Source organism: Abrus precatorius, unplaced genomic scaffold (assembly GCF_003935025.1).
Source record: "Abrus precatorius isolate BTA unplaced genomic scaffold, Abrus_2018 Scaffold7, whole genome shotgun sequence".
In the NCBI taxonomy this organism is placed as follows: domain Eukaryota; kingdom Viridiplantae; phylum Streptophyta; class Magnoliopsida; order Fabales; family Fabaceae; genus Abrus; species Abrus precatorius.
In genome coordinates this window covers 27,343,985-27,414,886 of record NW_020874417.1, presented here as the reverse complement: position 1 = coordinate 27,414,886, position 70,902 = coordinate 27,343,985, and the positions used below count along the sequence as shown (strand labels likewise).

The 70,902-nt window shown below is 27.6% G+C and overlaps 5 protein-coding genes across 11 annotated transcripts; 2 read left to right on the top strand and 3 right to left on the bottom strand.

The window, feature by feature from the left end:
* Positions 1 to 2,599: 2,599 nt before the first annotated feature.
* On the bottom strand, positions 2,600 to 4,224 carry LOC113871695 (cell number regulator 10-like). The gene is made up of 5 exons (XM_027508794.1): positions 4,116 to 4,224; positions 3,621 to 3,704; positions 3,094 to 3,165; positions 2,802 to 3,011; positions 2,600 to 2,655 (listed from the first exon to the last, which is right to left on the bottom strand). The coding sequence occupies exons 1-5, from the start codon at positions 4,222 to 4,224 to the stop codon at positions 2,600 to 2,602; spliced, it is 531 nt and encodes a 176-aa protein (XP_027364595.1).
* A 16,227-nt stretch (positions 4,225 to 20,451) lies between these two features.
* On the top strand, positions 20,452 to 30,978 carry LOC113872788 (phosphate transporter PHO1-like). The gene is made up of 15 exons (XM_027510611.1): positions 20,452 to 20,772; positions 21,853 to 21,933; positions 22,053 to 22,281; positions 23,262 to 23,601; positions 26,722 to 26,770; positions 27,514 to 27,585; positions 27,773 to 27,902; positions 28,245 to 28,365; positions 28,778 to 29,027; positions 29,138 to 29,242; positions 29,345 to 29,389; positions 29,503 to 29,655; positions 29,832 to 30,110; positions 30,192 to 30,328; positions 30,616 to 30,978. Exons 1-15 carry the CDS (start codon positions 20,533 to 20,535, stop codon positions 30,701 to 30,703), a joined length of 2,319 nt encoding a protein of 772 aa, XP_027366412.1. The 5' UTR covers positions 20,452 to 20,532; the 3' UTR covers positions 30,704 to 30,978.
* A 3,696-nt stretch (positions 30,979 to 34,674) lies between these two features.
* On the top strand, positions 34,675 to 43,646 carry LOC113873722 (phosphatidate cytidylyltransferase 1-like). Of its 7 annotated transcripts, none has more exons than XM_027511988.1 (13): positions 34,688 to 34,748; positions 34,903 to 34,921; positions 36,063 to 36,201; positions 38,957 to 39,210; positions 39,337 to 39,488; positions 39,680 to 39,821; positions 40,632 to 40,788; positions 41,052 to 41,099; positions 41,195 to 41,281; positions 42,020 to 42,148; positions 42,246 to 42,302; positions 43,045 to 43,128; positions 43,229 to 43,646. In XM_027511988.1, exons 3-13 carry the CDS (start codon positions 36,127 to 36,129, stop codon positions 43,316 to 43,318), a joined length of 1,275 nt encoding a protein of 424 aa, XP_027367789.1. In that variant the 5' UTR covers positions 34,688 to 34,748; positions 34,903 to 34,921; positions 36,063 to 36,126; the 3' UTR covers positions 43,319 to 43,646. The 7 variants fall into 7 exon arrangements, with proteins under 7 accessions (XP_027367795.1, XP_027367789.1, XP_027367793.1 ...); XM_027511989.1 differs by having other exon boundaries at positions 34,698 to 34,748; positions 34,903 to 34,916; XM_027511990.1 differs by having other exon boundaries at positions 34,737 to 34,764; positions 34,903 to 34,916.
* A 1,464-nt stretch (positions 43,647 to 45,110) lies between these two features.
* LOC113871694 (alkaline ceramidase-like) lies at positions 45,111 to 46,427 on the bottom strand. The gene is made up of 2 exons (XM_027508793.1): positions 46,174 to 46,427; positions 45,111 to 45,630 (listed from the first exon to the last, which is right to left on the bottom strand). Exons 1-2 carry the CDS (start codon positions 46,425 to 46,427, stop codon positions 45,111 to 45,113), a joined length of 774 nt encoding a protein of 257 aa, XP_027364594.1.
* A 4,820-nt stretch (positions 46,428 to 51,247) lies between these two features.
* LOC113873533 (long-chain-alcohol oxidase FAO1) lies at positions 51,248 to 58,966 on the bottom strand. Its single transcript, XM_027511687.1, has 3 exons — positions 58,742 to 58,966; positions 53,080 to 53,352; positions 51,248 to 52,981 (listed from the first exon to the last, which is right to left on the bottom strand). The coding sequence occupies exons 1-3, from the start codon at positions 58,964 to 58,966 to the stop codon at positions 51,248 to 51,250; spliced, it is 2,232 nt and encodes a 743-aa protein (XP_027367488.1).
* Positions 58,967 to 70,902: the final 11,936 nt, after the last annotated feature.

Genomic DNA, 70,902 nt, shown 5'->3' with positions numbered 1-70,902 from the left:
GAAGGAATGGAAGCAGAAATGGAAGAATGAAAGGAGGAGTGAAGGGAAAGAAGGGGCGGGGACGGTTACTGTACCGCCTGCCACGTGTCAGCCTCCCATTGATTTCGCCAACAAAACTGGCGAAACACGCTTTCGTATAGTGCGCAACAAGTAGGATATCGCCACCTGTCTTCGCCACTCTCTAGCCATTCATTTTAAATTTTTTTAAATTTTTATTTTATTTTATTTTGTAACTTTCACGTTTTTGGTGGTGAAATAAGTCGATCATATCCACGTATCATTTTTCCATTAGTTGCACAGCAATGGTGGCGAAACTCCTCATTAATTTCGCCATTTAAATGGCGAAACTATTAATTCGTTGACACGTGTTTTAATCTAATGTATTTCGCGTTATCAGTAACGAAAATTATTATTAAAAAAATTTAAAAAATAAATTTTTGTCATTTAGTATGGTGAAATTACTAGTTGATGTGACAAATTTACTCCCGACAAAGAATTAATTTGAAAAAAATGATAATTTAATAAATAGTTTTTTAATTTATAATATTTAAATAAAAAAAAGCCGCGGTTGAATGATATATTTCATTAAATCTAAAATATACTGATTAAGTTACAGGCGAAAGGATGAATTGGAGTGAAGTGTAATTTACTTTATGCTAACATATAAAATTTTAATCTTTCTCATTGATTTTAAAAACATGTTAGCAAGTTATACTTAACATGACAATATATTTTAACAAATTCAAGTGATAACTTGTCATTTGGACGCCCTTCATTAAAATAATTTCAAGTCCCCTGCTTCTGTCTCAACTTTACACCCAAACTTGCTCTCCTTCGTACTTATCAAAATATTATCGGTATATATAAAGATAAAGAGACAGTCAAATGTGAAATTTAAACATTTATTTTATTTAATAATTTTCTATATAATATAAAATTGTTCGTTTTACCTGTCCAATTTAAATATTTATGTTATGTAATAATTTTTATAAAATGTGAAATTGATAAATTTAATAATCATATTATTTTATGATATATATATATATATATTAAATTTCATATAATTTAAATATTGATAAGTATGTTGTCTAAAATTATATATTTATTCACATTTTAAAAATAAATTACTCATTAAAATAAAGTAATGAAATAAGTAGTTATTAATTTTATTTTTATAAAATTAATCTACTTGATAATAATTTTTCAATTAACAGTTATATTAGTTAATTTTGTATTTTATTAGTAACATGTTTTTTATTTTACTTTTAATTTATTAAAAATTATTAAAATATAAATTATGAGAAAAATATTAAATTAAAAATAAAAAAGAAAAAAATTATATAATTTTTAATAAATAATGAAAAATATATTAACGTTATGAACATGCGTGTAAAATGTCGCTAAATGCTAAATGGTGAATAACCAATCTTATTTTTAAGCTTAAGTCATCAAAGTTTTATTTTATTTTCCTCTTTCACAATCAAATCGTTGTTTGGAATTAACATATTGTCGAGTGTGGTATAGATTGAGAATGAAACTCAATACGATTGGATTTGATCTTAACAAACACAAACCAAACATGCTTTTATTTTTATTTTTATTTTATGGTATCTGACATTAAATATTATTGATAATTCTGGTTTATGCATGCACGCCTTATATGAATTAAATAATGACACATCAAGCTAATTGTATAAATTTGAGGGGCGGACATGTCAATTTTAAATAAATTAAACATTAATAATTATACAAAAATTAGTTTAGGATTATAGGTATTTTTATAAGAGACGATTTTATTTAAATTTAAAATATTTATAATATACTAAAATATATTAACTCTTTATATTGAAAAAGAAATTATATAAGAAACTCAAATATAAGATCTTATCTGAGAAAATCATACATGTATATCTTAAATTAACTTCTCATTGGTTATATAGATATGAAATTAATGACATTAGTTTATTTCTTTTAAATAGCTAATTGTACATTAAATTAAAGAAATGCAATAAGTATAAATTGCATTTAAAATCATATAAAATTTTATGTATTTAATCCAACTCATTAGCAATTTAATTTGTAATTAAATTAATACAAGTTAATGTGCAATAAACAATTTCTTACTGATATTAGTATTTCAGGCTTATTTTATTAATGCACTTTAGTTATTAGTTACCTGTATAGCATATCAGTTGAATCACACTTTTTAAATAAATCAAATATATAAAATAAGAGTAGTAATGTACAGGCCAAACAGCCAAAATTTTACAAATTATTAGATAAAAGTTTCACTTACTCGTCAAAGATTATTCAATACATTAATTGCCATAACATTCCAGCAAAAATTTTGATAAAGGTATTCAGGATACCTTACATTTTTCTTAATATAAATTTGTTTAACACTGCTAATTTAAGATCAATTGAAACAATTGGAAGAGCAAACGCTAGGAAATTTATGATAATATTCATCATCTCAATTCAAATATATCTCATAAAGTTCATGAGCAAGGACAACACTTTCAACAGAGTTGCAGGAAGAAAAACAGAGACCAGTATGATAACACGATTTTGTTGTTAATTCTGGGTCGAGGCAGATGGATCATCTAATCATAGAAGGAGGCATTGGAGGAGGAGCATTTGATGGCCCAATCCAACCTGCAAATATTTTTGTGCAATATGTTAGAATCTGGATTTTATTATTCTATTTTTGTACAAAAGATATAAACAAAATATGAAGGAGTCGTCATGCAACTTTTCTTGTGAAAAATGTGATAAAATATAAAGATGTAGGGTATATATACCTTTGGAAGGGTGAAAGCCTCTTGCTTTAAGCTCGGCATGTTCTTGGCATAAGCCACAAACATCGCAGCAGCAATGAACACAGCAATCACAACAAGGTTCTGCTGGTAACCCAAACTTTGCCCTCAGTTTCTCTCTGTAAAGGCACGAGTAGAGCCAGTGACACGCAACCAACATGAGTAACCCATAGGCACACCCTTGTCCAACGCAAGCTGTTCAAACCCATCAAAGATATTAGCTATCACATATCAAACTAAATTAGTATCAATATTTTCTTTTATTCATCGATCTTACAGCTACGCCCTTCATCCACAACTTCTGCGATTTGGCCAAAGGTGATGCACGGTAGACAGCAAGTTATCAAACCTGCATTATTAATTACCTTTAATTATTTCCATAAGTTTAGAGATATACAATTCAACCATCAATTAATGCCTTACACTATTCAAATCTTTTTTGTTAGCATGGGAAAGAATGTAAGATGCTTCTAAACTTACCATTACAACTACTCTTTCATCATTCAATAATTTATTTATATACATTATAACTAACATAATATATATTTATAGAATACATGAACATAATTAAATACTATTTAATTTTTTTTCATTATTATTGTTATCATTCAATTTTTTTATAAATCTTTTAACAATCCTCTTTTTACTTAAAAAAAGGGTTATATATACATATAAAATCTTAAAAACATGAGAAATATCAATAAATTTTATTTAGTAATTAGGATGGTTTATAGACATAAAACTTTATATAAACAGATCTTACAAGTTTTAGGGTCGTCTCCGCAGGCACAGAATGGAGCAGACCATTTGGGTGGGGAAGAACGACCACTGAACATGTTTCAGTTTCAGATATGAAGATAGTTGAAACGGGTGAAGCAGAACTCTCTTCTACATATGATCACGAAATCAGATAATGACACACAGAAATATTAGAAAATAAAATTTTAATGAATTAACAACTAATGTTTTAATATTATTAAACATTTATTCTTATTATAATTTTAATGAAAAATTATTATATATGTTTAAACATATATTATAAAAATTATTTATAAAAACGGTCAGTCCACAATCAACGATTTTGCATCGAAAACATCGACTACGAAATAATTTGAAGGGGATCAATGTCCACGCAATTGTCTATGGGCAAAAGATGCAATATTTTAATGAATAAAATTTAGATATAAATTTTTTAAAATTAAATTTTATTTTAATAATTTATAATAATGTTAAATATAAATTTATTGAAATAAAAAAATTTTAAATTACTAAATCGTACTAATTACATCTAAACAGCACTTTGTCCATAAGCAATGGCTTTCAAATGCATGCTGGACTCGTTCAAACATTGGGATGCCAACTGGATTTCATACCTTAGTCGTTGTCTTGAAGTTCCTGGCGGGCCCATAAATCAAATTTTTTTAACATTGTTTGTTGAAAATGGCAAGCCCAGGGGCCGGCTGGCTTTTTTTTTTTTTTATAATTAATTATGAGTTATTGTGAATATATTCTCTGTTTAAGGCATCAAAGACAAAGTATCTTGCACTGACGATATTATTATGAGATATATCGACGTTTAAGATTATTAAAATAATAATAAAATTTGCCTTTAAAAGTGCATTAATAGTATTTTAATATATATTATCAGTTGTCCCTGTAAATACCGTGTTACACAAAAGTTGTTTCTTTTTATGATTTTAATTAAGCTCTTTCTTTGTGCATAATTAAGCTCAAGTTTACCTAATACAATAAACTTTTCAATTGGGGTCATTTGCATCTGGGAGCCCAAAAGTCTATTTAGGAAATCTATTAAGCACTGGTCCATAGGTCCAAAACATTTCCATTTCAGGCCCATGGGCTATGGCTTCCTTTAATATATTATCGGCAAACCCAACCCAGGGACATGACCTGAGTGGAACCAGTATTTTAAAAATTAATTTGTTCTGGACAAAAAATTCCATGTGTTGAGTGACAGAAAGAGAGTCAATGTTGTTGACCCAAAACAAAAATTTTAATGTCAATACTAAATCACCAATGTAAAAAATATAATGCCTGTGAAAGAACAGACGTAAAAAGATAAAGGAAAATAAATTCAATTTACCGATAGTCGAAGAAACTTGATTTTAAATTATTGATGAATTTATTTATTTTTGTATCCATTTTTTAGATATAACAAACACTCCACCTTGACTTGGCAAAAGTTAGCTTTGTAGGGATGGATTCTTCTTGGGCAAAAAGAACAGAATTTTTTTTATATTATAAAAAATACAGATTTATTTTTAAAATGTATTAATTATTATATTTTTTTTTATAAATAGCTATAGGTATTTATTTAATATATAATTTATTAACTATTTAATGCTATAAATTTTTTTATTAATTTTGATTCATTAATCATTATTATTTTTCATAAATAAAATCAAGAAGTATCAGAGCTTGTTTGTTTTTCTCTTTTTAAGTAGAATTTTTTATTTTTAAAATAAAAAAATAAAAAAACTTGTTTGTTAATATAAATTTTAAAAAATATTTTAAAAAAATATTTTTTTAGTTTTTAAAACTAAAAGATAGGATTACTATTTAGATTTTTTTTTATTTTTCTATTTTTCTTTCTAAAACTAACAAAAGTTTAACTAAAAATAGTTTTAAAAACTAAATTATCAAACAAATTTTATTTTATTTTTTCTTAAAAACAGTTTTATAAAAAAATTTTAAAATATAATTTTTACAAATTAAAAATCAAAATTAAATCAAACTAGCTCAGTTTTTTTTCGAAAATAGAGTTTATTGTCTAACTAAAGAAAATTCTAAAAGGTGAATATTTATTTGTGCAAATATTTATTCTAGTCATTTATACTGACAGAATCGATTGTATAAATCCTACAATGATTATTATTTATAGGTCAGGAAAATATTGATTTTAAGTTTTTAAGGTTGAATTTTAAAAGTAAAAAATAGCAATATTTTATTTTAAGAAATATTTATGAATACATTTCATTTCAAAAAAAGCTTGCCAGTTTTATTTGTTTAAATTCAATTTTAAAGATCAAGATTAACAAAACCTTATAAATGATGCATCACGGTAACTTTTTAATAAACTAAATATTATACATCAATAAATTTATTCTGTTCATTTACATTATTATTTAATAAAAATGATTAATTGTTTTTTAATAAATTTGTCCTTAATAATTAACATATGTTTAGTTAAAAATTATGCTTATTTCAATGTCCATCTTGTTTCTACTAACCCATTTTTTTCATTTTAATTAGTATAATAGACGAGAGATATAATAGAAAAAAGTAATTTTTTAATAAAAAATTAAACATTAATTATTTTTAAAATTTTTATGTAAAATTTTAAGCTTCATAGAAACAAAGTAGAGGAAATATTTTCAAAGAGTTCATTGTCAAGACATCCTAGAATAAAATTTTCAGAAGGCTACTGCAATTAAATACTACAAATATATGAAAATGGGCGTTCAAGATTCTTATCAGTACTCAATTCCCTACGTCTATTTATAGAAGTGCTTTGTTGGGATCAGACATCTGATACTAAACTAAAGCAGAGTTTACAAGTAGCTAGCCTAAGTAAGATTATCAATGTGGCATGATGATATTCACGTATGATGAGACGTCAATATCCTGGTAATTGTTACTTTGGTGGCTCAGAATTATAAACGAATATACTGCATAATATTAACACTACTGTGTTACAATTACGTTCATTAGAGGAACTCCTAGTATATGATAATGTCCCGCTATGTGCATTTACCTGACCATTGCATACAGATTGAATATTTTATTTTTTTAATGTATCTTTAAGAACACATATTCACAAATAAAAAATAAATATGGATTATTATTAATATATTAAATTTTATATATTTTATTATTTTAATAAAAATTATTATTGTGTATCTTCTATTATGGTTAAAAATCCATTAATATTTATTCATTGATTGAAAAGTAACAATTGATGCCAATTTTAGTGCTCCCACGGTGAATTTCATAATGGGCCTTTCGTATTACAGACTTTTTCATGAGTATCGACCAACTTCACATTGAACTTTCCAAATAATGGAGCGATGATTTAGATAAAATAATGTTATATCAAGGAAATTATTTTTGTTTAGAGTTAATGCGTGGAGGGAGGATGTACTGGGAAATGGAGTTAGGTCAAGTATCTGATTTATGATAATGGCACAAAATAAGAATATGACAAAGAAATCTCATGTACATTTCACTTTCTTGCTTTCCTTTTAACTATTTTTTTTCTCCTGTCGATTGGCCTGTTTGGATTGGCTTAGCGGTAATGTCTTTGTCGCTATTTTATTTTATACATTCAAAAGATGAGTAGTCCTGGCTTTTGCTTATTGGTCTAAATTATTAAAACTGGATTGATTCCACCATGTGATGAAATCCAATGGTGAAACCTATGGTTCCAAAATATTGCTATAAAATGTTCATGCTACTGTTTTTTATCTTCTCCACAATTTTCACCAACTCACAATGATTTTGAGAAGATCATCGTCAAAACTTGATGGTGACTAATCCTATCTGTATAATTTAGTCAAACATGAAAGTATTAAAAACTTGATGCACCGATTGAATTGCTTCAAAGGTGATTAAAGACATTTACCAGTGACAATGGCTACAAATTTTAGGTGTTCATGCATTTGGCAGTGAGTTTGAAAAAGGAAATAGCAAGACAAAAGAAAATTGGTCGCAAAAGGTTAAAGATTTTCAGAGAAATACATTCAATTGACACGGATCCTGATTTCGTTCTTTTGTCCCCATAATGATTGGACAAGTTGACCAAAAGGTGAGACAAGTAAGTCCCTTAAGTACTAGCTTGCACACTTGAAATGCGGATGAGGAATGTAATGGTGGAATGTTGAACGTCTTTTTCATTTGTAAAGAAGAGATCCTTGTGTGATAATTGTAATAAGCACTCAATGGACAGATTTGGTAATGGCACCACTTTAAAGCTTCTATGCAGAGTCATGTTCAAATGGATTTGGATGTTTTTGAGTAACAATAATATAGTTATATTAAAGAGAAAAACAATACAATTTTTACTAACGCTAATTAGTGAAACCTACTATACTAATCAATATAGGTCCATATTGATAAAAAAAAAAAGGAATCTTTTTCTCTCTAATATGACCATATTATATTACTTATGGAAAACAAGAGATCCAAATTTTGTTCAAATTATAATGTGAAAGCACAAGTAGCCTCTTCACACATGCTTGGTCATTAATACTCATAACAAAAGTAACCATCCTCTATGTTTGATTCTTCTTTTCCTCCCTTTTTAATGCTCTTTGGTGGGGCAGTGATTAGGTGGGAGAATGCAGTTATTAGCTGCCTCTTAACTTTCTTACTACAAGATTAAAAGTTAAAAGATAATCACTAATTTATTTGATCCGAGGAGTTTGTCATCGTCATGTCACATGTAAATCAATGAGTCTTATTGCTTCTTGAGCATGTGGAGATAATGGATCCACTGATTAACAATGTAATGCTTTTGTTAAAGGTATTTGTGGAGCGCCTAACTTCTACTATATGGTTTGCCAGAGACGTGAATAAAAAAGCATTCAATCATATCTCTTAACCACTTCAATATTCTTGTTTTTTTTACCCACGTTTCATACTTTTATGGATTGAAAATTTATATATACGCGAATAACATCATGTCATTTTGTTAATTCTACTAAGAAAAGATAACTTCTCGTTGACACCACCCATTTTCTGCACTGAGCAAACCAAATCTGATTTGATTTGAATTCTCATTTTATTTTTACAAAATATCTTGCACTCTTTAATGCTAAGATCAAATTAACCACTAAAAACCTCATTCTTTTTCCCTTTCACCTGTAAATAACAGAATGAAACATAAATGAAGTGATAACAAAAAGTTTCTGGTGCTGATATAAAGTCTATATGTTGACATTAGATAATTGACACTATACCAAAATGTTTTTTTTTTTATTATCATAAGCATATTTGGTTTCACTATAATATTATACATATTAAAATGATAATGGTAGGGTCGGTCAACCCACAGGTTTCACTAATTAATTCTAGCTTGTTATTTCATTTGATTGATAATAATAAAAACTCAAAAGGAATACACATGCATACATGATATGTCATTACATGTTGATGTTTGTAGTAAAAAAAGTAGCACGTTGACAAAGGTGATAAAACTAATTTTATCACTACAACAGGATCATATTTGCATTTGATAAACGGTTGATATTGCCAATTGTTACTTGCCTAACGAGGAATGAAGTCAAACTCAGATTACACTTACATGAACACAATAATATGACGACAATCTGTCGTTTAAAACATGGACTAAGGTGGATCAGCCACACAATTTGACTCCTAACGAACAACCATTAAGCATAAACAAAAGATAGATTTGGTTCTCATGTCAAAACGGAGAGCGGTTATACAATGATACAAATGCAAATGATGCTGATCATATCTACATAAGTCTAAGCCTCATGAATCATGATACAATCAACACTAAAAATTTAATAGCGTGTGCTACTAATATAGGAATCTTATCTACACAAATTGCATTAATATTGCGTGCAGATTTAGTCTGTTGCTGAAGAGGACAAGTACTTGATTATTCATCTTTATCAAATCAAGATTCAGGAGAAAAAAGGAACATGGATTGTGCTACCTCATGTAGACCATTTCCTTGGCTAATTTAAGCACGGGTTCTGCTTCTTTCATATGAGATTGTGCCTGCCACTATATGCTTTATGACAGTTGCCAATCAATGCCCATGTAGATAATGGATTGCACACCTCTAAGTGACTCGTCCCTTCCTCAAGAATTACTTAGTTTAATACTAAAATATAGATGGTAAAGTAGTTGTTATGAAGCATAGTGAAAAACATGGGAGAAGAAAATGGGAGAAAGTAGAATAAGTGGCTTACTGTAGAATGCACTATATTGTTTTAATAACAATATAAAGTTCACTTGGTTGAAAACGTGACCTATAGAAATAACTTGTTATTGCTATACAGATCGACAATGATCTATGCTCCATCGTCGAAAGTGAGCACTTAGTAAACTGTAAGATAAGATATCATCAGTAACCATTCTTATATTAAAATTAAGTGAACTAAGAAAAAAACGACGTTGCCACATCGCATATTAAAGGGAGCATTAGTAACAATTTACATTCTCAAAGATATACTTCCCTCACATCTCATATTAAAGAAGTCTTGTCACTATAGCGAATATATTAAATGAGAGAATTTTTAATGTAAATGTGAAAAGATAAATTTAATTATTAAATCTAATAATTAATAATTATAATTGAAATAATAAGTCATATAATATTTTAAATTGACGAGGAGGTGACTATTAAAATCCTTTTTAGTTGGTATATAAACCATTTTTTAGTGAATAATCATAATTTAAATTCTTTTCTTAAAGACGATGATGAGTTATGAAGTATTAAGATATAATAACTCTTTTTTTCTATTACATTATTACTTATACTTTCTACCCTTTTTATTATTTTATAAACAGTAATTCTTTTAAATATAATTTAATATTTTTTAAAAAGTATATATTTTTTTAAAATTCTATAATTTTTAAGAAAATTATATTAAAAAAATAATTTTTTATTAATTTTATAAATATAGTTTTTATATTTATTTTTTGTTTTAATTATAATTTCTTACCTAAAAATTAATTTTAATAGTAAAAATTGAATAAAATTATTATAATTTAATATCAAATTTTTGTATTATATGTACATAAAACTATTTTTTAAGTTTTAATATATTTATATATTGAAAAGTAAAATATTTAAATAAAATATTTTAAAATATATATTAATTTTAATAAAAGAATAATTTTATTATTTAAATATAATTTATATTTTAATTTATTATTTTTTTGTTTATCTCAAACATTAAAAGAATGATACAATATTATTTATTTTACTATCCTGATATATAAAATAATAACTTATTATTTTTATTATTTTATCCTATATTTATCTATCGTTCTATTATATTATTTCTTATTTTATGATATTCACTAAACAAGCTCTAAAAGGTTTATCAAGGGGTAGGAAGGTGACGAGATGGATAGGAAAAATTGGTTGAAGAATGCAATGGCAAGTTGAGAGCCTAACAAGAGCAGAATAAGTCAAAGGATGACTGATTTGTGATAAAGGACTCATTAAGAGAAAGAAAAAAAAAATTGTAGGAGCCCAAATACTCAAACTTTGCCCACTTCAACTGAGGCATTCAATCTATGAAGAGTCGAGCACCAAGCAACGGAGAGAAGAGAAGTTTAAAATTTTCAATGAAAATTAGCTATGAGATAACTTTATTTTGTTATGTCTTGTTATGCCTTTTAATTTAAAAGGATGAAGCTTTAACTATTTTGGCATAGTTAGGTCTTTTTGTTTTTAATTTAATTTTAAGATTTATTGCATAATGGGTCTCGATAATGTTCTTGCCATTCTTTAAATCTGTTTTTATTATATGAGAGTTGATGATAATTGATTGTTAAATATTACAGATGATTTTTGTTAGGGTTATAGTTATATAATAAAATAGAGCCATATAAGAATTTACTGTTCTGGTTGTATTATAGTACTAGTATTTTATTGATAAATCTTTTATAAATATGCTTTATCGCTACATGTTCATGAAATAAATTACTAGTATTTGTCTGTAATAATCTACCACATTTGATACTAAAATTATTTGCGATTGTGAACCTTAGTTAATTTTCTGGTTGAAATCCAATTTTATTTACTTTTTTAATTTAATTTGTTAGTTGCTTCATTATTAATTGTGAGATTAGATTGAGAGGAATTTACTATTTTTTAAAATTTAACTGTTAAGTATTTTTGAGATTGAACTGGTACTTGTTCAAATATATATTTGGATTCCATTCATGCAATTATAAATATTTTTTAAACTTGAAAAGTAATTACAAGGATTATCTTTATTTTTATTTATGTTACATAATTTGATTTGACCTATATAGGATCAGTTAGGATTCAGACAGATTCTCATACACCAAAATACTATACTGGATGCACTTTTATCACCATAATAGTTCTTTTATTTCATTTCTACCTGGTGCATTGTAAGAATTTTTCTTTTTAAAAAAAAAACACTTAATAATTGATATAACCACACAAATAATTGATATACGATAATTTATATGTTAAATATGTCATCATTTAATAAATGTTAGAGACAAAAAGCATTTACTCTAAAAAAATTGAGGATTAAAATTATAAAAAATAATAAAAACTAAAACTAAAAACTTAAAAGACCTATTTGCTCTCATGTTGTAGACTTTAGTTCAGGCAAATAACAATTTTTTTAAAATTTAAATAAGTAGTCCTTGAAAATATCATAGTTTTTAATTTGAGTTTGGATAAAAAATTTATTTTAAAAGACCAAAATTAAAAAACATAATATTTTTTTATAAATTAATAACTTATTTAAATAATTATTTTTCACTTGATAATAACTTTGAGTAGCCCTGACCCTGTGTCCGTGTGAGAGTTTTTAGGGTCTGTCTTAAAAAGTTAAGAACTCCATAGTATACTGTCGTTAATCTAAAAGGGTCAGTTGCCAGCAGTAATCCACCCACTAAATTAAAGTGATCTTCAATCCCTCCCACAAGTAATGGGCAATTTTTATTCTTTAAATTTGGTATGCACCAAAAGTTACTCCTGCACAATCCCATTATAACTTAAAGAAATGTATATGGGGGATACTATCTAATGGGAGTAACATAATTTTGAATAGTTCCAACGTCATCCACACTCAATCAAAAGTGTTGGACTAATTGCTTCCACGATCACAAATAAAATCCCACTAAAACAAGTTCCTTTGTCCCTGGCACTGTGCAAAACAACTCTCCAATAGTGAAAGATCCTCTTCTAAGTTCTTACTAGAGGCCCCTAATTTGTAATTGCATTTGGCAAACTGGGGGTGCACTCTGGCAAGGAATCTTTACACGTGGTTTCTTATGATAGTCATTAGTTAATAGTATGTATGTTGCAGGAGTTAAATATTTACCCAAAATAAACCCTCTGGTTAATCACTTCTATTTGCATAGAAAGAAATTAGTTAAGGGCGTGTCCCTACCAATATGAAAAGAAATTGGTGTTACCTGCTGTCATAGAGATGATAAGCCAATAATGTGAAGCTGAAAGCGCAAATTAGCTTTGAAGAGAATGGCACCAAAACACTTAACCCATACTGTTTCGAAAGCTTTGCTTCAGCACACCGTGATTTGATATGAACAGCATCTGACAATGACAGTTGCATTTTCTTAAGACTTTGTGTGGTAATTTGAAAAAAATAAAAAGAGAGGAAAGGGGAAGGGAGTAAGAGAGGGAACTAAACCCGTTCCTTTTCTTGTTAAGATACCACCAATTACATCCTAAGAAGGGTTGCATATACTTTACGAAGGAAGAAAGGCAGTATGATAAATGGGATAAGAAATAAAGAGCAAAATAAAAAGTTTAAGGTACGCATAAAACTTAAGGTGAAAAATATTTTGGACTTGTAATTTGTATTGTTAAATAATAATCATCAAGATTTATATTATTAAATTAGCATGTACCAGTCTGATTGAAAGGGGTTAGATTCTTTAAATCTATGTTATTGAGTTCTATTTCGTCATTTATGTACGTGAAAAAAAAAATATTGGAGAGAATAAAAACAAAATTGAAGAGAATATCGCTTTATAGTGTTTGACTGTATTCAAGGAGAGATTAATCTTTACTGAATATGTGCGAGAATACTCTTTTTTAAGATACAATTAAATACTAAATATGAGTACTTCTCTCAACATGAATTCAAACTAATCAGCTATTCCCCCTCTACCTTACAAAACCCTCATTTATAACCCTTCAAAATTTGCCAACTAATATAAGTGTAAACATTACAAAAAAAAAAATCATGTTTAGATTCAATTTATATTGGTAGTTTTGTATTGGAATGAGAAAATTTTATTCCCTAAATTTTTAACTAAAAAAATGTATAACGTTCAAATTTCTGATAAAATAATTTAGATCGTAAATTAAATTATATATCAAAATATGAGAATAAAGATAAAATAAAGCAATTAACGCTTTATAATTTTTTAAAAGTGACAAAATACTTGAACAAAATGAAATTTCGAAGAATCTTCCTAACGGTTGTTAATTCTCAAGATATAGAGTAAATTATCAATATAATATAATAAATATTGAATACTTTCTATTTTTATTTCCTTAACGTGTTAAGCATTTTCTAATATATTAATTAGTCGTTATCATTGTTTACGAACTGATATTATGAAGAGTTTAACTGATCACTTAATTTTCACCTTTGAACTTTCTAATATATATCCCATGCCAAAATGAAATTTTAATCAAAGAATTGAAAAAATTAAAGGGAAGTTCATGACAGAGGAGAAAGTCGGTCATTTTGGGGAGGGTTGTGGCGTAACAATGAGAAACATTAATAAACAGTTTTATAAATAAAGAAAAACTAATTATCAATGAATAGATGAAACAAAACATCTGATTTTTGGCTGGCTTTATGGGTTAGTACGTTTTGGGCGAACTTGATGACACCCCTATCCTGATAACTATAAATAGTTGAAGTTTTCTTTGTCTGTTGAGCAAATGTTTTTCATGTTCTTTCAATTTTACGTTGCAGTGGTAGAATTAAAATTATCTCCTTTAATTTACATGGCATTAGAGAGGTAGGTAGGGATACTTCTATTTTTTTTTTCTTGGTCTCTTTCCTTGCTGTTATATTTACACATATATTAAATTATTAATTTAGAAAACTTCCATCTCCAACTCCCATTCATGCATGTTAAAATGATATGAAAATCCAAAACAAGCTAAGTATTTGAATAGTGTGCTGCAAGTTGTCACCATATTGTGATGTTCGTAAAAAATTGAAATAATATTATTATAATTTAGGAAGCTCTATCGATAGATCCCCATGCAAGTTGCAGACTCAAATGATTCATGGAACAGAATAAAACATACAAAAGCTTCAATCAGAACCAAATGTTAAAGCTTAGAAAAGAAAAGTTTTCTACTTGGAAACCCTCAATCCTTTTTCCTTTCATTATTAGCTAAATGGAGTTATACCTTTTGTTCTGAGAAGTAGAATCTACTGAGAATATTCCAGTTCAAGAAATTTATAATTAAGCAACTGAAGTGAGGTGGGGGAAAGCTCTTACAGCATCATCTTTATAAACTGACTCCAGGACCCGCAATTATTGCTTCTTCCTCATCTTCCAATACACAAAGGACTCCCAACATTTGTGGTCTCTTATTGATATTATTGAGGTTGGTTCTGTTTCTGTCGTCAAATTAAAATTAGAAAAACCCTAGTTCAATCTTTTATTTATTTTTTCTTTTGCTTTTGTTAGTTGTATTAATATGGGTTTGAAAAATAGCATAATTGAAGTGTAATGTAAGTACTTTAATTAGTCTACATGATTAAAATTAATCTTTTACTTCATTAATTTGTATAATAAAAATATTAAAATTTATTTAGCACATTAATTAATCTGGTGAATCGATGACTTATCTGTCATATTTTCAGTTTCACAGATAATTTTTCCTTTTAATTTGCGGCCAAAACAAATTTTTGACACTTACTAACTTTTCTCAATAATTAATGATCACAAGCCTTCACTTTGGTCTTGTAAGCCACAAGACGAAAGAGCATAAAGTACCCAGAGTATTGTTAAAGTAATAGCAGATTGAAGCTTGATCATGTGACAATCTTAAATTCGATTTATTCTATAAGTTTAGCAACTAATTATGGATAGTCACTGATTAATTAATGAATCTAAATCATATTAAGATGACCAATTCTTAGCATGTAATATATATAAGTGGGAAACCTTACATTAAATAATAAGATCCACAATCATCCTTGTTATATGTAAATTTATCTACATGTATTCAAAATGAGATACAAAATTAAATTATAATCTATGAAACATTGCATAAAAACAGAAGATGAGATAAAAATAATTCTTTTTTTTACTTTTACTTTTTCTATTTTAAGTTATGTATGATTTTAATCTCCTAATTTTTTTAATTAATTAAGTTCCTCTAATTTTAAAATTAAATAAACTCAATATTTTTCAACTTTATTATTTTAAAATTTTAAATTATTATTTTTAATCCAAATATTTGAGGGATTACGACGAATTTGAGTTATGATACAATTCTAAAAGTTTAGAATAAAAATAAAAGATAAGAGGGTTTGATGAAGGATATTTATTATATTGTTTTATTCTTTAATAATATCATTGTATTAAAATTTAAAGAATCTCATGCAATGATATTATTAAATTTTATACCTTTTTTTTTTAATAAAAGTCCACTATTTACTAATTTTTTATATAATTTTGTATAAGTCAAAAAATATTTCTTATTTAATATGTAAATTATTAATTTGATTGTTTAATACTATTCACATTACTAAAATACAATAATTTATGACACATGATTACTTTTTATAATTTTAATGAAATAATTTTTTAATATGTGTTTAAGGATGCATGTTAAAAAATTATTTTTTAGCAAATATTTAATATATACTTTTTATAATAATATAAATATTTAATAAAATGTATGTAATACTTTTTAATGTATCTTCTTAAATACACATTGAAAAATATTATAGAAAAGGTCTTATTAATTAATATCCTTGCAATATTAGTAAAAATAATAATAATAATTATTATTAAAATCATATTAAACTATATTTATTATATTTTTTGGAAAAAGCATTCCATTTTAACTCTTTTAATCAATATCTATGTAAGTATTTACGATAAAAAAGAATATTTTCAGTTCGTCAAATCCAATGCCAATCTGCAACCTTTGTTAATTCGGCCAAAATCTGTCAAGCATTCAAGAAAGAGTGTTTTTAGATTTTTGTTTTTGGTCCCAGAGTGTCTTGAGAGTTTCAACAGAGGTTAAGTTGCAAAATTTACTACCCAAGCTCAGAGATGGGCCTCAACAATGTCGGAAACCTTGAAAATACAAAGACTGAAATAACAGCCATTTATCGCCAATTTATTTATAAAAAATAATTCATTCATTCATTATAATTAATAAACAAATTATATATAATATCAAATAATTATATTAGACATACATAAATTAAATAAATAGATATACTCAATTATAAAGAAAACATGTAAATATTTGTTAATGTAAATCTAACAATAAATAATGTACATTAAAAGAATTTAATAATCAATACGATTAAAAATACTCTTTTTTTTAATATTTTGAATAAAAACGTATCAATACTTGTTTCTAATAAATAGTATCAGAGGAAGCAAAAAAATAAATATAAAATACATCACATTATTAATATAATTTATTAATTGATAGTTTAATTTTAAAAACAAAAATATTAACAAAGATATTTTTAAAATATATTGTATTTAATTCAAATAATAAATATATAAAATAAATTTTACATTAACGTATTTAATCGTTTTTAGTTATAATTCTTAATCATTACATGTTATATTTTTTCATCCTCCTCTTGTATTTAAAACATAAATTCATATTCATATATTAAATAATTTTACACATTTTAATATATAATAACAAAGATTTATTGTTATAATTAATATCAAAGTCGGATCTTTTTGCATTACAATTGAGCGTATATATTTTTAATTGAAATTAATCAATGAAATAAGTGAAATATTTAGTGATAGACTTTATTTGTATATAAACAAAAAAATATTAGTTATAAAACCGTTCTTAATAATCAAAGTTAAAGATTGTTTAAAGTTACATTTTAATAATTTATAATAAATTTTAACAGTTTTTTTTATGAAAAAACCGTCTCATTAATGCATATATGTGTGCAAAAAGTAACCAACGTAAGATGATGTGGGAGTACATGTCCCACTCGATTTTAAAACTTCAATATTAATATAATATTAAGTTGTCATTTACTAAATTTTACCGTGTTTAACTTTGTGCCAATTATTTGAATTTTTTTTTCTAATATGAAGTATAAGATAATATTTTGTCTCCATTGCTCCAAGTTTTCAATGTATTACATATTTAATTATATATACTATATTCATTGGAAATTAAATTTGAAAATACATATTAAGTCAAAAATAATATTTTATTCACTGATCTACATGTTCGGTAATTATATTTGCATAAATGTTATTTAAATGTTTAAAATATAAAATATGTATTTTTTTAAGTGATAAATACAATGCTATGAAGTTCAATTAAAATTAAAATTGTTTAAAATATTATTTATTATTAAATATATTTTAATAATTATTTAAAAAATTATGTCTCTTTATATCATTTTATAATAGAATTAAACACTATATCATTCATTTTACTTTCAATAATGATTTTATATGTATATGTTTAAAATATCTTAACCATTTTTTTTTAGCAATAAATATCACTATAATATTTTATGCATATAATTATTTTTTACTTTGTCTTTATTTATGTGGTCATTAATTATTTTAGTATTTTCAAGTTTTTAAGTATTACCTTTTTTTATATTATCTCTTTAAAATTCAACATTTATTATCATATATTATAATTGGTTATATAATAGTGTAAAATTTATAATTATAAATAAATTTTTTATGTCATTTTCTACGTCATTTTATAAGTAACAATCTTATTAATTTATTTATTATTATGTAAATAATAAATATAAATTAATAAAATTTATGGTCAATATTAAAAAAAAATACTCAGTTAGTTATTATTTAAATTTTATTTAATTATTTGTACATAGTTGTATATTTTATATTTATTTATTTATAATTTTATAGTCAAAAGTTATTCTCACAAAATACATCTCCTTATAAAAAAATATATAGTTTAAATGATCATATATTTGATTATTGTTAGAATAAAAATAATAATATATATTAATAAATTTTATTTAAATAATTAATATTAAAAAATTCTAATTAAATAAAAAATAAATATTTTATAAAATTTGTTTCTAAGAAACAACCATTAATATTATTTAATTTAAAATATAAAAATGTTAATTATTAACTTCTTATACTCTTATTTAATATAATATTTATGTTAACCACACATTTACTCATTATTTCTGAAATATAGTATATATATATATATGACATATTTTTTTTTTTTATGTTGATAAATTAATTATATACTTTTTTACTATAAATATATAAGATCAGAGGGAATAATAATTATTTTTTTAAAAATTGTGTTAAAATCCATTAGATAGTGTTTGGATACCGTCCCTAGATACTGGAGGCAATGACACTAAAATAATAAAGGACACAAACTTTAATATTTATGTCTGTGTATTGTGTTTGGAAGTAAGAATATAATTTGGTGTATTGCGTCCTATATTATGTTTGAATATAAAAATTATGAGGATAATCTATGCAATTTTTAAAAATTATATAATTTTAAAAAATTATGAGAGATATTTTTGTTTTTAAAAATTTATCTTCTGTGTCTTTAGAACTGGGACACTAGTGTCCCTTTTTCTAAGAGATATACTGATATTTTTTTTTATTGTGTCTCTGTTTCTTTAACAAACACTAACTAAACATTATACACATACCTTTGTGTCTTTGTTTCAGTGTATCTATCTTTGAATCAAACGCTATCTTAAAAAATATAAGGAAAAGTTCATTTTATATTTTTTAACAAAATATTTATTTTTTATTTATTAATAAGAGTTTTGGTTAATATTTTTCTAAAAAAAGGTGTACACAACTTTTTAAGTATTAGGTGATCATTAATCAATTTTTAATTTTGATAATTTATGTTTGATTGTATATTTCATATTTACTCTTCTTACCATCTTAAAATAGTATTTTCTCACTTTTTCACGGATGAGATCAATGTTTTAAGTCAAAACATTTAATTATTATGAAAATGAAACAATAAATATAGATCATTAAATTTTATTTAAATAATTATAATTAAAAAGTATACTTATCTTATTAAATAGTTGTATAAATTTTTAACTAATTTTTAGTTCTTAATCATTTATATATAGTTCTAGGATTGACATTTATTATTTTATCTTAAAATAAAAACCACTCCTACTATTTAAGTATATCCTCATATAATAAATAACTAAAATAAAAACACATACTTATTACTAGTGTAATAACAATAAATATAAAATATTATATCTTATTTAAGTTAAAATTATTTAAAAAAATATACTTAAATTTATTAAATAATTATGTAATCATTAAATAATTTTTAAACTTAACATTTTTTTAATAATTGTATAATCTACCTTAGTATTTTCATTATTTAAAGTATAAGGTCTGACTAATTAATACTGATAAGAATTATTAAATTTTTTTTTTATTAATAATATGCTTAATTACATTAAAAATTATGAAAAAATATATTTTATAATATTTTAATAAAAATATTATTTAAAATTTCTTAAACAGTGTTGTACCTTAGCATTTGTGTAAAATATAAACGATTCCCGCTGTATGAATGTCCCATAAATGTTCTCCACACGGCTCCCCACCCTCTATCTATATATAAGATCCTCTATCTGATTGTATCGTGACGCACCCACTTCAAATAACCAGCTTTCTCTACACAACCTCACTGTGAGGCTCTCTTCATCCACCAAAAGAGAGAAAAAAAATGGTGAAGTTCTCAAAGGAGCTTGAAGCTCAACTCATACCAGAATGGAAAGAGGCCTTCGTCAACTACTGGCAGCTCAAGAAGCAGATAAAGAGAATCAAACTCTCCAGACTTCCCAAGCCATCTCACCACGCCCAAGGAGGCTTTGGTCTTTCCATTTTCGATTCTCTTCCCTTTCTTCTCAAGAAAATCGCTCTCAAACTCTCTGCTTCCGATGATGATAACCTCAACATCATTAAGGTAATTCCCAAGGTTTTCGCCTTTATTTTTTGGTGTTTTCTTGTTGCCAGCAAAATGTCACGTACACGTTGCGATTTTTGCGTGTGGTCTCTATGGTTTTCTGTGTTTTGTCTTCTAGTCTTTCATCAATCCAATGCCTTAGTGCATAGCTTTACTGCATGAAAAGTACACTCAAATAAATGTGACATCCTTTTCTGTCAACGAATTGGTTTGAATTCACGAAAGTTAAAACATTGCCTTAATGCGTTCTTAGCCAACGGATTTTTTCAATCGTCGATGTGGTCGATATGAATCGCAAAATCAAAACAGAAAATAAATTATGCTAGTTGAAGAAAATAACACATTAAAAAATTTAATAAAATTTGTTTTATTAAAAATTATGATAAATTGTACTAATAACATTTTTTAATTAATTTTCAAAGAGTACTCTTTTGTTAGCATTTTTCTTGATTCAATCAGGAATCGTTAGATCGGTGAAGAAATATGTTTTTACTATAATAATCAATCCTTAAAGAATTTGATCTTTTAATGATGTGAATACATTATATGGCTGTAGCATAAACTTTCAACTCAACAATAGTATAAGCATAAAGTTAAGCTCCTTTAATTTTTTTTCCTTTGGGTTTTGCTATTTAAATGCCATCACTCAATTAGATAGAATGAAATTGATATTTCATTTTTTGAAAAGTGAGTGGTAATAATAAAGGAGTAAATACAATGAATGGTTACAAGAAAGGCAAAATAAAAATTTGGAAAAGTTAGGTTCGGGCGGAAAGAGATCTGAGACAGGAGTATTGTAGCCAGATGAGTATATAGTGTGGGGTTAAGTACTAAATAAAGTGAGTTTAGTGGCCTCTTTTTTTTTTTTTCCCTCTCTGAAACCCTTTTCTTCTATCTTTTCGGGAGTTTCTCAATCTCTCACGAAAGCAAGGAAAACGCTTCTGTGCTACTAGCTATATATTCCGATACCATCGTAGCAGCAAAAACTGTAAAAAATTAAAAAAAAATAATAATGTAAATGTAAAAAATATAAAAATTTAAAAACAGAAAAATATATATGGTATTTTTTTACGCATACAGGTGAGGAAGAAAACTGCAAAGGACGGAAGAGAAGAAATTTATGAGACAGAGCTTGCACAGTTGTTTTCGGAAGAGGATGAGGTAAGTTTCTTTGTTTTCTATGTATTAATTGATGTATAACTGTATCTGCTATATTCTTGGACTTACATTAATTATACATTGCTTTTGTTATATGAGTTGGTTTTCAATTATTTATTCAGGTACGTGTATTTTTTATGAGGCTGGATGAAGAGCTAACCAAAGTGAACCAATTTTATCGGAGGCAAGAGAGTGAGTTCTTAGAGAGAGGAGAAACCTTGAACAAGCAGCTTCAGATTTTGATTGATCTCAAGCAAATTATCAGTGAACGCCGCCGGAAAAATTCTCCTTCAAAGGCATGTAACACCGGAATTTTCCCTCATTCTCCAGCTCGGGATTCGGATTACTCTGGTCAGCTATCTTTTTCATCTCACGACTTCTTTAGATAACAATCAAAATCAATTTCTCATATTATATTATATATTTTTTGAATTAATTTAAACTTGTCTTTTAATCATATCTAATCATTTAAAAATAATGTAACCAAAAATTTAAAACGAACAGATATCTAATGCACGGAAAATTATTGTCTAGATTAATATGTAATATAATGATGATATTTATTCCATTATAACAATGGAGAGATTATATTCAGTTAGATCTTGGATCAATGATCAAGAAAATTCCTACTTCCATTTTGTGTTTTTAAGTGCTTGCTGACATCATACAACATATAGAAACTGTGTATCTAAGTGGACTAGTATCTGGAACATTGCCGACCCACCACATACTTCAATATGCAATAAATCTTAAAAAGCAATGGTATTTGTATATTATTTTTCTTACATTTATTTTCTAGATTATATTAAAAATAAAAAAAAATTCCATATATATTTTTATCTTCTATTAAATAAAGTGTAAGCACGGTGCAATTACTTTAATGTGTAAATAATACTTTCAAATTGTAAAGGGGGATATTTATGCATAAATACGAAATTCTCATTGCTCTTATTAACGAATCAACGGTGAGGGGATAACAAAAAAAGTGAGAAATAATAATAGTACTAAGGAGTGCATGGGATATGTGTGAGAGTAAATCATAATTACTATATCATTTCCCGTTTAATTATCAAAGAAGTAGGATATACAGGACCTTTTTTTTTTGGCTATTCATTATTTTTAGAACGTGTTTAGATGCATAATTTGATTACGTATTTATTAAATAATTTATATCACAAATTTAACAATATAATTTATTAAGATAAATTAAAATAACTTATTTTAATAAGTTATATCAAGAAATTTATTAAAATAAAAGGTATAAGTTACTTTCTTAAGTAATTTATAAATTCTTTTAATTAGGGTCTAATTAAGTTGCATAATTATACTAGTTTGTGCAGAAAATTTAGGAGATTCCGATGAAACAAATTCAGAAATTTCAAAAACGGAAGAGGTAATCACGACATTAGAAAAAAATGGCATAAGTTTTGTTAATTCAGCGACGAGGACAAAGACGAATAAGGGAAAGCCTAAAATGGCAATGAGAATTGATGTTCCAGCCACCAACCCCACTCGGGCGATTACGGCTATTACTAGCATGCTGTGGGAGGATTTAGTGAATAATCCAACCGGAGACATCGTTCACAAGAGGAAGATCCAATGTGCTGAGAAAATGGTCAGAAGTGCGTTTGTGGAACTCTATAGAGGCCTTAGCCTACTCAAAACTTACAGGTTTTTATTTATTTATATATTCCCTAGCTATCATTAGTTGCAAGTTACATTCAAAATCAATCTAATCAGATGCCTCAATCATCCAAAAAACTAGCTGACTCAAAGTCTTTTAAAAAGTCACTTAATTTTACCCAAAAAAAAAGAAAAAGACACAAGCACTCTCTAAAATATTATCCTCAATTCTTAATTTAATGTAATTCCTAATAATAATAGAACGTAAGTTTAAGTTATTTAACGAGATTGATATAAAATATGCTTAATACTTGAATTATATGTTTAGATTTTTTTATTCATAAAATTTGAAAAATTACACTTTTGACCACTTAATTAATTAATCCAATCGATATTGCTATTAATTCTTTAATTTAGTTGTTGTTATTATTATTATTGCATGTGCTGGTGTGAAATGAAAAAAAAAATCCTTAGGGAAAAGGGAATGTTGATGTCGTGACTATCTTAGCTAAAATTGGTAAGAATATATGGAAGTGATAAGGAGGCTAATAATTCCTCAAAAAAAGATAAGGAGGCTAATAAAAGGGTGAGTTGCATGGCAGTTCACAACACCACGTAAAGTTTCGGGTAGAGAGAGTAAATGAATGGTTGGTGTGGTTGTCACGTTAGAGTAGATCTATTCACACAACAAATATCACTCTATATTTATATTATTCTTATCATTTGATTCTAATTAAATTCTTCATTTTTAATATTTAAATACAATGTGATTTATTTTATAAAATTGTGCATCGATTATCATTGGATGCATTCTATGATAATGGGCAAGGTCTTCTATTAGGATCTATAAAGCTAACTTTTGCACACACTTCCAAATAGTGGCCAACAAAATCAAACTGCATTTCTTATCGTCAAATGTCTTTACTTTTTCGTTTCGTTTTCTTTCCTGAGTTTTCAATTCCTTTTTAAATGCTTATCTATTTATTTATCTGTGAATTAATTTCGCTTTTTATAGATTCTGAAAAGAGAGAGAGAGAATCATGTCTAGGATTGAAAAATAGATGGGCTTATAAAATTATTGACACTCGTTTGATCAACTAATTAGTAAACAAAAACCCTTTAACAAATAAAGCATATTAAACTACTTAAAAATAAAATATATAAAGAATTAGTGTGTGTATATATTAATTTACAAACTGGCTATTTTTTTATGAGTCCAACTCATTAATCGCTAGTATAAATAAATTAATTGAATAATATATTTAAACATATTTTCTATTTTATTAATCTTAGTCCATTTAATTTACATGTACATTGCATGTTGACCAATGAGTCTAACGTGTTCAACTCTTTTTTTAAGGTTGAATTAATGGAAAATCTATACCATAATTTTTAAGTGTTGTTAGTGTTATTGACTAATTAAAATTAAAGTTTCACTTTAATATAATATTTATATTAATATTATCACAAATTAATAAAAAATAAAATTTAATTTTAAAATAATAAACAGCGCCTAAATAACTAATATAAATTTTGTCTGAGTATAATTAGTTTTATAGGTGATTCAAACGATTTAAGATAGGGAGATAGTAGGTTCCCACTTCCCACACCGAAATGACCTGATAGTCCAGTGAAAAAAAATAATGTTAAAGATATTATCATTGTTCACCTCATTTTTTACATACGTAGGCAGGGGCAAAAAAGAGAAAAAAATAAAGGTGAGGAATATACTAAATAAGTGAAAATAGAAATAAAAAAAATAAGTGTAAAGAGGTGAATATTATTTTTAAGTAAATGAATATCAATTCCAAATGCTAAAAAAATCAAGAAAGCAACACGATACATCTTCTCTAATATGCAAAAGTAAATGCTTCGAATTTAAATATTATACAAATATTTGTATACAATGAAATAAAAGTTATCCTCATAAAAATAAAACTAGTAATTAATTAAAGATAAAAATAATTTTTACTTTTCTTTTTTTTTGAATTTTTTGGTTTATTTTATTTAATTTGGTATTTTTTAATTGTGATATTTTTTACTATAAAATAATTTATTTTTTTATTATTTTTGGTAGGTTTTTAGTGCTACAATTAACAAATATGAATAAATTAAAATTAAACAAATAATTAATTATTAAAAATAAATATAAAGGTTAAAGGATCAAAACAAAATAAAAACTTTAAACTAAAAAATTAAATTATTAATATTGTCTTAATTAAACTCTTTTTTATTTAACCAACAAATTAATAGTCTTAATTAATCTATTTGAAAATATAAATGGAGTAAAAAAGTACACTTCTAGGAAAACAAAATAACGTAAAACTAAATAAAACTACATACTAAAAGCATTTTTTATTTCTGTTTTATAAATACATATTTTATTTTTAAAAACAAAAAACTGTTTTTAAAATAGAAATTAAATATACTCTTAATAGTTGGACATTTATTTTTTCATAATTTTAAATAAAAATTAAATTATTATATAAAGAATATAAATTTATTTTAATAATAAGTTGATAATTTTATTATATATATATATATATATTCATATAATTTTACTATGTAAAATATCAATATAATGCTATATTCATGATATTTATATTAATAATTATATTTTTATTATACTAACAGTGTATTAGCTAAGGCAATTTTAACATTTGACATTTTTCTATTAATAATTGACAATTCTTTTATTGTGCGAATAAGACCAGTGACGTGCTATCATGTTACTTTACTTGAAAAGGTTAAAGATAGTGCGAAATAATCACTAAGGAAAAAGATAATCGATGAATTAAAAAAATGTTACATGTTTAAATTATTTTGTTAGATATAACTTCTGTCTAATATAAATAACATTATTGTCATAAATACTGTAAGTCCTTATATATAACGTAGTATATTAACAATATGATAAATTAATAATATACATTATTTCTTATGGAATATATATTCAATTTTTTATATTAGTTTTTATATATGTATGAGGTTAAGCTGTGAAATGAAATAATTGTTATACATATGAATTGGGTGTCATTAATCAAGCGAAGCATTTCCTTACGAAATATATTTATATTCATTGGGTTATAGGCCATATCCATTTACTGTAACTGAGCACCTCTTTCATGATTGAGCAACTTCTAATTACAAATTGTCTGAATTTGGCAGCTCACTGAATATGGTAGCATTTTCAAAGATATTAAAGAAATTTGACAAGGTAAGGCTTAAAAATATCTCCTTTTTATTCTTCACACGCTACGTTGGCAAACCCCAACATGAAACTTCTTTATATTCACGCTAGAGTAATTGAACAATTTATATTTTATTTACTTCCGATGACGTGTTATACATGATTATGTTTTGGTAATTATCAAATATCATTAGCAGTTTATACTTGTAAACAAAAAAAAAAAAAGTTTCGTTAACAAGTGGAAAGTTTTGACGACAAATAGAAAGATTGTTTTTAAATCATTTTGGGAGTACCTTACAAATCATAAAAGGAACGCATTGTTATAGTTTTGGGTAATTTTTAAAAAAAAAAATTTAACTAATATTTTTAGAAAATTGACTAACATTATATATATATATATATATATATATATATATATATATATTCTTGTATGACTTGGTTATTCTTTTCTTTGAATTATTTTTTGGTTTTAAATTGGGTCAATTTTATTTTCAATTGATATTAAAATTTATTTAATATTGTCCTATCATAAACATGAGAGTAGATCTTTAAGATGTACCATGCAAGAATTAGTAAATATTAATCAAATTGTTACTAGATTCGAATACACATTGAAAGTTGTGGGCGATCTCAAAAGAACTATCATTACTTTGTGAACCCATTTAATTTACTTCCTTGGCATTGATAATTTATTCTGCCACCAACTCTAAGTTTGCATCTTTAAGATGTTAAGTTTTAACATAAATTCATATTGTCATCTGATCGAGCAGGTGTCCTGCCAAAAAACTTCGGCAAATTATTTAAAAGAAGTGAAGAGATCCTATTTCGTTAGTTCTGATAAGGTACATTTTGATTTTCTCCAAATCCCTTCATTTTAAAAGTTGATAAAAAGAAAAAGGACAAGAAAAGAAACATTACATTCAACTTTTAATGTACCGTTTGATCTTGGTCTTCTCTCTTTCTGATGCGTCAAATGGGGTTATACGGTATTCTAATAAATGGTTATTATTATAATATTTGGTATTTAAGGTTGTTAGACTAATGGACGAAGTGGAATCCATATTCACAAAGCACTTTGCCAACAATGATAGAAAAAAGGCAATGAAATTTTTAAGACCCCAACAACATAAAGATTCTCATATGGTCACCTTCCTTGTCGGTAATGCTTCTTTCTCTGTCTCTTCATATGGGCACTTAAACACTCACTAACACTAGAAAAGTATTTTATGCATAATGACAGTAGCGTCACTTCAAATTGCAATGCAATATTTAAGGTGATGACTCCATGTACCAACAGACAAGCCAAATAAAATTTTCATGTACGGCTATTAGCCAATGCTCAGTGGCCACTAATTTGGTCATCTGTGGACCCACCAAGCTGATTGGTCAAATTTGAATCTTTTGTTCTATTAAAAATTTAATGTGTAAAACAAAGTTTTTCCTTCTCATAATAACACCTCATTTTAATGCTTCTTAATTTTCTTTATTACTGTTTCTGCAGGGTTGTCTACTGGTTGTTTTGTATCCTTGTTTTGTGTATATGCGATCTTGGCCCATTTGTGCGGTATATTCTCCCATAGCAATGAGCCAGCTTATATGGAAACAGTCTACCCTGTTTTCAGGTTACTTCATGTTGTTCCAATATAAACATATTTCACACATTATTATCTCTTTTCTGTGCTATTCTACTCCACGTCTTAACTCTGGCCAAAATACTATATATGTTCAACATCAATAGATTAATTAGAAAAACTGATTTCAATTGAGCTCTTGCCAATATTTCTCTATTAGCCGCCCCTAAATTTTTAGATTATGCCAAGTTCTTGATAAGGGTAAAATTGTGAAGAAAACTTGTAAGTAAATTATAAAATTGTACTTTTTCTAAATCTCCTTTATAATTATAAACCATGACATTAATTGTACATAAATAAGCTAAGGAGATCGTAAAAACTATCCCAAAAATTTAATTAGCAGAATTTAAGACAAAAATAACGAGGTTATTGGTGCACTAATTGTTACAATGATTACGTGCAGTGTGTTTACTTTGTTAAGCCTGCACTTGTTTATGTATGGATGCAACCTTTTCATGTGGAAGAATACAAGAATCAATTACAATTTCATATTTGAATTCTCACCAAGCACAGCACTCAAGCACAGAGATGCATTTCTGATGTGCACAACCTTAATGACAACGGTGATTGGGGCAATGGTGGTACATCTGCTTCTAAGGGCTGGAGGCTTTTCTCCTAGCCAAATTGATGCCATTCCTGGAATTCTTCTTCTGGTAAGTCTAGTGACTATTGCTTTTCCTTGTTATTTAAAAGATAAACTAGCCTAGTTTTGTTGAAAAGTAATATGTAAACCTCTATGCTGATTATGAAATTCCATTTTCAGTTTTTCACAGTCCTCCTCATTTGCCCATTTGACATTTTCTATCGCCCTACACGATATTGCTTCATTCGTGTTATACGCAACATAGTATGCTCTCCATTTTATAAGGTGAACTTCCCTCAGTTAACTCCTTGGAACAATTCTATAGTGTAATACCATATGTAGAAAACTGAAGTTGGCATTATTTCATTTTAATTTATCATTTTACAGGTTCTGCTAGTAGACTTTTTCATGGCTGACCAATTAACTAGCCAGGTGATTTTACTACAGTATAGCCTACAAATTGATTCTATTGTTGTCCTTTTTTCACCTTTACTTGTTAGGAATCCTATGTAACATTAAATGTCATTTAACGGTTGTGGATACAGATTCCATTGCTAAGACATTTGGAGACTACTGGTTGTCACATTTTTGCTAGAGTTTTCAAAACACACCATCCTGAGACCTGCCATTCTGGAAGGCTATATATGGAAATAACTTATATCATCTCATTTTTGCCATATTATTGGCGTGCTTTGCAGGTAAGCCTTGGATGTCGATTGATAATTGTACATTCACTTTTGACATTGCAACATATGAAATTAATGAACTACTTCAAGAATTGGAAACATGCTATATAGTTACTTGAACTATTTTTATACTGTATATTCCCCATTATTTCATCAACTAACACATGCTTATTGAATGGCCTTACAAGTGTGCAAGACGGTGGTTTGATGATGGTGATGTGAATCATTTGGCTAACATGGGTAAGTATGTTTCGGCAATGGTGGCAGCAGGGGCTAGAGTAACATACAGCAGGCAACATAACCATCTTTGGTTTGCCATAGTGTTAATGACTTCTGTGGTGGCCACAATTTATCAACTGTACTGGGATTTTGTAAAGGACTGGGGATTTCTTAATCCCAACTCCAGAAATCCATGGCTTAGAGATGATCTAATTCTAAAGAATAAAAGCATATACTATATGTCTATTGTAAGTTTTCTTTATCTCCTGATCTGAATATCACAGTCATAAGGCTTTTTTTTTATATCATGAAGTGATATTGGATGGCAGGCCTTAAATGTTGTCCTAAGAGTGACATGGGTGGAGACCATCATGCATTTTAAAGTAGGGCATGTTCAATCACGACTACTAGAATTTCTGTTAGCTGCACTTGAGGTTATTCGCAGAGGGCATTGGAATTTCTACAGGTATATTTTATCATATTTAGAAGAGCTAAATGAATTTTTTAATTTCCAGAATTTCCTTGTTGAGTAGTACATTAATTAATGCATTTTATTAGGACTTTGAAATTCTTTTATCATCTAATGTAACACAACCTATTGGTATTTGCCAAAAAAAATTTAGTTTAAAGCATGGATAAACTTTAGGTCGAAACAATGATGCCATAAGAGTAGAGTGGCAAATATGTCCTCAACAAATTGTTAAATAGTGAACAAAATCACAGAATTATTAATGAACTTCATAACTTCAACAGGTTGGAAAATGAGCATCTAAATAACGTTGGTCATTACCGAGCAGTGAAGACAGTTCCACTACCATTTCGAGAGACAGACTCTGATTGATGAAGTGATTTTCTTATACACGAAAATATGTCCTATAGACATGCTGACAAATAGAGGCATGAAGTGTAAAGAAAAAAAAAATGGGAAGGAGGAGAGAAACTTTTCTTAATGTGTTTCTTGTTTCCCTTCATTAAATTATCGTACATAAGATTGTCTCTTCTGTAGACAAATGGACATGTTAAAAATAGTAAAAAGAAGGAAATGTTACTTCTTCCTAATTTTAATAAATATTGAAATGTTAGTACCCTTTGTCAGGTGAAATAAATTTGGGTTGGCGTGCAATTTTTTTTTTTTTCAAGTTGTAAAATAAAACTTTTCACTAAAATGCGTTGAATCTTAATAATTTGTTTTTTTTTTTCTGCAACAAATATTGAAATTATTATAAAATGTCTTAAAAAATCTTTAAATTTTGGATCACTGAATCCTTTAGTACTATATCTACAATCTAACTTTTAGGATATGTTAGGGAGGATGTTTTTTGAAGAGAAAAAAAGGAAAAGACATGTTTTTAATTTTAAATTAAAAAATTATATATTATTTATAATGACTAAAAATACATTATTAATATATTAATTTTTTTTGTTAATCTATTAATTTATATATCTTATTTTTAAAAATATTAATTTTAAATATATTTACTTAAAATATAAATTTTGTCTTTCCTTTCACTCTCCTCCAAAACTTCCCTTTTCAAATAATTCTTTGGTGGTAAAACAGTTAATCTCAATGTCATTTTATAGTACTTACAAAATGAAAATGTACTTTTATATGCTTGATTTTGGCATGAAAGGTATAATTTTTTATCAAGCAAATAATGACTAATTGTCACAATATTATTTGATGTAAATCTTGTAATAATTATACATATGTCACATACACATAAGTTGCGATAACTGCTATTCTATACTTTGCTTTTGTAAGGTGTCTCTTGCTGCACCAAGACACCAAGCCACTCATTTCGCCCTGAGGCTGAGGCCCATCACAACAAGGGCAACAATCATTCCTCGTAAGATATTTTAAGGGTTATAATAAAATAATAAAAGAGATTAGAGAAAGAAACGGATCTTGTGTTTGAACCCATTTTACTTTTATTAAATTTTCGAATTAAATTTTTTTATGTGTACTTACACTTTTTAATTTCTAATGTGTTAACTTAATAAATATATTTGACTAATCTAAATATATAATACTAATTTTGTTCATTTTCTTTCTCTTCTTTTTCTCTCTCCTTATGAATCAAACAAAACATCTTTCCTCAGTTACTCTCTCTTTCTTTGACCTACATAAAATACAAGTCGCTTTTAGTTTTTCAAAGATAGATGACTACTCATTGAAGACGGTGAATCTTTTTCAAAATGATATTAGTTGCAAATCATTTTGCTCACCCTTACTTCATCATTGTTTTGAAAATAATTATTTATTGACGGAATAATTGTAAAATACTATTTACCCGAAGATAATTCTTACATGTCAATCAATTACTTGTCTTGTGAATCTAACAAAGTCAAAGTGGGATAATAAATTAACTTGACTTGGGTGAGTAACATAGAACTATTTTTTTCCGTCAGTTAAAGCATCTTAACAGTGTTTAATTTATGTAGTTTTGCTGCTGTGAAACATGTAATTAACGGTGTTTTTTTAACTTGTATCTAATAGTACATAATGCAAAATTAATTAATATTTTTTATTTTATATTAAATCATCTAAAAATTTGTGATTTATAATAAAAGCTTATTATAAATATATTTTTTATTATATGCTATTAAAACACGTTTAAAAAATGTATAATTAAATATAATTATGAGTTTAGCATACTTACTCTCGACCAATGCACATCTTATGGGAATATGATTCTTATCCGTTATAAAATTGAAGTCTTCTTCAATTTGTCTTTTACTCTGTTTTTTTTAGGAATATGATTCTCATCCGGCATTATTCAAACCATAACTGGGACACTGCAGCCCAATAGCGTTGAAACAATGTATGACCAATTTGGAGTGAAGCTTTTTGACAATGGAAAGCAAAAACACTTACAAATGAGGAGCCACTTCTAGATTCCTTACTATATTATGTAATGTCTCTATCCTCAGAGCTAAGAAATGGACTTTTGCTTTTTCCAGATTCGAATGATCTTTCACTGGCAAACACATGTTGGCAACACACTCGAAAGTAGATACTAAGCAGAAAAGTTGCTATAAAAATGTTGTTAATGCCTCTGCAAGAGTATGGTGTTGTGTGTTTAGTTAAAACCAAAAACCTCACTGTCTTTTGTACACTTTTATTTGAAAATTGATAGGTATACTCATTACTTCAAGAGCAGCTCAATAATCCTTCTAAGGAAAAACAGTTATGTTAATTACTTACACACTTTTAATACATGTTTTTTTGAATTAACAGTATTTAATTAGCTCACTGTTTATGAAATTTCCTAAACTGGCTTCTATGTCCGTGCTTTTTTATCCTTGTCATTTTTATATCATGAATTCCATTCGTGCAATATGTTTGGAACCTTCTTTTATCGTGTTAAAAACGCAAAGATAATCTCTTCCCATTTTCGTTTTGAATTCTCCCAACTCCTAATGTTTCAATAATCTCTTCCATAAATATGAATGGGAATGTGATTTATGGGTAAATTAAATTTTATCCAACACAGATTTTTTTAACTTTGCTACGTTGCATCTTTCAATCCGAAAAGATAAGCGTGTTTGGGTAATGTTGAATAATAAAAGTTTTACATTAGAAAATAGGAACAAATTAAATGATATATATTTAAGAAAATTGTGATTTTAAATTATAATTTTTTAGATAAATAAGTTATTTAAATTTAAAATTTATTAATTATAATATTAAATTACGCATGATGCACTTCAATTTTAATATAAGATTAGAGTTTGATTCATGGAATCTTATTTTTTGATAAAAAATTGAAACTCGAAAAAATGCCTAAAAATAATAAAAGAGCCAAATCTAAAAAAGTTCAAGCTAAATAAAAATTAAAGGTTAAAAAAAAGTTATACATGTGATATTAAAATAATTTTTAAAAAATTACAAGTCAAGTAAGAAAAAAAATATACTTGAGATAAACTTCTAAGTTTAAAGTACAATGAACTAAAAAAAATACTTAAAATGAGAGTAGTAAAAACTAAGTTAAATTTGAGAAAAAATGTTATATAATAAAAGTTTTTCATGTGTGAGTTACTGACAAATTAAATGATATATAATTAAAAAAATAAGTCTAAGTAGTAAAAAAAAAAATATTTAGACAAACAAGTTACTTATGTTTTTTTTTTACAAACAAATTAAATCCGATCTATATTCAAAATTTTAATAGATACACAATTTTAATTTAGTAAATTATAAAATTAGTATACTCATTTTTAATTTAAAAGTTAATTTTAATTTTATTTTAGTTTATTTTAATCTTCTTACTTTTAAATAAAGGTTTATTTTAATAGATACACAGTTTAATTAAACACTTATTAAGTAAATGATAAAATTAATGTTTTCCTCTTCAACTAAAAGTTAATTTTAATTTTATCTTCTAATTTTTTTTATTATTTTAGTTATTTAAATTTCAAAAATAATTCATTTTAGTTACAATATTTTTAAAAAAAATAAAGAATTAAAATAAATTAAAATAATGTTAAAAGAAGAAATCAATTTTAAATGTTAAACTAGAGGAAATAAATACTAATTTAACATAAGTAAATTGTTTTTAAAGATAATTTGTATCATAAATTTAATGATAATTTATTAAAACTAACTATTTTTTTATTTTCATGAATTATATTAAAAAATATTATAAAAAATAAAAATAACACTTTTTTTAAACAAGTATATGATCCACTTGTGTAATTCTAGAAAAGATTCTTTGTGCGGCAAAGAAAACTGAACCAGAAAAAAAAATTATTATGCAAATATCGTAATTATTATATCATCATAATAAGAAAGAGCCTGTCACTATAAAGACCCTATTCTCCTGTGTGTGCTGTGTATTGCCAAAAACGAATTTCTCGCTTTCTACTCTAAAGAAGTAACGCAAAAGGTTTCACCGCTTCGCTGTGCTTCTTTGCTTCTCTTCTATTCTCTCCCTCTTTTATTATTCTTACATTCCTTTCTTCATCACTTTCTTCATTTCTCTCTCTCTCTCTCTCTCTCTCCCTCTCTCTCTCTCTTCGTCGTTCGTCGCTCAGCATCAGCAGAACCGAACCAGGTTTCGTGCGTTTTACCATCTCACTGTCGTTTTTATATGCGTGTATATATCTTCTGGTTATTTTTCAGTTTCTCTGCTTTCAAGTGTGTTTTGCTCTGATATGGATTTGACTTGATGAAACTGTTGTTAATTTTGAATCTGAAAGTCTTTTCGTCTACGAGATTCGGCACTTGAACGTTTTGCTTTCTTTGCTCCCTTGAATTAAATAGAGGAAATTTTAGTTGTGCACATTTGTGTTTTGTGGAACATCTTTGTATGCTTTTGGCTTCGAGTAATTTGCGATCCTCTGCAGGGCTGATGAGTTTATGAATAGGGTGTGGGAATATTTTGACTCTGGTAATTCGAGCATGTGGAGCAGTAATGCAGGATTACCGCAAATGCCTGTTTATTTATAGGGAAAGGTTGTGTGAGTGCGTTTTATTGAATAGATAGTAGACTGGACTATCTGGTTAGGGATCAATAGTTCTTGACAATGTGGTATTACTCAAAACTTGAAAATTTTGGGAACACTTGCGGGAAACGCGCCAGGGTTAGGGTTTGGAATGAGTTTTTGACCTCGTTCTGGTAACGAGCAATGGATACATTTACATGTTAATTATCCATGAGGAAATGCCCCTGGATAATACCAATTGACTACTACTTCAACTACTCTCTTCAACTATGCCTCTGCATTTGTATTTAGTCATAAGTCTTGCATTAATAGATTGGACAGATGTTGTCAATTCACTGATCCTGACAAAGGATGATAAATATGCATTTGGGCATGTATTCCATGTTGAAATTAAACTTTGCTCGGCTTTTGTGGTTAGTGCTTACAGATGGATGTTTGTGTTTGACTTTTTGTTTTTCTTTATTGTTTCCTTTTTAACAAAAATGCAAGAGAACGACAAACTTTGCTTACCAAGCTAGGGTGAGTGAAACCAAAAGGTGTTGATGTTTTTTTTCTGTGATTGATGATGCTTCCCTGCTCAACATTTGAAAGTTTATATAGTTACCTGCATATTTGTTATACTATGACTTTTTATCCTCTGAGTTTGTGCTATATAATGGAAGCTAGTTTGTCTGGCTTCTAGCTTGGAAGATTTACCGATTGGATCATATGAGATAAATATGTTGATTATGCTTCAAATAGAAATTACTTTGCAGGTGTCTATCTTCTGGCTACACATGTGCACTGTCTTCCGATTTGGTGAAATCTGACTGAAGAGCAATGCAGAAGGATACTAGTACCACTGCCCCATCAACCTCAAGTGGTCGAATTAGGCACCGGAAACGCTCAAATGAGGTTAATTGTTTAAAGTTTGATTTATCCCTTTAAATCTTCTTTTGTTTTTGTCCATTTTTAAAAAATATTTTGTGTTAGTGCATTTTATCATAGTTATAGAAATTGTATGAGTTGATATGATTCACATCTCAATTGACACAAATCAAGTTGTGAATTGGAATATGGATTGAATTGCCATAATCGTGAAATTCTGATAAAAAATGGCGGTTTGTTGCTGAAAATTATTCAGTTGCTGCCATGTCTTGTGAGCTGCATGGAAAGATGACCCACACAAAACATTCAACTTTTTTTTTGGTTTTAGAAAACAGAGGTTGAAAAGGCACAGTTTTGTTCTATATTAATTATAGTCAGTGGGAGACTGGGTGCCTTGGTGGATTCATTTTCCATTTATATATACTGAATTTATCATAATTCTTCTTTCCATTTACACTGTTCAAAGGGCGCCAATCTCTCAAACTTCAATATTGAGCACTATTTATTGAGCTGTGACTTATGTTTTTCTGCTTCAAACTTCAATATTCATTTTCTGTTTCGATATGCTGACTTGTGATTTTGTTTTTTTATTCCTATATTGAGTGCCATACATTCAATATGTTGAAGTCCAACATCAACTATAAGGCTAAATAAGAGCTTATGAAGATTAAAACAATCCTCACCTTATAAGCTAGCTTTTGAGGTGGAGTTAGGCTTAAAGCCTAAATTCCGTATGGTATCAGAGTCTATCGTAGATTTGATATTGAGCCACACTTTACTGAAAAAAAAAAAAAATCTTGCTGGCATCATGAAGTCCCATATCGATTATAGACATGATAAAATAAGAATTTGTAAAGGTTAAAGTAATCCTCATTTTACAAGCTAGTTTTTGGAATTGAGTTAGGCTTAAAGTCCATATTCATCAAAATAAATTATTTATGACATATTTGAAGTTATTTTTATCATGATTTGGAATCTTATGATTTGATATGATTTATGATTCAAAAATTAGTCTCAACCAATGTTTTTGAAATTAAGATCTTACTTAAGATTGAGAAGGGAGGGTGGGGTACATGATTGTAAACATAGGATCATAACAAGGATCATAAGATCTTACCAAAAATACAAATTTATACTGAAAAATATATACATATGCATAGAAAATAACATAGATAATGATGACAATCATGATCTGTGTTGTCGAATTAAATAATATTAAATTAGATTGCATACAAAAAATGGAATTATTAGGGTAAAAATAAGAATTAAGACAAAAAAAAAAATGAAAATAGAATAGAGATGGAGAATGGCGCTACAATCACAAGATTAAGCCCAAGGAACGTTTGCTAGAGGAGTCTTGACTTCTTGATAAGATAAAGGAAAATTAACTCACTTAAGAACTTAGAATTACATGTTCTCACAAGAGTGTTCAATCTCAAATTATTTTTAAAACTAATTAAAAGTTTGTTTACAAGAACTTATATATGTCTAGCATTCATAAACTAACATTAACATAAACTATAATGAGCTTCTTATGCTAACAAACTCAAATTTAAATAAACTAAATAAAACAGCAAGTTTTATCTTAAATAAAAGCTAAAAATAAGTTATGTCTAACATTAAAATAACTAAACTAAATATAGTAATTAAATTCTAATGGAACCCATTAGAGTGCAAGTTTTCCAAGGATTTGTAATTGACTAGAATTTTTCTAATTCCAAATTGAATCTACTTTCAAATAGGGCAGCAATCATTTTCTCTAAGTTTCTCTTTATCCTCTTTGTTTTTGCCCTTGTCATTGGTCTTTGAAGTCCTTTCAATGCTTTCGAGTTTTTGTTTTCGATAGGCCTTTGATTCTCATTAGATAATGAAAATAACTTTCAAATCACATCCTTTAACTAAATGTAAATTTCAAATATTTATAAGTTTAAAAACCAGTATAACAATAATTAGTCAAGTAAGTAATAATAAATATTTCATGAGGACTATAAGTTACAAGGCCAATATAAATATCCAATTGTACTACTGGACTTAGAATCCACGAGCCCAGCCAAAGAAAAAGAGCACAATAGACTGATCAGAGAGCATGCAGTTGCAGATAGCAACTGTATGGCACTCAGTCACAAACAAAAGAAGCAATTGCACAAACAGGGTGTAGTTGCATACAGTACTCAACAAGTGTCACAGAGAGCACTGAGCAGTAATGCCTTGAAAACGAAGAAACCCAAGCAACAACACAAAACAGAGCTCCCACTCGTAGAGAGCACAAAGCAGCACTGTAGTAAGCAATTTTGAAACAGAACGAGAAAATGTTTTGAACTAGGTTTCGTGTTGTCGCACCAGACCAAGGGGTTTACACTTAAAAATTGGGTCAGAAAATAATGGAAGACAGTTTTTTTCAAACTGTTTTGTGAAATCCGACCTGGAAATCCATCACCATGTAGATCAGATCTAATCATAGATCTTATGATCTTGCCAAGAAAGGTCATGAGCCGATGCAATCCTGCAAGGTCATAATCCTTCAAGCAATTAAGATCTCTAACGCCTTTAAAGATCACAAGCGATCTTACAATTATGATTGCAATCTTGACAACAATGGCCTCAACAATTCATGATTTGAATTGTAATTAAATAACTTTGCATTTTTATTACTATTTGGTTTCTTCTTGATGATGTTGTCTCCATTGATGAATTTGATGCAATAAGCTGAATCCCTGCAGTATTTTTTTTGAAAAGTTTGTTTATACTATTTGAAGGTGATTCTATTATGACTTTATCTTAGGTTATTCCGGAAGTTAGCAAAGCAAACGGATCCCAGTTACTTGTTGATGACAAAAGCAAATACAAGTCCATGCTAATTCGGGCATATTCATCCATTTGGATGATTGGGGGCTTTGTGTTGATAATCTATATGGGTCACCTCTACATCACTGCAATGGTTGTTGTTATCCAAATCTTCATGGCCAAAGAGCTTTTCAATCTACTCAGGAGAGCTCATGAAGATAGGCAGCTGCCTGGATTTAGGCTATTAAATTGGTATCTACCCTCACAGAGAAGTGCATTTATTCTTTTCACAATAAACTATCTACTAAATGGCCAGAAACATTTATCTTTTGAATAAATAAAATTCATTTAGTAACTTGTTTCATTGGCATATACCAGGCATTTTTTCTTCACTGCAATGTTATTTGTTTATGGACGTATTCTTAGTCAACGCCTGGTTAACACTGTAACTTCAGACATGGTTTTATATCGATTAGTGAGCAGTCTTATAAAGTATCATATGGTCATCTGCTACTCCCTGTACATTGCAGGTAATTTATGGTTATCAATTTGTTCTTCTAATGTTCATTAGCCAGTGCTTGTGCAATGTCTCTAGCAGATGCCTGGCAAATTTCAAGCTAGTATTTTTTTTTATGATTTTGATTTTACTGGCTATTTTTCAACGGTGTGACTTGTGAGGCTACTAATACTTTGGTTATCTTCTCTTTTATTGTGTGTGCAGGATTTATGTGGTTCATTCTCACATTGAAGAAGAAGATGTATAAATACCAATTTGGCCAATATGCTTGGACACATATGATTCTAATTGTTGTATTTGGCCAATCCTCATTCACTGTGGCAAGCATTTTTGAAGGAATTTTCTGGTAATATAGCCTATAAAAGGAAATGATTGTTTATTAACTATGTTAAAAAAAAATTTCTTGATTACTTTTGGAGGATTCTCTTTTGCCTGACATGATATCATACTTCACAATGCTGCTTCTCATGCATGTAGACAACTTTTTTGGCCAGATTTTTATGTTATTGGACTTAAGAAGTTAAAGATCTGTTCATATAAATTGATATGCAGATCACAGGTTGCAGTTGCATATTGTTAATGCTTTTATAATTTTCCTGGCAATTATTTTCTGTATATCAAGCATTGTCATCGTATATTTAAAGTTATGCTCATCGGCCAACAGCTTCTGTTTTTTTATTGCAAAACTTATATGTATGTCTATCCAAATTGAGGTTATAATATTGAAGCATTAAATGAAACCAATTGAAGTTAGGAAGTTACAGGTTCGTGAAATATGTGAAAACTTATCTTTGGACAGGTATTTTTTTAATTTTCTTTCTCCCTAGTATTGCATATGATTTCCTATATATTATCACCCTAACCTCATATTCACACCTCATCTATTTCTCCCATTTACTTTTTCTTGTTGAAGGTATTATTTTAATTATTTTCCTCAATAAAAGTTGTATCATTTACTGATGATAATGGCATCATCTTAAACTGCTGGGATTTAAAGTGATTATATGTGTATGTATATTGTTTCCATAGAATAATTTTGTTCATATATTTATTGTGCGACTGTTGCTTTTAGAAGACCTGTTCTACTCCATTGCTTTTATTTGCATTGATGTCAATATCTTGTTCGTTTCCTTTAACACTTGGGCTTACTTTACAGGTTTCTTCTTCCAGCAACACTTATTGTCATTAATGACATTGCTGCTTATTTCTGTGGTTTCTTCTTTGGAAGAACCCCTTTGATTAAGTTATCTCCAAAGAAAACTTGGGAGGGTTTTATTGGGGCATCCATTACCACCATGATCTCTGCATTTATGGTGAGCATAATTTCAATTTGTTTATGAATATGCAACAGTTCGACTGGTGTTCATATTTTGGGCTCCGTGGGGGAGGGTGTTCAATTGCCATCAAACCAGAATCACTTAGTGATTTTTTATATTCCTATTATATCGCAACAGCAAAATAAACTGAGAAAGCTTGATCAAATTCATGGCAATTAAGTTTCTGCTGAAGTTGCTATACATGAATCAAGTTATTCTTAACAAGATACTAATATCATTGTGCAAAACTCATTTTGTAGCTTGCTAACATCATGGGTCGTTCTCAATGGCTAACATGTCCAAGAAAGGTAGCTCCATAATATACCATAACTAATTGACATATTGTAAGGCATTATTCTACAAAAAACTGATTAATGTTCACATCTCTGGCGATAACGTTCAGGATTTGTCAACTGGTTGGCTTCACTGTGATCCTGGTCCACTGTTTAAGCCAGAATCTTACTTGTTACCAGGATGGATTCCTCACTGGGTAAGCAATTGAAATTCAGCTGAACTTTGAATCCTATGACTTTCATCTCTATCTATACTTGCCAGTGTGTACTGTGCACAGTCGAACTAGTAAAAAAATTCTCCAAAAACAAAATTTTGGACGCCTCTAATGGAAAATTTTACTTGCATAATGCAGTGAATGATTAACTCAAATCAGCCCAGTCATTCACAGGGTAAATTTTTATCATGAATGTAGTAAAGAAAGCCAAATTTGAACAATTCATTTCAACCTTTGTTCTTCTTGGATATAGGAGATGTTTGGAAGAGTTTGTGCTTATCTTATGACATAAGCACTTATCTCAGTGCTTGGATAAACTTATAAAAAGAGCTTATGACTTGCTCATAAACTGTTTTCATCTTTTATTTCAGTAAGCTTTGCACAGTACGTTAAGAAATAGCTTATGTGGAGCTTAGTGCCCCATCTCTTCTTTGATTTCCATGCACCCCTTAAGCTCTTATGACATAAGTTCTTATGTAATAAAGACTTATTGAATAAGATTTTATGTTGTTTATCCAAATGTACCCAGAATTACCATTAAAAATGCATCTCATATGTGACATAGGGTAAACCAAATTTTCTACCAACCACTAAATGTTAAATTTTTTTATTTCCACATTCCACTTCAGCTTATAAAATATGACCATTCTGTAATCACGAGATGCCAATCCAGATTTCTGGAACATCTGAATGTGACACTATATATGTTGTTCTACACAGTTTGGTTGGAAAGAAATATCAATCCTACCAATTCAATGGCATGCTTTATGTCTTGGCTTGTTTGCTTCAATTATTGCACCTTTTGGAGGCTTCTTTGCTAGTGGTTTCAAAAGGGCTTTTAAAATAAAGGTATGCTCTTGGTACTTTTGTTTTTCTGATCAGGAAATGAACCAATATCATCCATTTTGGTCAGGTGTAACAGAGTTGTGTGTTCCCATTTTTGCAGGATTTTGGTGATAGTATTCCAGGACATGGTGGAATTACTGACAGAATGGACTGCCAGGTATACTCTCTTGATGTTTCAATCTACAAAATTTATTCTAAATCAGTAATAGTTTGTCTACTTGGGAATTATTTATGCTTGTTCATCCTTGTAGGAAACTTTTAATCATCATAATACATAAACTAACCATGATTTTCTCTCCCGTGTCTCTGCCTTCCCCCAAAAATGTTTTAAAAGAGAGAAAAGGAATTCCTAGTTAAACAATGATATAACAATAAAGATGATCTTGTACATTTTTTTTTTTTGAAAGCGGTGATCGTGACGAATATATGGATAGAACAGAAAATTTATATTCACTTAATCCAAGTGTGAAGTCAAAAACATCCAGACAAATTATCTTTAACAAACTCACCAAGAAAAAGGATCTTCAATGACAAATAAACATGTGAAATGGTAGAAATCTTGGTGGTCCAGTTTAGTGAGTATGAATGTCAAATGCATACTGTTTAGAACAAGGTCTGGTTTAATAACATTCTGATAGTGGTTGTAGGTAATTTGTGCAAATTTATATTTATTCACTTGTATTTTTGGTGCTTTTAGTATAATAACAGACTAAAATTTGCCTCTCCTCTCTCCCTATTCTTAACTTTTCGCCCCCCTTTACATTCTGCTGCCTGTACACTATTTGTATTTGTAGTCCTGTTCATTTCATTAGTTGAGGCCTAGGACCGGAAGTCAAAACCATCCTAGCACCCCCAGCTTTGACGCATAAGTCATATTTGACCAATTTGTCCTGATGTAGATGGTTATGGCTGTGTTTGCGTATATATATCATCAGTCATTTGTTGTGCCGCAAAGTTTCTCTGTTGAAATGATTTTGGACCAGGTATTACATTTATTTTACTATATATATTACTTTGTATTTCTATTTAATCAACATTTTAAAAAAAATGTTTAATTTATGGTACTACCGCTGGTTGCTTCAGATATTGATCAACCTAACATTCGATGAACAAGAAGCTCTATATAGGAGGCTTGGGGAAATTTTACAACAGGGGATTCAAAGGATGTCTTAGATCCATGGTAAGGTGTATTTGTTTTATCAACTTCTATTGTATTCCTTCACCTACAAGAGGAAAGGGAAAGATATGCTCTGTGTACATGTGTGCTCTATCTTTTGAGTGAAACGACTCAAAGGTTCAGGAAGCTGTCGAGTATGTGTATAGTTTATCTTGACCGTTTGTTTCATTATGTTTTTCTAGCTCGTGTTGAATATTTAATTGATGCCTTTGCTTGAACAGCTACCGCTCAATCATGTTCTTAAAATAATTCACATGGCAATTAGCGGAAAGTGAAAGCTTTTACTATATTCAATTCTTTGAGGAGAGTGCTCACATTTTCAATTACCTTAACTGCAGTTTGAATCGGGTTTGATAATGTATTCTAATGCAATAAATAATTGTTTTATCAAATTTTCCATTTCGCTGGTACTCCTTTTTCTACATATAATCACTATGGTTTTGGCATGCCTCGGGTACCCCGTTGAGTGCGTATTTTTTTTAAGAATAATTATAAATATTATCTTTTATATATACAGATCTTTTCAATTATTGAATGACGACAGTATGAAATATTTTGTAAATATATATTTTTAAGACAATAAATATATTGTACACAAAGTAATGATTTTTAAAAGAAAGTTACTTTGTGAAATTTAAGATCTTCACTTTTTGTAATGATGTGGCCGTCGCTCCTTATTATTGTCTTAAGAAGGCCTATTGAAGACAAAAATATATATTTACAAAATATTTCAAGACATTTACAAAATACTTTAAAAAGTGACGGCCACATTTCTTTTTAAAGTAACTTTGTACAATATATTCTCAATTGAAGATCTTTTGTAAATCACTCTAACAACGGAACGCCTCTATTAATTTATGTAATTGAGAATCTTGACCAAAAGAAAGTTATGGATTCTGGGAAACAAACGGACTTCTAGATTCGAGACGGCCACATAAAAAACAACACTTCTCGACCTGTAAAAGCAGGGAGTGGGAGTTTCCTTCGCAATGAACAAAACGTTACTTTCTTTTGGACGTTGTAATACAGTGAGTTGAACGGAAGGCTGAGATAAGGAGTGACGTATGTATGTTTTCTTTCCTTCAATGTACAACCAGTGCTTCGCAGAGTAAGCCAGGTTACTGGTATTTGTTGACGCTTACACTACCACAAGAAGGCTGAACATTACGAACATTTTTTTATTAGCTTATTTTACATTTTAAAAAATGCTTTAGTCAATGTACTCGAGTGCTTTTGATCGAATGCAAAATAATCTAATCTATTCAGGCACCAAGAAAAGCTACTCCTTAGCTGTAAAAACGAATATGAATTACAACCAACACTTTTTTCGGTCACATAGAACATAATTCTCAACTTGCTTTGAAAAGAATCATAACAAAGTGGCTCTAGCCAAAAGATACAGGGAAATGTCATCAAATTCCAAAATTGTCTGATTTCTTCAGTAAAATTCTCACGTTTAGCTTCACAAATAAAAGTTAACAACATACTCAAAAAGTCACCTAGAAAGGGTTACACAAATTGTTAGAATAAAAATGTAGGGTGATTCATCTGAGAATCGAACAACCAGTACTGCAAAATTTTGGGTTGTCATAAATAGAGTTTTGTCCAGACTCATGCAAGCATCCATATAGTGTGGCATAAATATGGTACCTGTCCTACGTGTACAACAAAATATATAAAAAATAAACAATCATTTAAGCCACTCTAAACCAGAAAAACAAAAAGCCGAGAACATGGATAGTTAACAACTCTTCCAAAATGTATCATAACATAAACTTTAATCTCGTATCAGTTTCTCTTGTTTTTTGACTTCTCAATCTTCACATAGGGCAAAACACCCATTAAACGGACAACTTTTGGAGACCACCCACGTTGTTGAGCACGGCAAAACATCAAGAATGTGTTTGCAAAGTAGGAACTGAAACCCAAGAAGACATGCCACAAAGCATGACATTGTAGATTAATTGGCCAACGGGATATCTCCTCGCAGAAAACACGATCACATAACCAAAACAAAGTTCCTAATACAAGAGTGGCTACATATAGCTTCGCAATCCGCTTGGCAGACACATCTTCAGTGTAAATGCAGTACTTGTACATTCTTGGAATGCAAAGGAGACAAAGAATGACATAATGAAGTTTGAAGCCAATATCAAAACGAAACACTGAATGGGCTATGGCAAAAACAGCACCATATAAAACTAGGAAGATGGGCATTGTTCTGCGGTAATGCCAATCTGGGGAGTAAAGGATGTAAATGTACAGAAGAATCTCCCACACCATTGGAGTTTCATCACTCTGCTGTTGCCTAAATTCAAGAGCAACAACTGAAGAATAAATAAACACCCAAAACAAACACGTGATAACATTATGGCTACAATATCATATTGATCTCTCTTTCTAATCCAGTTGAAAAGAAAACACTTTCTCCCTGTGATAAAATTTCGTCTAACCTATGGAAAAACAGAAATACGAGGAAAGAAGGGACTCTGACATAAACAGACTGCTACTTTAAATGCATAAGTGGCTTGTGTGCATCATAATGTACCTTTGATGTATGCCCATGTTAACAACACAACAACAATCTTATCCCACTTGATAAATCGGCTACATAGATTACATGATACCATTGGATTCATCGAAAGACGCATTACTATACCAAAATCTCGTTCAATAATGTATGATATATTCCATGCAATTACCTTAAATCTGAGTTCTTCAATTATTCAACTAACATTTGCATAAAGCGCCAAACTCATTTTGAATAATGCAAAATAACTAAAATAATATGAAAATCGCCAACCAAAAATTGTATAAATTACTGCAAAAAATGATAGAGATCAATACTTACACATGTTGTAGTGTAGCATGGTACAACATGCTTCCAATGGCAATTGTCATATTTGATACCTGAAGAACACTAAATCTCTTCTCAAACCGTTGTCTAAAGGCATTTCTAAGACCAATGAGAGCCAAAAGAATGGCTGGAATGTTGGATATTGTGTTATAAAATTCTGCAATATAAGATGAATATGCATAATTCTTTTCACAGCACTCGGTAGTTGATGTGACTGGGCCCCAGAAACTAGATATCGTTTTTGCCATTTTCCTTTACCACCAAATGATTTGTTTATCTAATTACTGTATTTAAAGCTGCAGAGTTCGCGAACTCCTGCAAGTCGTGGCAACAACCCAAAATAAATCAGTCCCACAACTTGTTTATAGGGATGGAAACAATTCAGGCAAGCAGTTTTCATATATCATGTAGATCAACAAGTTAATTCACATAACCGTATTAAATCAACACAACATGAAAAATAAAAAGGAATGTTGCCAATCCCATTTTAGTTCCAAGTGCAAGTGAACAAAGTAATGAACCTGTTCCTATAAAACCTACAAGGGTCTATATAAGAATAACAAAGCAGATAAAACGCAACAAAAACCGCAAAAATCCAAGCAATGGATATTGGAAAATAGCTATTGATGAAATTCAAATTGTCCAACAATGTTCAAATTCCATAGTCTAACACACCCGAACATCCGTACATTAAAAAAAATAAAAAAACAGGTCAACTTTTAGCTACCACAACGTTCACTTCTTACCATGAATCCCATAGAGCAAACATATTCGTTTCAAATAACAATTTCAACACAAAATACACTAATGTAGGTTCGAAAATATGACATTGGACTAACCCATTATAACCGAAGATAGAGATAACAATTAGAATTTAAAAAGAAAAGAAAAATCCTCAGACCAATAAACGACCAATAAATAATGAAACTTGATGCGCTCCAATTGTACCAAATTTGCAAAGACGATCCAATCTGAGCCCTTTTTGTTTGTTGTGAACAAACGGGAATCAAAAAAGAAAAATATGCATAATGCTTGGAAAACACATACAGAATAATATATATATATATATATATATATATATATAAGAAAAAGAAAAAGATGCATACTTTGGAAGATTAATGAAGAAAAATGACGCGATTGTGCAGAAGTACGTAGATCTCATTCTGGGTTGGATTTCTCTCTCTCTCTCTCTCTCTCTCTCTCTTCTGTCTCTTCTAACAGTAATAATATTCGATCAGATAAGCAGAGGCATAGGACAGACAACCTCTTTTCCTCGTACGGTACGAGCTTCCCAAATTCAATGTTTTTTTATTTTTTAATGTAAAATAAATAATATTTATATTTTTAGTAGAATCTTATTTTTTTTTTAACATAAGAAAAAACGTAATCCGTCAGTAGTAGGAATAGGATGACACAGAGAGGCATAAACGGATGGTCATATGATGAAAGAAAGGATTAATGATTAAACAGTGATAGGGTGGGAACCGTTAATACCGTTAGAAGAGTGAAAGAGAACGTGATTATGATTGTTGTCGGAGACAGAGAGTGATACGTGGACGGCCATTTCTTCTTCCACTTTCACTCAACTTCCCTCCCTCTATTAAGCTCAACCAACACCATTTTTTTTTTAATTTTAAATTCATTTTGGAACTCCAATTTTCTCTCCCTCTACAATTTCTCTCTCTAAAAATGACCCTATTTTGCTTCATTTTTCTGGATTTCTTTCCGTGTTGAGTTATATATATATATATATATACACAAAAAAATTATTACAACTTAATTGTAAAATTTACAATTATGATATAAAATTAGTTATAAAATTTATTAAAATAAACTAAAGGAGATTATAAAAATTATAAATTATTTTTATAAATTCTGTGTAAGATTTTTCAAATGTTTCCTACATTACATATTTTAGAATATATCCTCTGAGCTTAAGTACATTTCAAATAAAATTTTCAATAAATACTAATATGAATTAAAAATTAAGTAGTAAAATAAAATAATGGGAGTGTATTGAATTAGAATTTTAAAGGACTTTTTTAATTAAAAAAGTTGTGTAAATTTTAAAAGACTTTGTATGATTTTTATGACTTTTAAGACTTTGCAGTATTATGTAAGACTTTAAAATTAAGATTTTAATGAATTATGCATGACTTTTAAGCCAAGATTTTAATGGATTTTGTGGACGTTATAGAATTTCATGAATTTTTAACCTAAAAAGTTCAACATTTTTTTCATATATTCAAATTTAAAAAGAGTCAAAGACAAAAATAATAAAAAATAACAATGTCTGAATAAATAATAATAATAACTCTATATAATATCATGTCTTTCTATATAGCATTGACTCACATATCCATAGTTATATTAGTCCTCCAAACATTAGCATTTTCTTGCTCTTACTTCTATGTTTGAATAATAGGCTCAAAATTATAATATTCATTAATCGATAATGTTGAATATGAAGGTTCGTTCATCGGTTCAATTGAAAATTCATCAAACTGGCATTCTTTGCAAAGAAAGTTATGTAATACTGCACATGCTAACACAAGTCCTACTTGTATCTTAAATAAAAATAGAAGTATTGACTTAAAAATTGTGAACCTTGATTTAAAAATATTAAATATTCTCTCAATCACATTCTTTAAATACGCATGATGAAGATTAAACACTTATTTGAATTACTAAAATAACATATATTGAAAACTAGTTATATAAAAATACTTATTAAATTTATATCTCACCTAATAGGTACTTATATAATTAAAAATAATACTATAGCCTTGTAAAAGGTTTAATTGCTATATATATATATATATATATATATAATTATTTCTATATTTTAAACATTCACTTATTCAATTAAAAAAAAAAAGCTATATGATATAGACAAATATCTCAAATTCAACAATTAAAGGTGCTAGTTAACAATTTGAAGATCTATAATTGATTGTAGATATCATGATATCAATTTTAGCTTTCACCCTTTGTCTTTTTTTTATGCGTGTTATAAAAAAATTACTATTTAAAAGTTAAAATCTCAAATGTTTTCTATGTTATATATATATATATATATGAGGAACAGTCAATGATAATGTTATTTACATTTTTACCAAATAGGAGAATGAAATAGAAACAATAGTAGAATATTACATATGAGCAGTAATGCAGTATTATTAACAGAATGAAGAAGACAAAAGCATAGGAAAATAAAGAGATAAAAAAACTTACCTGAAAATTCTTGAAGCACTTGAAAAATCACTACAAATAATCCTCCAAAATTTGATAGGTTTGGATGATATTATTTTATGAATTTGGTATTTATAGATACCAATAAAAAGTCTTTCAAAATCCATCTAATACAACAATCCTTTAAAATCCTTATATTTTTTAATACCAATGAATTATTTTTAAGTTGTAAAAAGTCTCAAATGAATACCAATAAATTTTAATGAACTCTTTAAAAAATCATAAAAATACAAATTAAATACTATTGAATTATTTTTAAGTAACATAAAATTTTAATTAAATATCAATAGACTTTTTTACTTAAAAAATGTCTTTTAAAATCTTATGAAATCCTAAACCAATACAACAAATTTTTTTCATAAGTTAAAACTAACTTATATATTAAAACTGTCTCATTTAATTAACTTCTTTAAAATATTAAAAAAAATATATTTTTAAGTTTATAAAAACTCTATTGAATTTTATATTAATTTATTCCTATAAAAATTTATCCAAACTTTTCTAAAATGTTAGACAGTGTAATACATAAATGCTTTACATGTAGTCTCAGTAATGATTTTAAATAAATAGTATAAAATATAAAGCCCATTGATTACAGGGATCATGTATGCAATGGAAGGAGTTTTCATCTAAGAGGAAAACAAAGAATATATTATTGAATATATTCTTAATTATTAAATAAAATTGATTAAAAAAATTATAAATGTGTCATAGAAAATAGATAAGAGTTTTTTTTTCTATTTTTTAAAGTAAAAAAAAATCATTTATTAACATAAATTTCATTTTTATATCAAAACAAAAACAAACAAACCCTAATTCTTTTTTAGTAAATTTAAACAACAAACTCGAAGAGTGCTGTCTTCTTTTGCTCGAGCGAGAAGAAACAAAAGTTCAGTTCAGATTGCAGAATAGTATAAGTTTGGTGTGCATTCGACATTACAGGTGAAGGCGCTGCATGCCCCAAAGCATTAGACTACTTTCACTGATATGTTCTTTGGTTTATAACTTTAGCTTTTTTCCTGATATTATTATCTCTTTTATATATTGGACAAAATCAAAATATTTCTATAACTATTTTATTAAATCATTTTAAATAAATGTTAACATGATCCATACATCGCACGGGTACCTCTGATTACTGGAAATGATAAAATAGTTACATTCAGATATAAAATTAGTTTGTAGTTCTTGTATATAAATTACTCTTGTAAGCTGATTGATTCGGTGTCAATAATATTCAGTTTTCATTTTCTAATATTAATAATTAAATATGAAATTGTTAAATCGATCAATGAAAGAATTAAAAATTTAAGAAAGACCCGGTGGTAATTATCAATATATATATATAATGATTAATAAAAATTTGGATTGATTTAATAAGACAATAGTAATGTAAAATGCAGACGCATTTAAAATAATAAATTTCTATCTCGTGCATTGCACAGGTGCAAATAAGTCATGGACATAAACTTTCTAAATAAAACCCTACATGTACATCATACTAGTTAGTGCATGAATGAGCACGTAGGGTAGATACTCATGCGTAGCTAATTAGTCTGTGACTAATATTAGCATATACAAATTAAATATACTAATTAATCTAGCAAAATTTCAGTGATAAGGTAATTCAAGAATGTAAACTAAAAAAATGGAAATAATTATAATATTGCTAAGCACATATTCATGGCCCAAATATCTTTTCAATTCAATGTTTCCAAACAACCTTTGCTACTATTATAGGATCTTGTGACGCCACAATTTGTTCATCTACACTGGCAAGGACATGCTTGAACAACAAACAACAAACCAACAAATTTTATTTTGTTTTCAAAAAGGCTGCAATTCCCTTTGCAATACAATATGCAGTAGACTGAATAGTTATCATGGGATTAACACCAACTGCAGTTGGTAGCAAACTGGCATCACACACAAACAGGCCTTCTGCTTCCCAACTATGCCCATTCTCATCAACAGCACCTTCCTTTTCAGTCATGCCCATCTTACAACTCCCCATTTGGTGTGCAGAACTATAAATACTCCATTTTTCTTCATGTGACATTGACCCTCCTGTTGCATATATTGATTCCACAAACTTCTTCACTTCCTTTTCATTATTCCCATTACACTCAATTCTCTGTCCATCGCTTCTGTGGGTACCTACTTCAACAGCTCCTGCTGCTACTAGAATCCTCAGTGCCTGTTGTAGTCCATCCTTGATGTTCTCTTTGTCTGATTCATCTAACTCATAATGTATCCTACCCTCACTCCTAACCTGTCCAGAACCCTTGTCCCTAATAATTGTGATCAATTGCACAGTCCTTGAATATTTGAGCATTCTTTCTTTGAAGTCAAGTCCAGACTTCCAAGGAAACAATGTAGAAAATGCTCCAGGCCCCATTGCTGGAGTTTCAACTATAGCTTTTACTTTGGAGTCCTTAGATAGCACCTTGTGGACAGAAGTGATTATTCCTCCCTCATAGTTTTTACCCTTGAGATCAGAAATTGAGTCTGGAAAATATCCCCATGCCATTAGCACTGGATGGAGATGAAGGTTCTTGCCAATGTTCTTGTTCTTTAATCCACTTGAGATCATTAAAGGGGGTGTGGAAAGAGCCCCACATGCTGAAACTGTCACATTGGCCTCAACTTGGAGTTTCATAGTGATATTGTTTGTTAGAACATTTGCCATCACTCCTAAGCATTTCTTTCTTCTTCCACATCTTCCCTTGTTCTTTCCCAATATGAACCTTTCAGCTTTGCATCCTGTTAGTATTACTGCACCATGATCCACAGCATCAACAAGCCATGTGACTTCAGTTCCTTGTTTTTCTCCTCTTCTACAACCATAGTTGCAAAACCCACAGTAATGATGTTCTGATGAGTTTCTTGGCACATAATCAACTTGCAGGCCAAGATTCTTACAACCTTTTCTTAGTACTTGGTTCTGGAGCCCTTCCTCTACACATTTATCTGTTACACCAATCCTTTGACACACCACATCCATGGCAGAAAGATATTCACGGCTTGAAAAGAGTGATAGCTTGTAATTCTCTGCCCATTCCTTGAGCACAAAATCTGGTGTTCTAATAGATGCTGCCCAATTAACAGCCGAACCACCACCCACTGTTGACCCTGCAAGAATTGCCATCTTCCCATCCCATGATGCAAAAGTTCCTCCTAACTCATAAAGTTCATTCAAAGAGGGCCCTTCTAGAGAAGAATAATCACTTGGAGTATAATAGTTACCCTTCTCAAGAACAAGCACCTTCAAGCCTGAACTTGCAAGAACAGCAGCTGCAACTCCTCCACCACAACCAGACCCAACAATTACTACATCACATTTGATTTTGAGAATGTTGTTCTTATCATCCACAGAAACCTCAAGGCCTTTCTGAGCAAGAGACTGAGACAGACTCAATTTACTCTCTTTCATAGCTTCCACTATTCCCTTTTCAAGAGGCCTCTCTTTGTGAACGTTGCATGTGTTCCCCTCAATGTCAACATGATATCCCATAGCTTCCCATGCTGGGTTTTCACCATTGTCATCACACTGCACACAAGTAAAGTGATCATTCCATAGCACACACATTGAGGGAAGAAAAGAGAGAAACGTCAATAAGAGTTTATGAATGAAGAAAGTGGCATTGCCTGAGAGAAGAAAACAAAGTTGCAAAGGACTTTGACGTAAATGAATGCAAGTCTTATCGGTGTGAGGAACCGATGCTTGAGCCATTTCTGCAGAACCTTTTCTCTGTTGTCTAAGGAAATGTTTGAGAAGCTATTGATGAAGGGCCATTTGTTACTCATACAGAGGGACCCACATAGCAACAAAGTACCCAACCTTGTTGACAGCATCCATAGAATCACTCTCACCAGTATCACTGCTTCTTTTAAAGCTCTTTTCATCAATATCTCTGCAATCTATGCACGTTTCAGATTGTTAGATTGTAATTACCAATTCATAAATTAACGCTTCTCTTACGTTAAAGTGTGTATACAGACTACACATTTACCCATGTACCAACTACTTTTCCAATTGAAGTTTCTATACTGTTTTCTCTCTGTACAAGTTATGGTGCAATCAATTTTCAAACAATTTATTTTTATAAATTATAATAAAATTTTAAAAATTTATAAAAATCATAAATTATTTAATAGAAAAAAGTTATGCTACAAACTTTTGTTTAAACTTGACATTTTATAAACAACATCTAATTTATAAAGTAATATTAGAAGTAAATATTTATTATGTTAGTTTTATTTTTTTAAACATTATATTTTTGTAAAATGGTATTTATTTTTTTTAAGTTAAATGATAATAAATATAAACTGTATTTAATAGAATGAGATGAAAGTTGCAAATTTATAACTTTTAGTTAAGAAATAAGCTAAAAATTTATAACTAAGCAAATAACTTATAAAATTAAATTATTTAACGAATTTATCATAAAAAATATTTAATAAACTAGTTGTACAATAGATTGATTTATATTAAATAATTTAATAGGACATATAATATTATATTAATATTATATTAAAATTAGATATAATTTATTTTATCACATTTTATGAATAAAAATGATATTATTAATTTAAATAATAATTTAAATTTAACATATTATATCAATAAAAATTTTATGAATTGATTTAAATAATTTATTTTTAATTTTAAGAATATTATTTATTTACTTAATTTATTTTTTATTTAATAAAATATAATATAATAAAAAATAAAAAATTGGAAAAAAATTATTGTAAAAATAAAAATAATGAAATGATAATAAATTATTAATGTATTAGAGTTTTAATTGTGCAAATGATAAGTTTTTAAAGATAAAAATATTAATAACGAATTTTTTAGATTTAAAACATTAACTTTTAAAAATTATGATTTTTTATTTTAAATTTATTAAATAACTCTATAAATTTATCGATATAGTCCATAATAAACTACAAATTACTTTTATCAAATATATATTCATAATTAAGAAAAATAAAATAAGTATTTTTAAAATAATTAAAGTATAATTGTCATAAAGTCATATACTAAAACAATTAATGTTTACAGTTCGAAAAACTATGGTGAATATTTACTCCATTATATTCTAACGATACGATAGTGAGTTAATCTTAACTGTAACTCTCTATTTGTTCAGCAACAGCGAATTTCGAAGCTCATCTGCAAAGAACGGCACAAGGTTAGGTCAAGGCAACATCTTGCGTCCCGACCCTATTTGTTGCAAAAGCTCCGGCGGAGAAGCCGCCGTACAGTTTATCATCTCCGGCAATGATGATTTTGAGGTTCGATACAACTGTTCATTTTTTTTTCTTTATTTAGCGTTTTTGAAAAATTAAGGAAATGTTTTTATTAAGAATAATGTGATATCATCATTTTTAAATAATTATAAAAATATTAATAAAAAATACATTAATATCTTTATATATTTAATTTTATGTTTTTTAAAAAATAGAAAAACTAATAATAGAATACTGTAAAATAATTATTATGTAGATACAAGTAAATAAATCAAAGATTTAAATAAAAATAAAAATATTATGATTAATGTCAAGAAATGTAAGATAAGTAAATTGAAGCAAATTGAAGAAATGTCAAGATGCTTGCTAATATAATATTTAAAGGAAAAACAAAGTTAAAAAAAAATGAATTTAACTATAAATTTGTCAATATTCAGAGTGATGATTAAATTAGTAAAAGTAATAATGACATGCGTTCATTCATATAGGAGTTAGTAAGTCCCAACTTTTCTTGACAGAAATTCAAACAAGAATTTTATGACCATTTAATGATTTTGAAAATTACGAAAAAAAAGCCGCAAATAATAAGAAATAAATTAAAGATTTGCTGGTAACTATAACATTAAAAAAATGTATAATCAATTTAAAAAATAGAATCACGGCGAGATGGCATAGAAAACACGAGATTCATTACATTAACTACAGAACCTAAAGTCGGTACATTCATTATAAATCGTGAAAGCTTATATGACAACAATAACCACGAATCATATACTTCTATTTATCGCATCCTAAAACGGAAAAGATACGGTATATATATAAAAAATTTACTACAACTATTCAATTTATTTAACAAGGATGAAAATATGTCAGACCATACCTTACTTTACATAGATATAATTTCTAATATAATTATTAAGCTTATTGTCTAGTCTATTATTTATTAAAAACTTTATTTTTAACTTAATTTAGCTTATGTAAGTGGCCTAATCTATCTGAAGCTTGTTAAGTCTGCTATAAAAAAATATTTTAATATTAACAAAAATATATTTATTTTATTATTAAATTAGTTTATATATTTTTAAATTTTTATCTATATTATTAATAATTATTAAATTATTGTAACAATTTTTATATAATTTTATAAATAATTTTTAAAATATTATTTAAACATTAACTATAAATATTTTATATTATAAAACTTTTATATTTTTATTTTTCTTAATTTAATTTTATAAAATTATTAAAATATTAATTATTTTAATTATTTTTTTATGATAATTATATTTTGTTTGTGTAAAAATATTTTATATTCAATAAATAAAATTATTATAAATACATAAAATTAATAAAAAAAATAACACTCACAAAATTTGTTGAATAAATTAAAAAAATTATTTTATTTTAAAAAGTAAATAAATATCATCATTATAAAAATTGTAGATAAAAAAATATTTATATTGTAAAATTTATAGATGCAGAAAAATAACATATGAGCATATTAAGAATTAATAAAATTTATTTTAAATTAAAATAATTTATATTTTTAAATTTTTATCTTAATAAAAAAAATATGTGATAAAACTTAATAAAAATTTAAATTCAATGATATATATATATATATATATATATAATGACAATAATAATAATTATTAAATTAAAAATAATAATTATAAAATATTTAATTTTATTTATTTCATTAATTTTTTATTTTAAATTAACAAATATACATAAAATTAATTACACTATAATATTAATATAATATAAAAAATATTATTAATATAAAATATTAAAATATATATTTATATATTATATATAAATTGACAAATTAATTAATAATATAATTTTTTATTTATATTATTTTTGTTCATATAAATATTTATTAATTATTAAACTTTAAATATATTAACAGCTATATTTTTTAAAAAAAAATTTATCTATATTTATGTAAAATTTATTAAAAATAATTATTTAAAATTTAACATATTTATATTTAAGTTTGTGTTTATGTGTTGTAGATTTAGTGTCTAAAATTTTTTTATAAGTAGTTTGCTAAAAAAAATTATACTATGAAAATAAAATACATAATAAGTTATAAAAAGTATATATTATTATATATAATTTATTTAAAATTATATTATTTATATAATTTATTATATGATCTTATTTTATATATATATATATATATATATATATATTGTATATTAAATATTTTATCTTATTTTTTTAATTATTTTTTAATAAAATTTTAATTTTAAATAAAATATAATTTATATTTAAATAATATTTATTTATTATAAAAAATAATTAAATATTAATAATAATAAAATTAAAAATATAAAAAATATTTTAGTATAATATTATTAATTTATTTTAAATTTTATTTCGTTTAATTTTAGTTGTCTTTTATTTCTGTTCAAAGACTTAACTATTTTTTAATTTATTTAAATATAATAAATATGTTAATTTATTATTAAATAAATTTATTATTTAAAAAATATAATCATATATAAATATTTTTAATTTTTAATAAAATATAATTTTTATTTATTATAATTATAAATAAAAAATTATAACATAATATATTAATTTAATAATAACAAAATTAATAATATAAAAAAAATATATTATTAAATAAATTTATTATTTAAATATATTTTGATAATTTTATTTTTAAATTATATATATATAAGCATATTAGATTTAACAGAGCTCAAGTCTTATTTATTTAAATAAACTTTAAAAAAAATTTAAATTTTATTTATTTATTAAAAAGACTAACTCAAACTTAAATCAGACCAAACCGTAAACTTCCATAAATTAATCTAACCTGTTTTTATCGTATATATTATACAAGAAAAAGAAAGATACAATATTTAATTAAATTTCACTTTGAAAAGGCAACATTTTTTTATAACCTGACAAGGCAACGCTTATTCCTATTTAAACGAGATTTTGTCAAATCTTTCTTTTATTTCATTTTATTTTTGAAAAAAATAAAAAATATATTTTCAAGGCCATTTACAATATTTTTTTCTTGTAGAAATATTTATATTAATTAATTACTCTCTTTTTTCATTTTCTCAAGAGTCAAGATTAATTCTTATATGACTGTCATTGACTTAAAAAGTTTAGACATTATAAAAAAAAATTTGGGTTAAATCAATTATGATCTAAAATTGATAAAAGAAATGTCTTTTGCACATAATTGAGTTTGGCACCGGAGATTATAGCATAGTTATATTGTCAAGAAGAAAACAATACTACTTAATTAGGAAAAACGTAGATGTTTGTCCACTTCAATGGTAACCAACACGCTGTCGACCATGCGTGCTATCGTGAATGGTAAAAGATGTGACAAGAATGTTAAAAAAATACAATTTTCAACCTTACTAGTTTCATGTTATTTCAAATATCCCCACCGACAAGTAAAAAATAATCATATAATAATGATATTTCTAATCCATCTTGTACATTTTTTGTTTCCTCCACTTAATTATTTCATAAACTAGTTAATATATATGGTGCACCTTATAAATGTTTGATTGTAAAATAAACATATATCGACAAATATTATTAAATTAAAATAAAATTTTGAATGAAAAATTAAAAACATATTGCATGATTATATTTTTATTATTAAATAAATTTGTTATCATATTAAAAATAAACTAAAGAGATTTTTTAAAAATAAAAAAATAATTATAATTAAAAGTAAAAATAACATTGAATTAAAAGTATTAAATGGTAAATGCAGGAAAAGTAGTGTATCTAATTATTAAAATTTTAAATAATTAATAAATAAACTTTGTTATTATATATTAAAAAGTGAATTATCAGATGAGAGAAGATGAATTCGCAAATTACATTGCTTTACAGAATTAAGAGTGACGAATACATAATTGAGATGTGTTATCTGAAATCTCAGGCTCCCTCTCCTTATGAGATAAAATAAAAACATAGGGAAATTATATCTTAACAAGGAATTATGCAGTTGATTAAGTTAGTGTGAAGATGACAGATGATGAGACAGTGGAAGTGAAGAGAGTGGAACCTGGTCAGGCACAGAGAATTGAGATCCAGAAGCCTTCCAAAAGAAGTGCAAAGCCTTCGTTTTAGGGTTATTTTTGGGAGTGTGAAAATGTTCCAACTGCAGAGGAGGCAACAGAGTCTCACATATGCTTCCCAGTGATTCCATCTCAGCTGAAGATAATTTGTGTTTCTGTTTTCCTTCTCCTCTTCTTCCACCTCTCAGCAAAGGATGACACTCTCCTTTCATCTCTCTCTCTCTCTCTCTCCCCACAAATTAAGCACAATCAATCACTTGAGGAACTCTATGCTATATAATTGAATAATGAACAGAGGCATATTTATAGAGTGGAAGCTTTTCTTGTATTATTAAGTAAAGACAGCTATGAAAGACACACGCCTCTCTCCTCTGTATCGAGAACAGTGAGTAAGTGTGTTTGGATATGATATTACCTAAACCCAACAACCTTTCATAAACTCCTCATTGCGTCCTTTTAGACGCTTTTCTCAAATCTTCTACCATCCACGGCTAATCAATAATCAGTCAGACCGTAAACTCCTTTTTCCATTTTTTCTTATTCCTATATATAAACCCCTGTCTCTATTTTACGATGCTAAGATTAAATTATTTTGTCTACTTCTTCATATTTTTCTTTTTAATTGTATAATACTTATCATTTAATCATCTTACATGTAATATATATCGCTTTCACACATTGAAAAGTAATAAAAGACAAAAAAAAATCTCCATAAGATATTTTCACAAGTCGAAAAAAAAATAAAAATGCCATGTGCATGATATGTTTACAAGGCATGATAGACAAATTTTATTTTATTTTTACTTGCCATTTATATTTACACTTTTAACCAATTAGAACTCATTGTAAATATGATATTTGTATTAATTATTATAAAAATTATTAAATTTTATTGATATTACAGTTTATGATTAACGATAATATAAAAAAAATGTTTACACTATTAACAGATTTAAATTAAATTTGATTAAAAATAGTCTAATTTTATTAATTTTTATTTTTCTCTTCCAAATCATTTGAAATTTTCTCTTAAAATCTAGTTTTCCTTTATTTGGAACATTTATGCGTCATTTCCAATTATAGATTTATTTGTATTAAATTTCTGATTTTTTTTTCACATGTTGAAAGTTTCAGAAATATGTTCGATCAAAAAATCTCCCAATACTAAAGAACATATTTAATACTTCACATATCATGAATATTTAATACTTATCTTAAATATCAAAATATTGATATTACATATGACTTTGTATATAATTTTTTCACACATGTAGAAATTTTTTCAAAATTAGAAGAGATACTAAAAAAACATTCCACTCTGAATGTAATTATGTGCAAAAGAAAAAGTTAAAGATATTCAGTAATAAATCATTTTTATATCTTACATTATATATATATTTTTTATTTTAGAATTAATCTGACAAGGAAATGTGAGAAAAAGAAAAACTAATCAGACCAATCTGTAAGTTACGGCAAAGCGACCTAGATTACTAATATTAAATAATTTTATTATCTTTTATATCCCTTGAGCTGGGATTCTTATATAAATTTTAAGATAAATTTAAAATGAAGTATCCATATTTTCCTCCTTTGCACCAACTACGAATATCTTGTTTAGAAGTAGTGATTGTTGTCCTGGAACATGCTACAATTTATTGCTAAAAACAAAAAAGAGGGTCTTCTGTTTCTTTTTGCTATTTGTCCTCTCTCAAAATAGAACTTCCTATTTTTGAACACTGATGTGGTCATGCTTAAAACCTTACGAAAATCAATAATAATTTAATTAGCTTTCTAACCTTTTTTGAACACTTTCTTTTACCCATTCACTTCCCTTTTTTTTGTGGCATTCTTAACTACCTACAACCAACCTTACGTTGTAGAGTTGGCATAACGTTTCAATAAAGAGACTTTGTCCACTTCCAGAGGGATCCTTCTTGTCGAATGGGGCATGAACAGAGGCCTTTTATAGTTTTGCCACCCTCCATGGTAGGAAGGAGTTGGGGGGGGGGGGGGGGGGGGGGGGGGGGGTTATGGTTCATAAATTATGGACAAGTTACGGTGATTTCTACTTATTTTTTACTCTCTTTTTTTAAATTTATTATTAGGTTAAAGTTGGACCTTAAGTAACATGAAACTATGTTGATCCAAGATATAACATTCAATAAATAAGATAATGACTTCTGTTATTAGTTATTTTACTTAAATTTTAAACTACAAATTAAGTTAATTTCTCCACAATAAATATAAAATTATAACTACATAATAATTCACTCTTTTGTTAATGTTCCATAAAAGATACCATTGTAAATTATCACCCACGAATTTAGTAGTGTAGGTACTGAAAAGAATAATAAACGAGAGATAAATGGAGAAGAAAGAAATATAATAAAATATCAATTAATAAACATAAATTTCTTAAAATAAAGAAGTTAATATATTGTTTATTTTTCAAGCCAAGTGACCCGGTATTCACCAAAATCCATTTTTACCCAACATCAAGCTAGGACGTCTTTGAACATTAATAAAATTTTCTTTTATTTGAGGATAAGATCAAACTGGATCTAAAAATATTTGAGTCTCGAGTACCCTATAAAAATGAGTAATAACTTTAAACTAACATATAAATTTTTAAAAACATCTTTTGAATTAGTGAAACGCATATATATTATTAGTCTTTGAATGTTGAAAATAAATTGGCACATGTGTCAAATAAAATGAAATAGTAAGCAGTGAGTAACTCCATGAAGATTGTGTTTTGGTTTTTAATTACTAACTCACAAAGTTTTTGTTACTTAGACTAAATCTTGAGAAGAAAAATTAGGTTTGTATAACAAAACACAATAGCAAATGGAGCAATTAACAATGAGGTAAACAAAATTGTTGTATTGGTTCAATTCAATTTCAATTCATTGTTTCATCCTCCTATTAAAAATTTAACTAAAAAGCAAGAATCTGCATATTATATATATGTGTGTGTAAACTATATATTTATATAATATTTTTTAAAAATACGTTTTTGCTTGATAGATTAAGAAAACACTGTTTCTTATCAGAATTTTCTACCCAAACTAACACATTTTAGTTATGAAATATTGTTTATTCATCCCATTTTCCCCCACTGTTGGCTACAACAAGAAAGCTTTTAAGTATATATATACCAAAAGATAGACAAGTGGCCGTACGATACAAAAGCTTGTCATAAAAATCTTAATAAAGCAATCAATGAAATACCAGCCAAGCATAGCAATCTATCAACAAAACCACATACTGCATTCCCCCCGTGCCCATGGTTTATTATCGAAACTTTTTGTAGATAAATCCACTCAAGTTACATCTATGGCTCAAAAGGATAATAAATATTTTTTAAGATATATCAATGTCATGATCTTATTACTATATCTACTCCTTTCCCATTACATTCAAAAGTCTCAACTAAATGAGTTGAGTATTTTATTTCCTTCAACAGAGGTTGCTTTGACAATTCGTCTGCACTTTTTGCTTAATATCAACCCTTATGTTTTAAAACTATCAACAAATTTATATTTATCCGTTTTTTCTTTCTCGTTTTATACTCTCTGTCCCTGCTTCCTCAGATGATTCTGCCAATATTTTTAATTATATTCTCCACCTTGAAGAAAAATAAAAATGGTATAAATGTTTAAAAGAATAATAAAACTTACCATCATCAAGATGTTTTTCTTAAGAGATATTTGAAGTTCTGTTAATGATGAATACCTTGAAAAGATAAAAAAGAATGTCATAAGGATGATAATAAGTATAGTTCGAGTATTATAGTATCCTATTTATACCCATATTTCAATGAAATATTTAAAATTCATTTTTACAAGAATAATAATTTTAATATCTTTATTTTTAGTTTTTGAGTATTAATGCACCTCTACTTACATTCATTATCCATGTCTATTAATAGTTTAGTGATAGGTTAAAGAGATGTGATTTGAAAGGAATATGGTTTAAATTATATTATATGTAATTATTGATATTTTAAATATTAGGTGTTAAATTTAATAAAATAATATTTTAAATTTTGTATTAAAAATAAATTTTATTAATTTAATTATTAATTTTAAATTATCATATAATAAATTAAATATATAAAATTTCATACAAATTAAAAATTAATCACTACTTCGCTGTCTAACTTTATTTTAATGCATACGATATGTTATATTGAATATAAGTAAATAATTATAATTAAATTATAAAATTTCTTATATAATTATTATAATAACTTACGTAAATTAATAATTAAATTGATGAATTTTACTTATAATCAAAATTATTAAATAGATTAGTTCATTAAATTTAATATTTAATATCATTTAATTTTATCTTCAAATTAATATTATTGTAATACTAATATTAACAATAAAAAATATATATAATCTGCTATTTGGCATAAGAAGAAAAGTTACATAAAACCACACGAATTGGACATATGACCAATCAGAATTGTGTAACCTACATGATGGGTCCATGGATGAGAGTGAAAAATCTGTGAATAAACATACAAATCAATTCGAGTAATTTTGTACACAAAATTTTGATATAATTTATCTTTTTTAAATAAAATTAATTAAAAATATGATATATACTTAATTGAAATTTTTTTGAAGATATTTTATTTTTTAATATAAAAGGTCATAAGCAGAATTTTTATTAAAATATAAATGAACCTGTTTAAATTTTAATTATAAAATATAATAAATATATTACATTAGTAGGGGTAAATTTTAATATTATAATACCTATATGTACCAGTATCTACCGACAAAATAATGTGGGTAATTATCCAAATTTAAATATAGTATGAGCCAAAATTATTTATTCTTAATAACTTTTACAAAAAGCGATTGAACTTGTTTCGATTGTCATCCTTAAAAGGTCATCAAGATTTTTTAACGAGTGTTGTATAAGATCATTGGATTTTCTTATCCATGATCTGATCTGAGTAGAGCAATGAATGTAGATATTACTAATTGCTCATCTGGTTACTTTGCAGTAATTTGGAGATTATGGCCGTGTAATGTTTCTTGATAAATGGTAAAAGTAACTATAATTCGTTTTGCAGAAATCGTTTGTGTGAATAGGCAAATGAATGTTCCCCTAATAAATAACATGTATATTTATGATAATAAATCAGTACATTTAATATGACAGCTAATATCATTTGGAGCGAAAATAAGTAAATTCTTTTCCTCAAGCATATATACATGCGTGGTGTTAATGTACTTCTAAATAAGTGATAATGTGTTTTGATTTACATTTTAAAAATTTGTGTATATTATTTATTCTCGAATGTATCAACTTATTTCTCTTCCAATTTCTTGAATTTAGATACTAATGTGGCATTTAGATAGGTTATATATAAAATAATTTTTTTTTTTAATCTCATCTCATAAATAGAAACACCAATTAAATTCATTTTTGTGTGGTATAAAAGTTGGCTAAAAGCTATTATTATATACAAGCTGTGGGAAGAAAGAGCTCTACAATTAATAGGTCAGAGGTCAGTGATTAGTCATCTATACAGTAAGTGGAGTATAACTAAAGCATTGTAATGGTTATAGTAGCTCAATCATTGCTTTTAACAAAGCTCAGCTGGATCTAAGTTGGTCTTTAGAACGACAGCTCAAATAATTCTCTAAATTAAGATTACAATCCTGCCTAATCATAAAGTAATTATTGAAGTGTCATGACAAAAAAAATATTATAAATAAAGATATAAATTTCTTAATAGCTTTAAAATTTTTCATCATAAAGACACATAACTCAAGACTTTCAATCAACTGTACCATAAAATGGACGTGTTAGTTGTTCAAAAAAAATATATTTTTTTCCTTCTCAAACGTCACTCATAACAAAGAGTGTTCTTAATTGTATTTGTATAATAAATATAAGTTTTATTTGTATTTATTTTTATTAATTATAAATAGGATCGTCATATAACATAGACATCTTCAGCATATAAGCATCTTTATTCAATAATACTCTTTGATTACTTTCTTGTTATGCTTTTTCTTCTCTTTATGCTTATGAAACTTACAAATCTCTGCTACTAAATTTCATCCTGAATCAATATGCGACTTCACTAGGGATCAAACTCATAAATGTTAGTTGGTTATGTCCACAAATGACCTATTCATGTGTGGATTCATCCTTAATTTTTATTTTTTTTTATCATGCTTCTTGAGGCATGAAGTCGATAAATATATTAAAGATTAATGGATTAATGGATTACAGGATGAGCTTTTACTTATAGAATATTATTTGAATATTAATTATAAATTTTTTAATGTCATAATAGTTTTATATTACTATTAATTTTATTTTTTATAAAATTATTTAAAATATTAAATATTTTGTTTTATTTTTGCATAAATTATATTCAGTTTGTATAGAAATATTTTATTTTCAAAAATATTTTTAAATTTATAATAAATACATTGACCTAATAATAAAAAATAATGTTAGACAAACTTGTTAAGTCATTTATTATTGATAAGTCTGTAATTAGGCCCTCTTTTACAACCCATATATTCATATTTGACTTTTATTTTATTTAAAATTTACACTAATTTATATATTAATAATGTAGTTTGGTATAAAAAAACCGCAAATGGATTTGACTCAAATTAATGAAAAATTAAAGCTTCGCAGCAATCAGCATGCCCATACCCTTTCAATAAGCACAGGGGTGCATCGAGCCCATGCACGATCGTGTTTAAGGCTTTGCATAGCCGTGCTCATCTGCGAAAAGCCTAATTATGAAGAATTTTTAAGGTTTTTCAAATCCTATAAAAGAGAGACCTCAGGCATCCTGTGAAGACCGTTTTACATCTTCTCTTTGGCTTTCCAATACACCTCTCATCTCGTCTCTCTTGCACGAGATTTTTGGCATATTCTTAGCGAGACTTGAAGCTTCAAGCGATCGTACTTGAAGACCAAGAACTCATCTCACATTCTAGTTTGCTATTTCTTTTAATTATGACTTTGTTTATGATTATTTTAGTTCTTTCCTTTAACATGAGTAACTAAGTTTATAGCTAGGGTTATGAAAACTATTATTCATGAATTTATGGAGTTTTTGATGTTTGAATCTAAATTTGATTTTCATTCCATGATTAGATTTTATCATATTGCGTTTCCTTCTTAATTCTAATTAATTATATCATCAAGCGACCATACCTCAATTAGTTAATAGATCTATAGGATAAAATAAGACAAAAGATTAAGTGGACCAAACCAATCTTTCTCTTCTAATCATTATTAAATTAACAAGTTTATAGGTTCCTTAAGCTTTCTTAAATTGATATCTTGCATGACCATTGGAGATATTAATTTAGAGAAAAGAATATTAATATTGCATGACCATTGGCTATTAATAGTATTCGTATGAATGATTGGTAATCACAAGAAAATTGAATTTAGAGTTAAATAGAAGAATAACATAAATGATTGAATGAAAAAATCAATATGCCCTAAGTTCCTCTCCAGTAAGTTTAACGCATTGTGTTCTTTATTCTAGTTTTTAGAATTGATTTTATAAACTCTTATTTTGATTAATCTCGTATATTTGAAGCTTAATCAATTGAATTAGAAAAATTTTAATAATTGAAAATCAATCTTTGTGGGACGATATTTCAGAAACTTAATTTAAGAACCATTTATTACTTCTCGATGGGTACAATTGCCCTCCAAATAAATTTTTGGCACCGTTGTTAGGGATTCTTTTTCAATATTAAGAAAATCTCAAATTAATTAATTTGAGCAGTTCATTCACTACTACAAAACCTGCATATATAGATAGATTTACAGACAAACTTTTAAACCATTATAGACAATTTTTAAAATTATAGACGGACAGAAACTGTCTATAATATCTTCGTCGGTAAAAAATTATAGACAGATTTCATAATCTGTCTGTAATTTACAGATGAAAAAATCCGTCTGTAATTCTTCTGTGATATATTTTACTATTTTTGTTATTTTTTGTTTATATACATAGTTATTCTTATCTGTTCTTGATTATCAGAATTTATAAACATAATAAAAACTACAAAATTAAATCTAAAAATTCAAAAATAATTTATAAAATGTAAAATTTAAATGTCATTACAAATGAAGACAAAAATATCCAAATAAATAATGTTAAAAATAAAATACAAGTGTCCATCATGAATAATCTGCATAATCATCATCTGAAGGAACATCGTCATTAATAGATGAGGAGTCATAAGAGGAATGATGCATGAAGCTAAAAACTGATGGTGCTGAAGCTGGTGGAGGAGGAGGAGAAGGAAGAGGTGTAGAGCTGTTTGCTCTCATGAGCTCAAAATATGCATGCATCTACTGCATTTGCATATGTTGTTGCTCCATCTATTGCTGCTGCTGAACCTCCCTTTGCATCCTCAATGTCACCTTCTTCTCTATCTTCTTCTCCATTTTTCTTGCCTACTTCTTCTATACTCTTTCCTTACTTTTCCACATCTTCTCATTCTGCTTCTGAAGTTTTTCATTGAGGGCATGGACCTGAGTGCGGACCATGTCCTCCATTTCCTCAGGTGCAAGAGAAGGGTATCTCCGATGACAAATGTAGGGGGCATGGAGTTTGCAAAGCAGCCCTCCATGCCATAAATGTAACCTTTATAAAGGTCACCTACTGTCTATGACCACATAGCATCCTCATTAACTAACTCTGGATCCTGAGACGATGCCTCCTCAAGCCTTTCAATATAGTCATCCTACAATTCAGTTCAGATAATTAGATATTAGTCTGGAGAACTATTTAATAAATCACTAATAATAATATATAGTATCAATAAAAATGACTTACATATGTGGCCTGAAAACGTGCATCAACCCATAAGTTTTTGTCTCCCCTCGAGTGTGTGTCTCCTTGAACGACTCTTCATGCGTAGGTAGCATCTTCAATGACTTCTCCTGCAATTCTAATTAAATCACAATCTCAAATATGAAATTATAGATAGATTAAAATAAATTTTAAAATCACATACCAAGTTCGCCCTAGTGCCAGCTGACAACCACGTCATAATGGTTTCAAACAAAACTAGATTCCTCAAACAAGCATGCAATATAGGGAGTAAACCTAGATCATCTCAAAAGGACACAAATTTATTCTATTTTCAATTTTTAAACATGCAATGGTGATTAATTTGGGGGTTTGTGATTTAATGATGAATTCAAAAGGAAAGTAATTCAAATGAAAGCGAATCAAGACAATGAAAAGAATCGAAAAATAAATTTGAAAACGAATTTGAATTTAAAATTTGAAAACAAATATAAAAATAAATCTGAAAACGAATTTGAATTTAAAATTTAAACACAAATCTAAAAATAAATTTGAAAATAAAATTTGAATTTTAAAATCTTAAAATAAATCTAAAAATGAATTTGAATTTAAAATTTCAATTTAAAATTTGAAAACAAATCTAAAAAAATAAATCTGGAACCGAATTTGAATTTAAAATTTGAAAACAAATCTAAAAATAAATTTGAAAACAAATTTGAATTTGAATTTGAATTTGAATTTGAATTTGAAATTGAAATTTGAAATTTGAAAACAAATCTAAAAAAGTAATTGAGAACAAAAATTGAAAACAAAAATTAAAAACGAAAATTGAAACAAGAACAATTAAAACTAACCGATTTAAGCCCACGAACTATAGACGCAAACTAGGATTACTATACCAAATTTATCCAAAACTCAAATGCAATAGAAAACAATCGATCGATATTACATTCAAGAACAAAAATCAAATTCAGTCAAATTATGCACAAATCTTAATCAAGAATTGCGAGAAGGTAAAAAGACAAACTCGGAGCGTTCAATCGATCTAGCAATTCACGCTTGAGACGAGATGATTCGTGACACCAAATAATTAAGAACACAGCAAGATCCGTAGAGACGCAAGCGAATGGAACGAAACAAATTTACTTTAAAAAACGGGAAAGTGTCTTTATAGAAAAACAAAATTATTAAAAGGATAAGAAGAAGGGTCCAAAATCAACCTTTTGACCCCTATATATACTGGTCTTAAATGAAAATGAAAATAAATGGGCCAAGGCCACCGCAAGTAAATAAAAATAATAGCCCTAAATAAAAACCTAAATAAAAAAGGTATGTTTTAAGTCTGATATTCAAAAATTAATAAAAATAGGTCCGAGCTCCAAACAACATGATCTAGATGTCCAAATTGAAGCCCAGGAAATGAGGAATCCATTGCAAAAAGAATCAGTCGAAAAGAAGATCTAGAGAAAAATTTATGGCCAAAATAGGGGACAAAGGTCAAAATGGCAAAATTCTGAAATATAAAGTAAAAAGAACAAGTATTTATGAAAACACCAATTTAATGCAAGAAATGCAAAAACATGCTAAATGAAATAAATAAAGAAGGAAAGATATTTTGAAAGGTGCAATAAGACTAAAAATGTGAGTACAAAATATGAGTCATCACCAGCCAAAGTTGTAGATCCTCCAGTATGTAGTGATCCCCCTTATTAGATGCCCTATTTGTGTTGTTCTTTACGAAGAGATTTTTAAACTCATCTGTACCTCAATACTCCTGCAACGCATGAAGAAAGTTGGGTGTTATCCAATCAGCAGTAGAAGGGTCCTGACTGACCTCTGTGTACATCTATCTTAGTCGCTTTGCAGTGCAACTCTTCCAGACCTTGAAAATCATCTTTTTGTCCTAGGAGGAAATGGAGAAGTTGCTCTACATAATCACAATTTCATTAGAAGAGGTACAAACAGTCATATGTAATTACACTTAGTTAAAATTAATTAATTATTATTACATTCCAATCTTTGAACTATTCTATCTTTATATCCTTCGGCACCTTTGCAATACTTGTGTAAGGCGTATCAAACATTTTCTTAATGGTATCTGTGACCTGGTGGAGACTTTTCTACGGTGGTATCCAATTGAAAACACAATAAAATAAAATAATTATTATAACATTCATATAAAATACGCAATGTTAGGCATATTTGAAGGAAATTTATCAAGTGGACCCATCCCATCTCAAAGTTTCTAACAATCTCGATGATGCCTGGATCTGTGATGACTGCTGCCCACTTATATCTGGGACAGTAGTGGATCCCTCTCTTGTGCCTTATATAGAAGGTGACTGTGTGACCTTTGTAGTAAGCGGTGCAGAGTGTGAAACTTGTTATACTGGAGGGAGAGGAGCAACATACTCAAGATTAAGCACCATGATAAATTGCTCCTGCCCCCTCACCTAGGAGGTCTGCACGATAGCTGGTGTGGAGGTCGAAGTGGAAGTAGTGGGTGAAGGAGTGTTACCACGATCAGGATGCTGAGCAATACCCTTTTTACCTTTACCTCACATATCTAAATCAAATACAATAATGTTTAGAGACGAATAGCTGGTGATAACTCAAAATAAATAATCATAGAAACATAGTAAATTGACAAACTAACTTAATTTACCTCATTTACTCTTATAATTTAAGACTACCTTCATCATCATTTGAGGAAATGTCATCCATAAATCCTTCCTCCTCATCTTCAACCATGTCATCCATTTCATTATTTCTCAATGCTTAATTAGGAGGGTCAATTATTTCAATTTCATTCAAAGGAGAAGATAAAATTGGAGAGAAAATAGTGCCTATTACAACACGTGAAGGGATTGAGTCATCAATTTAATATGCATCTTCTAGGGTAAGATAAGAAATATACTTGTCTTGTATTTTGTACAATGATGAAGGGGTCAAAATCTCTATATCTTTTAGTATGGTTAATCTCAATTACATTATAATAGTTATGTTATGTGTCCCTGTTAGGTGTGTTGGATCAAATCATTCACACTTGAATAAGACAATACTTTTTATGGTTTCACCAGCATATTCAAGTTTAACTATTTCATTAAGTTTTCCATACCAATCACAGTCATCATCACTTGAATTTTCTCTCACACTAACCCCACTATTATCTGTTTTTCTCCCTTTACATGATTCAATGGGATCAATATCTGTGATACCATTACTGGGATCCCACACCTACACATACCATTAAATATGTCAATTGATTGAATAAGAATATCAAAAAATCGATAAACTAAAATGTTAGGAAAATTC

What these genes read in the sequence shown, in the direction of transcription:
- LOC113871695 (XM_027508794.1), bottom strand. Translation starts at nt 4,224, where the DNA reads ATGGGCCCGCCAGGAACTTCAAGACAACGACTAAGGTATGAAATCCAG. An exon ending in AGCCATTGCTTATGGACAAA is followed by an intron (nt 3,705 to 4,115) that starts GTGCTGTTTAGA and finishes GATCATATGTAG; the next exon opens with AAGAGAGTTCTGCTTCACCC. An exon ending in TGTGGATGAAGGGCGTAGCT is followed by an intron (nt 3,012 to 3,093) that starts GTAAGATCGATG and finishes GGGTTTGAACAG; the next exon opens with CTTGCGTTGGACAAGGGTGT.
- LOC113872788 (XM_027510611.1), top strand. Translation starts at nt 20,533, where the DNA reads ATGGTGAAGTTCTCAAAGGAGCTTGAAGCTCAACTCATACCAGAATGG. An exon ending in TATTAAAGAAATTTGACAAG is followed by an intron (nt 26,771 to 27,513) that starts GTAAGGCTTAAA and finishes CTGATCGAGCAG; the next exon opens with GTGTCCTGCCAAAAAACTTC. An exon ending in ATTATTGGCGTGCTTTGCAG is followed by an intron (nt 29,656 to 29,831) that starts GTAAGCCTTGGA and finishes TGGCCTTACAAG; the next exon opens with TGTGCAAGACGGTGGTTTGA.
- LOC113873722 (XM_027511994.1), top strand. Translation starts at nt 36,127, where the DNA reads ATGCAGAAGGATACTAGTACCACTGCCCCATCAACCTCAAGTGGTCGA. An exon ending in ACCGGAAACGCTCAAATGAG is followed by an intron (nt 36,202 to 38,956) that starts GTTAATTGTTTA and finishes ACTTTATCTTAG; the next exon opens with GTTATTCCGGAAGTTAGCAA. An exon ending in CTACTCCCTGTACATTGCAG is followed by an intron (nt 39,489 to 39,679) that starts GTAATTTATGGT and finishes TTGTGTGTGCAG; the next exon opens with GATTTATGTGGTTCATTCTC.
- LOC113871694 (XM_027508793.1), bottom strand. Translation starts at nt 46,427, where the DNA reads ATGGCAAAAACGATATCTAGTTTCTGGGGCCCAGTCACATCAACTACC. An exon ending in CATGCTACACTACAACATGT is followed by an intron (nt 45,631 to 46,173) that starts GTAAGTATTGAT and finishes TCTTGAATTTAG; the next exon opens with GCAACAGCAGAGTGATGAAA.
- LOC113873533 (XM_027511687.1), bottom strand. Translation starts at nt 58,966, where the DNA reads ATGAAAGGAGAGTGTCATCCTTTGCTGAGAGGTGGAAGAAGAGGAGAA. An exon ending in AATTCTCTGTGCCTGACCAG is followed by an intron (nt 53,353 to 58,741) that starts GTTCCACTCTCT and finishes AAACGTGCATAG; the next exon opens with ATTGCAGAGATATTGATGAA. An exon ending in ACTTTGTTTTCTTCTCTCAG is followed by an intron (nt 52,982 to 53,079) that starts GCAATGCCACTT and finishes ACTTGTGTGCAG; the next exon opens with TGTGATGACAATGGTGAAAA.